This window comes from Porites lutea, chromosome 13 (assembly GCF_958299795.1).
Source record: "Porites lutea chromosome 13, jaPorLute2.1, whole genome shotgun sequence".
Classification (NCBI taxonomy): domain Eukaryota; kingdom Metazoa; phylum Cnidaria; class Anthozoa; order Scleractinia; family Poritidae; genus Porites; species Porites lutea.
The window spans coordinates 15827623-15884763 of NC_133213.1; the positions used below are offsets into that span (position 1 = coordinate 15827623).

At 39.6% G+C, this 57141-nt stretch overlaps 3 protein-coding genes and 1 pseudogene across 3 annotated transcripts; 3 read left to right on the forward strand and 1 right to left on the reverse strand.

The window, feature by feature from the left end:
* Window positions 1–3535: 3535 nt before the first annotated feature.
* LOC140922451 (uncharacterized) lies at window positions 3536–8347 on the reverse strand. The gene has a single exon (XM_073372436.1). It carries the CDS (start codon window positions 8345–8347, stop codon window positions 3536–3538), a length of 4812 nt encoding a protein of 1603 aa, XP_073228537.1.
* A 17396-nt stretch (window positions 8348–25743) lies between these two features.
* LOC140922452 (uncharacterized) lies at window positions 25744–31631 on the forward strand. Its single transcript, XM_073372437.1, has 5 exons — window positions 25744–26119; window positions 27211–27321; window positions 28384–28739; window positions 29005–29205; window positions 31295–31631. The coding sequence occupies exons 1-5, from the start codon at window positions 25744–25746 to the stop codon at window positions 31622–31624; spliced, it is 1374 nt and encodes a 457-aa protein (XP_073228538.1). The 3' UTR covers window positions 31625–31631.
* A 4401-nt stretch (window positions 31632–36032) lies between these two features.
* On the forward strand, window positions 36033–44362 carry LOC140923058 (uncharacterized). Its single transcript, XM_073373116.1, has 5 exons — window positions 36033–36134; window positions 39240–39350; window positions 40372–40727; window positions 40993–41193; window positions 44020–44362. The coding sequence occupies exons 1-5, from the start codon at window positions 36038–36040 to the stop codon at window positions 44347–44349; spliced, it is 1095 nt and encodes a 364-aa protein (XP_073229217.1). The 5' UTR covers window positions 36033–36037; the 3' UTR covers window positions 44350–44362.
* Window positions 44363–48011: 3649 nt separating this feature from the next.
* On the forward strand, window positions 48012–54519 carry LOC140922453 (neuronal pentraxin-2-like; annotated as a pseudogene).
* Window positions 54520–57141: the final 2622 nt, after the last annotated feature.

The window sequence follows — 57141 nt, forward strand, 5'->3', positions numbered from 1 at the left end:
TTATCAGATGATAATATTTCCTAGTGCAATCAACCAAGTTTTGGCCGTTATTGTGAAAAAAAAGGCATTGACGTGCAAGTTTCGGTGAATGCATAGAAAGTCGTTGTGCAAAGGCATTTTCAATTAGTTGATTTTTTTTTTTTTTAACGAAAATACTGAGAAGTTACTTTCTTTATTTCTTATCGTATTTCACATCAGCTCTTGATCTTCATCCGGCGTTGAAAAGACAGGTACAGCCTCGCAGCGCAAGCTCTCGCCACAACTGAGATGTAACGTAAAAAGACACGGGATACTCACTCACTGGGAGGCACTTCCAAGGATCTATTGGTTCAGTCCATATTTTACCCGGGGGGGGAGGCACTTGGGTATTTTTTGGGAAGGCATGTGCCGCCCGGGACTCCAAATTGGCACCCCGTTCTAAAAAAAAAATTCCCTTAAAATTGATACCCCGTTCTAGAAATGGGTCGATTTTTTATACCCCGTTCTAAAATTCGCCCTAAAACTGATACCCCGTTCTAGAAATGGGCCAATTTTTTATAATCCGTTCTAGAAAGTTTGTAAATTGAAATAGCCCTGTTTTTTTAAAAAAGATGTTTCTTTATTTGTTCGACTTATACATCAAATAAATGCTTCTTCATAATCAGCAACAATGTTAAGCAGAACATAAGGCCGTGATCGACAATTTTTTATACCCCGTTCTAGAAAACGCCTCTGAAATGGATACCCTGTTCTAAATCAGGAGCTTCAAAATCACGACCCCGTTGGGCGGCACATACCCGTATAGGTAATATATGGGAGTACCCCCCCCCGGGATATTTTACCCTATGCCCTTTGACAGGCATGTTTTTGCTGATTTATTCTTCGTAATTAAGTGTTACACGTATCTCTAAACACCCAAAGCGAGGACTCGTAAACTCTAAGGACCTCTTAGTTCAACAGGAAAGTATGAAAAGTTAACAGTAAAAATCGAAAAATATACGGAAGTGATGCTATGAGGGAAATGCCTGCGTGGGAGGCTAGCGATAACTGACGATTGTTGGCAACAAACAATCATCCCCCTCCGAGATGCCATTTTAATATCTGTCAACAACGCATATCATTTTATCATTCAAAACACCCAATGATTATCCAATGATTACCCAATCATGGCAAGCACAAATATATTCACTGATAAAATTAATATGGGGTAGGTGTTATCATCAAATGAATGGTATAAACAAAAAACTATCTTTATAAAGTGAAAACGTTAATTTAAGAATTTACAAAAATCTGTTAATAAGTTAAGGTACCTCATGACAAGAGGAATTTTAGACTTTGTATCTTGACGCACTATGGGCACCTAGGTAAGAATGAAAGATATAAGTGTGACGTATATTTTAGTTTTGGTCTTTTCAAGAGTCACTTCCGATTGGAATCTCTTGATCTGTTATTAAAGCGGGTCTATATAGCACCTGAGTAAACACTGGCCATTTTCAGATCGCCAGATGTTTTGACAGATTGCCAATGACAGTCTGTAACGTTCCGGATCGGTAATTTATTTCATATTAAGTCGATCGATCACGCCACGGATAATAAGAGGCACAAGTGGAGCAATACCATTTTTTGACTTCAAACCTCTGTGGAAACGGTCTATGGTGCACGTGTTACTGGAAATAAATTCCAATTTCTGTTCTTCGTGCTTCATGCATTAAAGGGACTGGTCGATTCTCTAACGCGAATGAAAGTTGTCACAACAGGAAACTGGGCTAAAATGGATTGCATGATTCCAAATACATTTTATAAGATGTAGCCAAGCACTGAACCCACACACTCGTACTGTTAACCACATCAATTTTCGTTTTCTGATTGTAATTAAAAAAGAAACGTTTTTTATTGCATTTTAATCTATCCGAATGAATCAAACCCGAACCACAAACAATTATATACAATCTGTTTAGAGGTCAAAAAGCAAACGCCGTAATCGATTTTCAAATAGTTTACATAACAATGATGTAATGAGTTAGCACAGTCTCACTGTCTGTTATAACTTAAATGGAAGATGTTATTCGTTTGGTTAAGTTCTCAACAGGGGATAAGTATTATCTAAATTTTCCTTACACCTACAACTTTTAATAGATATCGAAAAATTACGAATAGTACGAATTAAGATTTGGAGCGTACATTACATGGGAACGACAATAACTATCTCACGGCTTTTGAAAGCTGTTCTATATTTTTCTCAATAATTATGAAAGAAAGATAAAGATAACGAAGCTTAAGAACAATTAATAAAGCATTTTAGGTGCTTACCTGCAGTTAAACAGTAAACAGAACCAAAACCAAAAGCTACGTAGATACTCGAGAGATAGCTGTATCAACTGAAACTACTTTGGGCGAGGACCTCTCCTTAGGGGCATCCTGGGTGGACCCAGTTCTAATTACAGTACAGCTGCCTATCGGAATGAATAATGGCTTTTTATCTTGAACTAGTCGGTCACTTTTCCGGTGCCAATGAAGGTTATAAAGCGGGCCGATTTCTGGAAGTGGCACATTTAATCTCTGTCATATTTTTGTTTTTTCACATCAAAAATGAGGAATTTTCATCTGCCAGTCTAAATATTGTTGTGATTCAATACTTTCAAACTGAAACAAAGCTTTAAAGTCCTGGTGAATTGAAATGAGGTGTCAGAAATTGGGTTTTATATACGAGTTATAGACTAAGCGGGAGATCAAAATGGCTGGATATATTAGCGTCACTTGAGCTCACTTAACAGTTTTAACAGCAAGAAATACCCGCTAAAAAATCCGAAATTTCATTTAGTAGGCCATCGCTGATCATGAGTTAGTACTCTAGAGTTCCACTGATTAAGCTTTAGAGTCGGTGTCTTTGAAATACCCGCCAAAGAATCCGAAATTTCCTTTAGTAGGCCATCGCTGATCATGAGTTAGTACTCTAGAGTTTAACTGATTAAGCTTTAGAGTCGGTGTCTTTGAAATACATACACAACAGGCCTTTATAGAGGCCGCTGCTCGGTTCATTTCACTGTGTCAGTTAATTCAATAAAATAATAATAATAAAAAAAGCCGAAGAAAGATGTTTCAGTATTTCAAACAAGAAAACTGTTAAGGTTACTCGACCCAGTTATTTTGTTAGGGTACCATCCTCCTTTGAAACTCTCTGGTATCCCCACCTTTACTTTGGCGTAAGTCTAACAAATAGTTTAGTAAACACAAATGATCATGTTTAATAGTCGAAATCGAAAAAATGCTTACTGACAAAAATATTCCCGCGTCTCGGGTTGCTTGATGGTGCAATAAAGATCACGTGACTACAATATTACGCAGACATCAATAAATTAACATAAATTATATAAAAAATGTTCACAACACTCCCCAGGGTTGCATCACGACTTCGTGATAAAACGCCTTGACTCAACAGTATAAATCTTGAATGTCCACTATTCAATAAATGTCAAAAGAGCTTCGTCGTCTACAAAGTTCACTGTTTGAAAAGACATAATTTCGAATTCATCTCATGTACAGTTCAGTTCAATATTCACTCAGAAACTTCAACAGGAATTAAGTCCTGTATCACTCTACGTAACACTTGTGGCTTTCGATCCCCTTTGCCAGCAACCTTGACCTTTGCTGATCGAATCTGACCATCTCTACCCGGTAACAGTTCTTGAACCTTTGCCAGTTTCCAAAATGTTCTTTTCGTCAGATCAGACTTCACGATCACAATGTCACCTACTGAGATTGGGCTCTCCTTGTTTTGCTTCTTACATCTCTCATTAGAGCGCTCTCGTAGACTCAAAAGATACTCGTGCTGCCATCTCTTGGTGAACTGACGCAGTAATCGTTGGTGATGCTTAGCTCTCTTTGTCAAGGTCTGATTAACACTAACAACTTCGAAATGCTGGTTACTTGGTGCACTAGTAATTCGTCTACCAGTAATTAGATGAGATGGCGTAAGTGGAGTGGAAACTGACTCTTCATCATCATAGACATATGTTAACGGTCGTGCATTTACGATTGCTTCGATCTCCACCATTGTGGTTTGTAGCTCATCATAGTTTAACGTAGAGCGTCCCACTGTTTTCTTCAATGGTTGCTTCACAACTTTAACCATCCGTTCCCAAAAACCCCCCCACCAAGGAGCTCGCTCAACGATAAAGTTCCATGTGATGCGATTGTCAGTTAAGTATCGCGTAACCTCGTCTGATTGTATGATCTTCCTTATATCTTTGGATGCGGATCTGAAGGTTTTGGCATTGTCAGACAGAAGGGTGACTGGTAATCCCCGGCGACTAACGAACCTACGAAAGGCCAACAGAAATGAATCAACGCTCAGAGAAGGCGTCAGTTCCAAATGAATCGCTCTCGTGGACGCGCAAGTGAATAAACAAATGTACACCTTGTCGGAGCCCGTTTCTTTTGAAGACCTTCCATCACGTATGTACAAAGGACCTATGAAGTCTAATCCTGTGTGGGAAAACGGCGGGTCTAGAGACACTCGTTCCAGTGGTAAATCTGGAGTCGGTGGTGGTCTGTATGGAGCTCCTTCTACTCTTCTACAGATGGTACATTTTCTTACAATTTTCTTCACAACTTCTCGACCTCTTGGTACCCAGAATCGTCCTCGAATAGTGGTTAAGGTGTCCTTGATACCACTGTGTTTAATCTTGGAGTGCACATCCTGGATGATGAGACTAGTTAGTGGGTGTTTAGACGGAAGTAAGATTGGATTCTTGCTTTCTTCAGAGAGCGGTGCATTGTTTACTCTCCCCTTGCATCTGATGATTTGTTGGTTGTCAAGGAACAAGTTGAATTGCGTGACATAGACGGGTGGAAATGTTCCCCTTTTGCTTTGAAGAAATTCGAGTTCTTTGGCAAATGAGGCTTTCTGTACAGTCTTGATCCACAGCATTTCAGCTTGATTTAACTCTTGAGCATTAAGTTCCCTTTTTGACGAATGTTCTGGTAGCTTGTGAGTTTCACGGTTTGATACACTGTTCTTCGCATTACCTATGAACCGTAATAGGTAGGCTGTCACGCGGAATAATCGTGTTACACTGCAGTATCGTTCAATGTCAATGACTTGACTGAGATTGATTGAATGGTCTTCTGACTCTGTCGTGACCAGAGAGTGCGTGACACTCACAGGGCTTTTTAGAACTTCTTGAAGGGCTTCTTCGTCATCAGACAAAGCACTTGTTTGGGGCGACTCAGGCCAATGTTCTCTCACTAACTTCAGAAACTTGGGCCCATTCCACCATGTCTGGTTTTGTGCTAATTGCTCTCCTCCACATCCTCGTGATGGTAGATCAGCGGGGTTCAACTCCCCGGGACAGAAATTCCAGTTGGCTTCGTTAGTTAGTTCTCGTATCCTGCTGACCCGGTGTTGTATGTAAGGTTTCCATGCTTTGGCATTTTTTATCCAACACAGCGTGGTGAATGAATCGGTCCACAAAAATGTTCCTTCGATTGGAAGAACGGATTGTAACGTTTGCTGCGTTGAGTGAACTAGTTGGGCTAGCAATGCAGCTCCTAGCAGTTCCAACCTGGGAATTGACTGACGTTTACTCGGCGCTACTCTCGTCTTGGATGTCATGATGTTGACTTGGATTTCACCATTGCTGAATGCGGTTCTCAGGTACACAACAGCTGCATAGGCTCTTTTCGACGCATCTGAAAAGCCATGGATCTGATAGGAGCATACTGCTGACTGCGCTGGTGAGTAATTGGCATAACATCGGGGAACTCGAATGTTCTTCAGAGCATTCAGGTCATTAATGAACGTTTTCCACTTCGCTAAAGCTTCTCCTTCCAAGTTTTCATCCCAATTGACCCTCTCAACATATAAATCTTGAAAAAGGACTTTCATGCTTATTGTAAATGGAGTTAACAGTCCAATCGGATCAAAGATTTTGGCTGACAGTTTCAAAACACATCGTTTGGTAGCTGGAAGGGCTTCTGCGTACTCAATCAACTCAGAGAGGTCATAGCGAAATTCATCTCGAATGACATCCCAGTAAATCCCGAGAATCTTCACCAATTGCTCTGTTTCCAGTTTATCATCTTTGGCACTCGATGACTCTTCTTTCCTGAGATTTTGTGTACTTTCACTTTCTTTGGGAGGGGATTCCCAAACTGACGGTCCTCTTCTTTCTTCATCCTGCTTGATTTTTTCGCGGAAGGACTGACAGTTAGAATTCCACTTACGCAGTGAGAATCCTCCATCTTTCATGATTTCCTGTGCTTTGTCGTACAAGTTCACAGTTTCATTCTCGCGAAACACTCCTCCTGCCAGATCATCAACATAGAAGCTGGAACTTAACAAAGATGTTACTTCTGGTTCCTTTTCTTTGTACTTGGACAGATGGAGTTTTATGGTACTTGCCAGGATAGCTGGACTTGGAGTTAAGCCAAACACAAGCCTTCGAAACTGGTATTGCTTGATTTGCGGACGATCTTTCTCAATGTCATCGAACCATAGAAACCTCAGCATACTTCTGTCTTCTGGGTTGATCTGTATCTGATGGAAGGCCTTTTCGATGTCAGCTACTACAGCAATTGGATACCCTCGAAACTTAACCACAATATCAAATAGGTGTGGCACTAAGTTCGGTCCTTTCTCTAAACACTCGTTAATTGAAGCAGTTGACTTGTCAGATTTGGCTGAACCATCAAATACAACTCTCAATTTTGTAGTTTCCCGGTTCGACCGAATTACGCCATGATGAGGTAAGAAATGCATTGGAGCTTGGTCGTAGTTGTGTTCTGGTACGGCTTCGATTATCCCGGATTTGACTTGATCCTTGATCACATTGTCATAATCTCTCAATAGTTCCTTGTTTTTCTTCAGTCGCGAGTGAAGCTGTCTCAATCTTGTAACACACAATTCGTACTCGTTTGAAGCAGGAACAAGGCCTTCCTTCCAAGGCAGACCAACTTCGTATCTTCCTTCATTCTCATTGAAATGAATACTCTCCAGGAACTCTCCACCATCTGACTGTGACACGGGTGGCTTCTCTCGTACTCCTAATGACTCAATGTCCCAGAATTTTTGCAAGGCATTACATAACTCATCGTTCTCACTATGACTGATGTCAAATGGGCTCAAGGTCATCAATTCCGGCCTCTCTATGATGAGATTTGTAGTTGCAAACTTCTCTCTTGATTCTTCAGCACTTGTGGGACCAGACAAGACCCATCCGAACATGCTGCTAACTGCTACGGGACCACTGCAGCCACGAATGACATCCCCAGACACAATATCGAAATAATAATCAGATCCAATTAGCACATCTATGTCCTGTTGACCTGTTTCAGCAATGCTCATGTCAGCAAGCTCGAGACCTTGCAGATGTACGTGATTGTCGATGTTAACTTTAGCTGACACCGCCGAGCAAATCTTCGGGAAACATAGTGCAGATATCTTGATTTCTCCTTGAGATCCTTGCAACCGCAAGTTCACAACATCACATTGTTGCTTCGTATATCTTTCGTCTCCAAAGGTGTTAAGATGCAATGTTTCTGACTTGACAGGGGTCAGATTAAGCCTCGATTTCAATCTGGTTGTGATGTAGGTGCGTTGACTTCCGGTATCCAAAAGTATTCTAACTGGTGCGGCTTTAGAACTGACAACATTGACAGCCATGGCTTTCGCTGTTTGTAAGAGCACAGTTCCCTTTGCCTTGTTGCTCACTGTTGTTGTTGTCGTTGTCTCTTCGGCTGAAACTTCTTTCGGTTTCGGTTTCCCTTGGTCAAGCATTGAACAAATCGACTGATGATGCCGCTGCTGGCAGTGTCGGCATTTTTTTGGATTCGTGCAGTCTTTCGCACAGTGATCAAAACGCAAACAATTGAAGCATCGTTTATCCCTTTCCAAAATACTTCTTCGTTGAGCGGTATCTTTTACCACACCACATGATGCAGAGTAATGCTCGTTTTGACAATAGGCACATTTGATTTTGAAGTTCCCACTTTGCTGAGAGACGAGTGAATTCGCGGTTGGCGTTTGATTTCGAAACTTTGAATCACGGCCGGGTAGTTGAACTTTCCCGCCTTCGCTTGTTTTCGCCATGGTCATCTCGCTTGCTTCCCGCGCTTCGACTTCAACCTTTATCACGTTTAGCAACTCCTCCATTTTCCATACAGAATCCTTAGAGTTCCTGGCTATCTGCAATCGAATCTCAGATGGCAACTTTGACATAATAACAGGAATTAAAAGACTTCCGTATTGATCTGAAGTTACGCCGAGCGATGCCAAACCGCGGGAATGAACACAAATTTGATCGTAGACGTATCGAAGACTGGCTGGGCGATCATTAGAACACGGCGAAACCTTGAGGAGCTGATCCATATGTGCGCTGATAATTTGTTGGGGACGCCCGAAACGTTCTTGTAATAATTTGACTGCTGCGTTGTAGTTCGCTTCGGTTAAGGTAAGACCCTGAATAGCTCGAGCGGGGCCCCTTCAAGGACAGAATTGAGGTAGTTGAACTTATCGATGTTGGAAATCCCTTCGTTACGATGAACCGCCGATTGAAATGAATCTCAGAAGGTATTCCACTTGGTCACATCTCCTCTAAACTTCGGCAGGTACAACTTCGGTAATCTTGCACGGACTGCATTTTGATTCACTGGCTGTGATGTCGTTTGAGGAGATCCCACGTGTTGCTGGGTTGGCATGTTCACCTTGCTCGCATTCTCGATTTTGCATTTTAGACGTATAATTGAGGCAGTAAATTCTTCTGACTCTTCGATTTCTTTATCAATCGTTGTAACTTCGCATAAAGATAATATCTCTTGGTCCATTTCGCTAAGCGACTCTTGTTTTCCATCCAAGAGTTGTCTCATAACATTGAGCCGTTCGTAATCCTTGTCTTCGCTTTGCAACATTTCGGTGAATTCTTGATCCAGTTTCGATACATATCGTCGGTGTCCTTCACGTATAACTCGCAGTCGTTCCAAATTCGATGTATTCGCTTGCATACTCGATGTACTTGATATCTCGTGTGTTTTTGACTTCGGTTTACCCTTTTTGGCAGGCATTGCGATCGAAAATCTGCCCCACGTTGGGCGCCATTTAGTAAACACAACTGATCATGTTTAATAGTCGAAATCGAAAAAATGCTTACTGACAAAAATATTCCCGCGTCTCGGGTTGCTTGATGGTGCAATAAAGATCACGTGACTACAATATTACGTAGACATCAATAAATTAACATAAATTATATAAAAAATGTTCACAACAAATAGCATGGATAACATATACATCAGTCTACAATATAGCATAAAATTTTTGGCGATCGGAGTAAATGTCACGTGGTTATAGTGCTACGCAAGATCCAATGCGAGAAATTCAGCGGTTTCCAAATTTAGGTCATAATTTATGCGAAAATGATAAGCAAACTTTATACGATTATATATAATAAACTGTGAGATTTATCCCTTTGTTTTGGGGATCTTTATAACAGCTGGCCATGGGTCCTTGCAAGTCAGCAAAAAGCTTTGGGGCCTGGTAAATGCGCGCGATTTCGAGCAATTAAAACATATAGAAATTATAGTTTTAGCTATTTGTTGACGTTTGTCAGCTTTTAACAGTCCTTCTCACGAAAAAAGCATTTTTTTAAAAATCCGTATTTTTTTTTCCTTCAAATTTTTTTCAGGGCCACAAATGATTAACGAACTACCCGGATTCTGAATTTCATGATCATTGAAAAACTGTGACATTATCTTCTATAAGCCCAAACTTGAGTAAACATTGGAGATTTTTAGCGTTTTGGCTGAGTTTGTGCTTTGGGAGTTTTCTATTGTTTCTAGTCTGTCATGATACAACATTCTTGTTCAGCCCGCGTGCAATGACCGCGCTTGGCTGACTTCCGTGGTCTTGAAACAAAATGGTGCAGGCAGATACGCCCAGGTGCCGCTATCCCAATGCACAATGAACTCACTTAACTGTACCAAGCACAAACTCCATGGGACAGTTTCCCAGTCGAAGGCCTGAACTTGCACTTTTAGGCCTGCTATAAGCTACTTCTACAGGGGCACCCAACGAGAATTTAGTTCAAAACCGCTAAAACATAGCATTGTTAAACGTATTTTGGTATTTAAACGGTAGATATAGGCATATTTTTATCCCCTAAAAATTTTTCATCTGTTCGGATTTCCTAGCTGAAAGTCTACTGATCCGAAAATTATAGGGATCAAAACTTACCTTTTCGAAAATTTCAGCCAGAAAAAAGGCTCCCGAAAATTCTAGGCGACCTTTTTAGGGTAAAAATCCGTTAAAAATAGGCAATTATACCATATTTTAGATGTTCGAAAATCCTAGGAGAAGCAGGCAAACAAGAAATTTTACAACAAATGTTCCGAAAATTCTAGATCTCAAATCGTCTTCCGAACAGATATTTTTTCCGAAAATTGTCGTTGGGTGCCCCTGCTTCTATAATTTATATTTGTTTGAATGAAACGCAATTCTAAATTGATGAAGCAAATTTAACTGGCTTGAACACTGACTCACAACTAGGCTTTACATTTGAATCTGCCGAAAATATACAACATAAATTAACGTTTGCGCAACGTCCGACCTAATCAACGAGTGGCTAACAATACTGCGCGACAGATTTCAAGCAACCCCATATGGCCATCAGCTTAGGATCATTCACTCTACGCTTGTGTAGTCTGGATACATGGCCAGAGCTCAGGTTCAGTTCAAATTCAAATCTAAGTTGGCGTTCAAATAAAATTAAATAATCAACGTTGATCCTTCTTACCTCTAGCAACACCGCAGAACTAATATCCTCCGAGACAGCCGGAGCTCAGTAAAAAGATCTAGTCGCATAAACTAATGATGTTGCGAGCAACAATCGGTGTATTCGGCATTTCATACTGTCACACTGAGAACAGGATCGTCATGTTTTGTTGTGCAAATAATAATTCTGGGAACAAGGAAGCACTTAGCCGACGGAATCCATGAAAGAGTCCTAAAGCACGTGCACGTATCAAGATCGGCCGTTGTAGATTCGGGATAGACCCTCAGCTTTGTGACAACGGGATATTCATTTAACTTTCACTAGTAAAGATTCTAGACCAATCGTCGAGTAAAACAAATTCTCGATTTTTGGCACAATACATGAAGACCCACTAAGCCAGCGGCCCGAAGGACGACGTTTCATTATTCATTATTTTTTGTTTGAAAAAGTTCATTCAATTGATTTTTCTCGATATTCGTTCGTCGAAAAGGTTGCGTGCAGATCGATTCTTGATTGCGTGCCGGTCGGATTTTGTGCTTCCTCAGAGCTAATGAGTGTAGTCACGAGATAGCTACAAATGTATTTGGCAAGCATGTAATAAAGAAAAAAATCAATATTTGTTTATTTACCGACAAAGGATTTGCTAATTCAGCAATGTTGATATCAACGGGGGTGCAAAACGAACTAAACGAGAAATTCACAAACTAATTGTCCTTTGCATGAGATAATTCATATTATTAAAAACTGAATCATTGGATAATGCAATTCTAGCATTTTGATTGGCTTAGCCGTTATGGTATATGAGCTATTATACCATGCTCTCCATATATGGTCGGTGTTAAAATTGGAAGCTAGCTGAGATTTTTTTTTCGCGAAGGATACAACGGCGTCCGAAGCAAATCGTTTTAATTCATTTCTTCGAATACTAGAAATGCAATTTCATCGAAAGAAAAAAGACAAAAACAAACAAAAAAGCCACAAGAGCTTGTTTGAAAGTTTGTCGAAAAACACATGAAAACACATGGAACTAAAGTACCTTTACCAGCTACGAAAGAAGACAAGTGTTGTTTCTTCATGATCGCGAAGCCATTCGCCGATCGAGTCACTCGCCGATAGATAACTGCGGCTTGTTTATCCGACATCAAGAATATAAATCACAAGTAACCAGCTACAAATACAGGCTATACAGCCATTCCCTAGAGCAATCGAGGCGGCAGTATAGCTTCTTTTCTCGTTCAGCAAAACCAGCTAGTGGCTTCAAACAACTTCATAACAAGCGACCGAGGTAATAGTTTTTCTCCGTTGTTCTTACTTTTATAACTGCACCGAAAATCCAAATTCATAGTAATTTCGACGGCTGTCACTTAAAAATTCTTTTCCTTCACATTATCTGCCAGGTTTTTTTAGCTGTTCTGTGTAAAATCCTAGAATCCTGATGAGTTTTTAAAAAACTAATGCTCATCGCTACAGTGTTTTGATTTTTCATTCCTGCAGTCCAGGCGAATCCGTTCGCGCGTTGACAGTTTTGATAGACGTGTGACATGTGAATAGCGGAAGTCCCTTGTCTTTTCCGGTTTGTTCTAGTCGGGGAGATTCAACGAGATTTTGTGGGCGTTTTTAATGAAACAATTATTCCACTCGCGCTTGTTGGATATGAGATGATTATAGTCAACTCGGCGCTACGCGCCTCGTTTGCTATCTATCATCTCATACCCAACGCGCCCCCGTGGAATAATTGTTAAATATAATTTAAATAAATCCTTTGGGGGTGGGGGAAGGGGTGGGGGAGGGAAGGGGAAGTGATAATCTCTGAGGACGAGGACTGGCCCTAAACATTAGAGCCCATTAGTCTTGAAGAACACATAACTGTATTAACTAAGCAAAATCTGAAAATAAGTGATTTGGCAACATCAATTTGCGTACACTGCTTCTTCTATTTCCGGGGGTCCCAGGCTCTGCACTGATCGACTATTACGATTATAATCAGAACAAAACTACTACCAGTTTATTATTAGGCCAAGCAAAAATGAGCATAAAACCAACTGGAAACAAGATTTCTGACTAGACCAGGTTTGACAACTGATATACAATCTCTCACCGTGATGCGATTTTTGTTGACATATCCCATTTGAGCATTAAACAAGGGCTTATCAAATAGCTTACCTGCCAATCCCTAACTAAGAGGTGAAATAATCGATAAGATTAAGATAAATTAATGTAATGCTTCATCTTACGTGCAAACGTACGCTTAACTATAGGGTGTAGCCTTAAAAACTGTACTAGGTTAACTTTACAGGCTGACGGCACTACGATAATAATGATAGAATCACCAAAATAACTGATAAAATATTGATTAATAAACTGAAAGTCAGTCAACATAAACTTTTTTCAAAAACAAACAGCTACGGCTTGAACAATTGCCTTTAATAAGAAACTCCTTGAAAGTCAAAGGCCTCACGGAACAAAGCACTTCCCTTGATACCTTTCAAAATATTGAGACAATCTTGATTGCGATTTGTTGCATGAGAAACTCATTTGCAGAACAAAGGACTTAGTCGCTTGATCCTTTCAATATATATTGTGATATGTTTATTTCATGCACGAGAAACTTATTCTGACAACAAAGGACTTCACTTGTTGATACTTTCAATATAAATTGTGATTTGTTGATTTGAAGTATGAGAAACTTATTCTGACAAAACAAAGGACTTCGCTTGATATTTTCAATCTAGATTGTGATTTGCTGATTTGGTGCACGGCAAACTACGATTCTGACAGAACAAAAGACTAATCGCTCGATACTTTCAATAAAGATTGTGATTCGTAGATGCACGAGAAACTTATTCTGACAGAACAAAGAACTTCGCTTGATACTTTCAATATAGATTGTGATTTGTTGATTTGGTGCACGACAAACTTATTTTGACAGAACAAAGAACTTCCTTGATACTTTCAATATACATTGTGATTTGTTGATTGAAGCAGGAGAAACTTATTCTGACAGAACAAAGGAATTCGCTGGATAGTTTTAACATATATTATGATCTGTTAATGCATGAAGAACTTATTTACAGAACAAAGGGCGTCCCTTGATACCTTCCAATATATTGCGATTTGTTGCGAGAGAAACTTATGCTGACAGAACAAGGACTTCGCATGATACCTTTCAATTTGTTGTGATTTGTTGTATGAGAAACTTATGTATTTAACAAGGTGATAAGCACCCAGTTCAGTTAAACGATCACTTTAAGGGTCATTTCCGGACTTAATCTCTTGATCCAATTAATCAAGATAAAAACAAGTGAGAAACTGTTTATTCAGATGGTAACCCAGTTAATAAACTTGTTGATCACCTGTCTTGAGGTAAGCAGTTGACCCATTTTTAATTACATTTTTCCCACGCGCGTTACAATGAAAGTCCAAATAATGTCTGTGAAGTTAAAAAAAAATGACTAAGAAGCAATTTACTTCAATGACTTATAACAGTTTCCCGTCGAATTAAACGTCTGCGATCCCAGCTGGTTTCGACAATTGTGCGGACACCCCAGCCGAGTTCGACCGTTTTAACAACGGCAGGCCAGCTCATTGGAGGGATTACAAATAAATATATCATGACAATAAATACAGGCCTAAATGATAAGATTGAAAATTAGCGTAGGTTGCTCAAATATTTCTTCTTAACGGGATAATCAATGCATTTTCCTGTTTGAATTAATTGTATTATGATGAAAAGAGAAGAATGGCACAGGGGAAAAAGTTCTTGAAGTACTAGACGTCACGGATTAGTTTTTATTTCCAGTCAAATGAATCAGCTTTGGAGAAAGAAAATCTTAATATTCCTTCGGGCCGAAAGGTCTTAAACAAATTGCTTTTATAATAATTAATATTGGAGGCTAAGTGGTTGATTGTACTTGATAATCTGAATAAAAAAAGAATTCTGACTAACCTTGAAAACTCGGAGAACTGCTTCCTCGGATGCAAATGTGTCAGTAACGAAAGTCAAATGCAGAAAGATGATTTCGTCACTTATAGGACTCAGTCCCGTTTAAAAGCCTTGTTCACAGAACGTCAGCACGTCACTAGGTGTGATATAGGGTTCGCCTGATTGATAGTGGTAGAAAATTACCTAGTGAATACCAGCGTCACGGGCGTTTTGTCAATACATTCTGCAGATTCAAGTCACTTCTAGAAATACCGATAATACACATTGACTGACGTCCGGGACAGATGGATGTTCAGTGGGGGAGTCTCTTTATTAGCACCTAATAGCTCGAAAGCAGTGGAAAAAGTAACTGGAAATACCCGATCTGATATTCATTTAAACTCTGACTGAAATTAAGATTACAAATGTGTTCCACGATTATAAGAGAGCACAATCACAAACTTCATTGCGTGCTCAGTATTGCCTTATCTTAACAGAGGTCAAGAAAGGTCAGAAGAGTGTGAGAAAAATACCAGCCGGACCAAACTTGCGATGTGACTTTGCAAACTAAATTCTCATTTGGTAAAATTCAAGACCTCAATAAAAGCGCTGTTTGAAAAATGTACGGAAACTATCACAGAATACGTGTCCTTTGCAATTGATTTGTTTTAAAAGTAGAAATCAGTTCTCTTTCCTAGTCATTGTTACATTCCGTCAGTCAAATGTTCCGCAGAAAATATCGCGTGCTGTGTCATTTTTTTTTAATGGCGCGCGCACTCACGCGATATAATCAAGAAGAGTTTTTATATACACACTTAAAAAAAAAAAAAAAAATTAGGACGTGTAATCGTTGTTAAGCTGAGGCTAATGTTCGAAAAGGTCCTACCTTGGGGGCGATTTGAGCGGCTAAGTTGGCTCGAGTAGTGGATACAATCCCAAGTTTGCGCATTTATGTACTGTACTGAACAAGCATGTATTAAGGTTTCCCATGGCTCGACTGGATTTGTTAGGGAAGATACCTTCCCTGAGCATTTACTTCGTCGGTACTAACAGAAATATCGCGGAAACGGTTAACCGCAGCCTTTATATAAAGATGAAAATTGCTATGATCCGTATATTTTTTTGACATAAGAGTTGCCATAGCAACGTAATGAGGCCGTTACTTTTTTAATTGCCTTTGTAATTTACGACGGTACCAGGAGTATTTCTCAAAAATCGCTTAAGGGAGCTTGTACCTCCCTTAGTTGCCACCATTATGGCAAAGTTTGAACAAATTCCATGAGAGTGTTTTTGAAAATATTTTACAACGAAAAACAGTGAATAACCGTGCTATCGACTTAATTTGCTTATATCTAAAAAAAAAACAATGTGGTCTGGAGAAGCAGTTTCATTTCATAGTGGTTTAATTGCATTTGAAACTGTGTAAGAAAAAAGAGAGGGGATTGCTTTTGCAGATTTCGAGCAAGAAGAGAGTTCGGCTGCTTTCTTTACCATTTTTGTATCCACTTTGGTCCACGCCTACAAATTTCTCGGTAATTTAGAAAACTCTTGGTAATTTTTTTTTTTAAACTTGATAATGCCGAGATTAATCATCAATTTTTTATCGCCTCCAAGTTTCAAGGACAGACCGCGGAGACCAACAAGAAAACCAGACTTGGTCATCAAACTCAAAAATTCGTACCGATATAGTTTAGAAGTATTATTCGTCCTGGTCTTCGTATTCGTACAATTAACCTTTGTTGAAAGAAAATAAACTGTGATAAATAAAACAAAAAGAAATGACCACGTGACATTCAGTTTGACGCCACAAAACTGTTTTTCTGGTTTTTGTGCGGTCAGGATTTTCCTTTCATAATTTTTTCTTTTTAATTCTTTTAGCTTTCGACAGAAAAGGTGTGTTATTTGTAACTTAAATAGCAGTGGCGACACGCGGAATAATACGCTTAAATTTCCCCCCGACTTATTTTAGAAAGGGGGGTACTCAGATTTTGTGCTACGAATTTATCCAGATTCAGTGTCCTATCTCAGCTAATATTTGCGGTGACGGAAAAAAAGAATTTCAGCTTTCAACGTCCCTTGAAAAGTTCTCTTAAAAAAGGATAAAAAATCGGAAGATTCAAAAGTTTAACGTTTGACGTCATAATTTGACATTTGGTGTCATTCTATTGGCCACCTTGGTTTGCTTGATGTTTCATATTTTCAGGCCAAGTTTGGTAAAGAAAGCGTTAGAGCCAACAAAGTTATTGTAAATTAACCAAAATACCACGCTTCGATGATCCATTTGAAGGGTGGTTAGGCCTTACCGTGAAAAAAGAGAGGGTGGGGTGTATGTAGGCGCGTTATGAGAAGTCAAAGCTATCTTTTTTGTGCGTTTATTGCTTAAGCACTCTACAATACAATAAATTTAACACGCGTAGTTATCTCTTTTTAATTTGATTTTGCTTTTGCAAGAACAAGAAACAAAATAAATTTAAACAAAAGAAGTGGGAAGTAGATTACTGTCTATTCAGTCGAAAGGAAAAAAATGGAAACTTTATTAATTTTAATAACAACAAAATTCTTGTGCTTTCTCTACGCTTCGCGCGCGTGTCACACAGTGCTTTGTTCAGAACACTGTAGGTAGCATCTGCAGCGAGGGTAAACGGACAATGTCTTTCCATCCGTGAACCACTATTGACGTACGCCCAGATACAGCATCAGGACGGGAGAGAGCTTCAGGTGAGCACCCCACTGTTTGATGGTCCAGCTGGTACTTTCACTTGTTACTATTGCCACGGATTCTACTTCAGTATCTTTCTTCCCTTCTTCGTTATCTTCAGTTTCAGTTTCAGCTTCATCGTTAGACTTTTCTTCTACCCCTTTTTTGGATCCTCCTTAGTACCCTCCACTCATGCCTTCCTCATTCACTTGCCAACTCAGCCACTTATAACTCGAACTAGAAGTAAGCATGAGTATAAAATAAGGCCTAAAGTTGCCCGTACAAATTATTTTAAATATTCATTTTTTCATATATATATTAATGATTGGAACTCTTTGCCTTCTGAAGTAATGTCATCTCCTAGCCTTCAGTCTTTTAAAGTTTCACTGATTAAGTACCTTCGCTCATAATTTACCTTAAAATACTAGGCATAGTGTCTTTACTATAAGTTTATGCATTATTATTAGGCATCTAGGTTTATAATTTATATGGTCTAATTTATAGTCTTTTAATATATGTTTATATATTAATTAATTGTTATTTTTTTCTTTTTTTCTTTTTTGGAGGGTATGTCTTAGCATGGGAATTTGGTTTCCCCCTACTACCGTCCTGTTAACCATTTTTGTATTTCTGTTCGATTGTATATGTTTGTATTAGTTCATTTGTATCATTTATGTATGGTTACGAACTGTGATTAAAGATTAAAGATTAAAGATTGCTGATGTACTTCAGCATGTTCTTCTGACTCTTCTGTACGTACTCTTTGTGATTCAGTTTAGTAGTGCACTGCGCAGATACAGAACAACATGTCAATGTTCCATGTTGTTTAAGATGTTGCAGAAACTATATAAAACCTCTATATTTAACCTGATGACTTCCAAACTCCAATCTCCTCTTTTCAGGCTATCTTTGTTATTCAACAAAGCAAAATATCCGTCTGAATTCGTTAACACGTAGTCACTAAGTTTTCGCCTGATTCGGCTAGCATCGTAGTCTTAATCATTATTGTTCCATGTTAGAAATATCGTGACAAGTACAGTATGATTAAAATGTTTGTCATAGTTTCTTCATTATTTTTGATCCTTTTCCTTGATTTGGTAGAAGCCTTTGACGACTTTCCAATTCCATCATGCAGGCTGTAAGTAAATGATCATAGCCCGTCAAGTCTGAAAATTTGGCTCTGCTTGTGGCTGAATATTTCAAACTTTAACTGTGAAGAGCAAAGTCGGTAGCCACGCTTTTAAATTGTCACCAGATGATTAGTAGTTCCATACGGCGGGTTAAGAGCCGTCTGCAACGCAGACTAAAAAGCCCTGGAATTTTCTATACATATATAAAATAATTTTGAAATACTTTAAAAATTACTTTTCAATAGCAGTTTAAGTGTTTTAAGTCCAAAGGTACAATTAAAATACATTGGTGGCACTTTTCACCCTTTTCGATCGGATATTGATTTTACTGCAAGGTTCAACCTAGACTGAAAGGTAGCGAGTATATATGAAAGAGACCGAAATAGGTCAAGAATGCGCGCTAGGTCTGCAAGCACGGAACTCCCTCATGACTGGCGTCTCAAGACAAATTATCGATTATTCTCGAGCCAAGTATATAACGCCAAAGTTGGAAGGAGGTTTCCCGACCTCGAGACTGCTACAGCTGCACTGAGTGAAGTGTAAAAACAAGTAACCAAGCTGGGGTGGTACTTGATAGTCTGTAAACACTAGCCGCCTTAGTATATAGTTAACTCTCTTTGGGACTGGCCCTGACAGTGGGCGTCGATAAAACCCGGAACACGGAACATTCCGGAACATGCCGGAACATTCCGGAACATTCCGAAATATCCCGGAACATCGCGGAACATGAAAAAATAAAAATTATTTTCATGGAAAAAAAAAATTAAAAATAAAATAATTTTTGTAAAAATTAACAATAACGTAAAATAACAAAAATAACAACAACAAAAAAAAATTAGAAAAAGAAACTGGTATCATCTCCGAGTATGAGAAAACAATATTTTGTCGCGATTAATTTGTTGGGCGAGTAAGGATTTATGCAAATTACAGTAATGATCGAGTAAAGGCTTGCTTCTAAATTCAAATATATATTAAAATGGGTCGAGAGGGGGGTCGTTTTCCAGCTTTTCTCACACAGCTACCTCTTTTAATTGTTTGCCGTGAGTTAATCATTTGGCGGTTATCCATTTACGGCTCTTCGATTGTCTGAAATTCATGTCAACCTCAGTCGGTCCTTATGTATAACCGACATTTTCTTACCTGAGGTGCTTTGCTTTCTTGAGGTTGACATGAATTACTTACAGACTAGGCTCTAAGAACTTAAGAAGAGCTTAGGGGCTCCTGTCTTTGGATTTTAGTGGACAATACTCACATTCGTAGTAGTTTCTATACTGTTTACAGTCAACCTGATATTTCAGCCATCTCCACGAGTCGCAAACTTCACTTGCGACTCGGAAGACGGCTAAAATTCAGGCTAACTGATAACAGTTAGAAACTACCGCTGCGCTACCACTGCAACTATTCACGGCGAATGTGAGTCTTATCCAAGTCCAAAGCAACGAGCCCCTAAGCTCTTCTTACGATCGCAAAGCCGTGAATGGATAACCGTTAAACCGCATGGCAAACATTTACAAGAGGTGGCTGTGTGAGGAAAGTTTGAAAACCCCCCTACTCGCAACCTATTTTAATATATTTTGAGTTTTGAAACAAGCCTTCACTCATTACTGTCATTTGCATGAACCCTCACTCGCCCAACAAATAATTTGCGACTGTTTTCTAATGCTCGGAGGTAATACGACTTTCTTTTTCTTTATTTCTTTATTTTTCGTTTCTTTTTTTTGTTATTTTACGTTATTATTAATTTTTACAAAAATTATTATATTATCATTATATCATTATAATTTTTTCATGAAAATAATTTTTATTTTTTCATGTTCCGCGACGTTCCGGGATGTTCCGGAATGTTCCGTGTTCCGGGTTTTATCGACGCCCATCCCGAGTGGGTTATCACTTCGGTAAACCCATAGAAAGTGTGGTCTATTGCTTTTATAGAATAACTTTAAAGTATGTTTTAGTTTTCTATGAGTTTACCGTCACAAAAAACCACTGATAGGTTTTTAACCAATCAGAACGCGCGTACTATCTTAGTTATTTTATAAAGCAAAATGACTGAAGGGACCAACACCAGGTGTCCGTCTTATAAAGGTGTCCGTTAAGAGAGAGTTTGAGATCAAAATACAATTTCTTCAATAACTCAGTGATACATTTCTATTCATATCATTGATAATCAGGTTTGCTGTTGTACTACGGACTTCGCGACTTAGATGGCACCAGAAAGCACTTGAAAACGTTACGTAGCGGAAAGACCCATACTGATATTTATTTAAACTAAACTTACAACTGACTGTTCCCCACGACAAACAAAAAAAATAATAACATTAGCAAACTTGCATGCTTAATGTTATCATCATACCTAGAGGGATTAGGTCAAGAGGTGCGAAGAATGATCTCCAGTGTGCCATGGTGAGTGGGGGATAGTGGTGGCGGTTCGGACGATGGGGGAGGGGGGGGGGGGAAGCTGCTTGTCGGCATTAAAAATTCTGCGGTAATTGCTGGACTGCCTGAAGGGCACGCTGAGTTACAAAGTAGCTTCCGTAGGTCGTCTTCGTCGAAAAATGAACACTTCTGTTAATTATCAACCCAGTAACCCAGAAGGTTTTGCGTGTTTCCATAAAGCATGCATCTTTCAGTCTGTTTTAAATCTTTTTTTTTTTTTTTTCCTTTGGCGTTCTTCCTGTAAAACAAAAAACTAAAACAAAGAATGTGGAAGACTGTAGAAAGGTTCGTGGTCTGTGCACTTTGTTTTTGTTTTATCGAATCCAGAGATTTAAGGTTGTATTTGTATTTTTTAGTCTGTCGTCGTCGTCGTCGTCGTCGTCGTCGTCGTCGTAGTAGTAGTAGTAGTAGTAGTAGTAGTAGTAGTCATCTTCATGACTTACGTAGCGCCAGTTGGTTATGAAGAATTAGCCGGGGGTTTGGAGCCAATCAGAAACGGTGAAATATTTTGAATATTATAATAGTGTAAAGCCTGGCCAAAAGACTTTTTTGTGAAAAAGTGCATGGCCAATCAATTCCCGTGCTACTTTTTCTTTTGTTCAAGTTTAAGTAGATTAAAGTTCAAAGTTTGTGACAAAATTTGCACTAAAAAAATTGATTTTTATCATTTGATTTATTTTGATCAAAAACGATTTCTTAAAACATAAGCAAGCGAATATTAACGTTAAAAGCCGACGTTTAAAACTTCTCGAAATTTAAGGTCTTCGTTGAGAAGTCAAGCCAGCCAACAATGTTTAGTTTATCAATTTCAATGTAACCTGTGCGATGCAGGATATGTTGGTTATACTCGCGGCCACCTTTTGGTCCACGAACGCGTTGATGGACACTGAAACAGAAATCGTCGTCAATTTGTAAACATTATTTTTGCGAACATAACTCGGACGTACCACCTTTTCTTTCAGAACAATTTCACGTGCTCACTAAAGGTTCTAACAAATTTGATTGCCTAATTAAGGTCGTCTTTATAAGAAAACTCAAACCATCCCTAAACGTGCAGGCAGACTCGATTCGCGCAAAGGTATTCACTTGAAGAATTTGTGATCCTTTTTTATTATGTTAATTTGTAGACTATAGAAATCAAATCTTCGCATTATTTATTCATTTTGCCTTGAGGATGGTGTCATGATGATACCGAAACGTTGGCTTTTAACGTTAATATTCGCTTGCTTTGATTTATTTTATTATTTTTTTCAGTGGCTGAAGATATAGCGGCCAGTGTCAAATTGTGTCATACTGTCAGTCCCTATTACTATCGTGTAATATCATTAATAACAAAAAAAAATGTATCTACGCATAATAAGTTGTTTTACACACCGGACCTGCTACCTCTTCGCGATATTTTAACTTAAAGAGTGAGGCAGGTTATGTTTAAGAAAATAAATTCATTAGAATACATAATAAATTACTGAACCGGCTGACACTGCCGTTGAGGAAAATCGTGTCTTAACCCATATGGGAAAACGATAATTTTTTTGTGTTTATATCAGCCTGCCGCGCGGTGACCGATGGCCACTTGTGTCACTATGACAACACCCTTCTTTGCGGCCGGCAGTCCTCGCTTAATAACTCCGCGCTTCTCCCATCGAGCCTAGGGCTTATAAAACTTTGTGGTATTTTTTATCTGAGTTGTAATATTGTCTAACATAAATGAATTATATTAGTTTATTTATATCAGATTCACGGACGCTTGCCGACAAGAAACAGTTCGGCACAGCCTCTCGTGTTCAAATGGATATCTCAATCGGCAATTAGCTGCGCTCATCGGCGTGAGTTATAATCGATCTGAGATCAGATTCGAAGATAAATTCCATACCCGCTCACAGTTTACCCACACGAGTCTGGTTAAGACTGTATATTTAACTCCCGTAAATGCTTATGAGCACACGATATCTATCCATTTTCCAGTATATGGAGACCTTCCTTATCCATTAAGGTGATCTTTTATTGTTCACGAGTGGACGGTAAATGCCGCCATAACCTAGCTCAAGTTATTTTGCATTAACACACGTTAGAGGACTTTGTCTCTTGTCTATATTGTGAATCGGATCCCCAAATATAAATTGAAGCATGATATTCGGCAGAGAAACCACATCTAGACTTTTGTGTTCTCTTAATTGCCATATAAATATATAGCCCGCCATAGCAGAGTAACATTTGATTAGATATAAATTGTGTTTTGTTTTTAATTGCCTTGTTTTTTCTTTTTTCTTTTTTCTTTTCTTTATTTCAGTAATGCTGTTAGTTGCTTATTTCTGGATAATAAAAGCGTCACAGAAAACATTTGAAACTCAAATAAAATGTTAAGAGTTAAACTATGATTCTGTGTAAAATTAATGAATTGCTTATGTGTTGGCTAACTGCAAGAGTTGTGTGGTGTCACCTGTTTGCTGAACACTTAGCGTTTCTATGGAGAGATAGCTAGAGAGACCCTTCAACCTTGTTGAGAGACTTTCTTGTTATCATTTGATTGTCTTGCTTACGCACAAGAACGAGAGTCCATCTAAGGTAGGTTTTCTTAATGTATGAGGTACATAGGCAGTATTAAGGGATATATCTTTACATCATGCAATAACAACAGCAGCAAAGTTTTATTACATATATATGCTTGGCATGGTAGTATATATAAAACATAGAACAAGTGGTGATAGTACGACCGACATGAATTGATCGCACTTGGGTCAATTGAGTTACAACGTTGAGTTGTTGTGCTCGGCATCCCTTTCCCTCCTCTTTCAATGTTGGCCTCGACATTGCACAAATCCACCGAAAAGCCATCTCCAAACAACATAGGCACTCAACTAGACATAGCGCTGTTAAACGAATTTTAGTATTTAAACGGTAGATATAGGCATATTTTCATTCCCTGAAAATTTTTCATCTGTTCGGATTTCCTAGCTGAAAGTCTAGTGATCCGAAAATTTTAGGGATCAAAACTTACCTTTTCGAAAATTTCAGCCAGAAAAACGGCTCCCGAAAATTCTAGGTGGCCTTTTTGGGCAAAGATCAGTTTTAAATGGGCAATTATACCATTTTTTCGATGTTCGAAAATCTTAGGAGAAGCATGTAGGCAAGCAAGAAATTTTACAACAAATGTTTCGAGAATTCTAGATCTCAGAGTTCCAACATGAATCAAGGACATGATCAAACAAGTTGAATTTGCAACAAGTTGAAGTTTGATATTAAGGTTTACGAGGGTCAGTGAATTTAATGGTCAGACCACCCAATTTTTTCTTTTAAAGTTGCTCCGGTCATTTAGGACTTCGGAGATGACGCTAATTTCCAAAGTCTCAGAATACACCACTAACAAAATTAAGGAAAGCATAACGAACATCACGTTTATACTGTGTACAAGTAACAAGGCTAGTTGTAACAAACGTTACAGTGGTGTTGTCTAAGTTATGAATTTACTGCCATCGTTTGTTTGTAATCGTACCAGGCCCTGATTTTAAGTTACATTGGTTAAATAAGCATTTGTTTTCTTGTTTACAGAATCCACCATGTTGCCAAGGACACCTGTCAAGTTTCAAAGCATTTTCGTTGGTGTAATGATTGGCTTCAGTATCGCGTCTGTTGGCTTTGTCATGTGGATAAATCAGCAAGCTCGTTATGTGACGGGAATGGCCATCGTAAGCCAACCAGCTGGTGAGTAATTAAAAAGGACTCATCGCCACTATCAAAACAAAACATCTGCCGCCGCAGTTTTAATTTTTTATCCCAGCTTTAATACGTTTTAAAAGCTTGGAAACCGGAATCGACGGCATGGAATCCCCAGAACTCCAACAGCGTCTTGGATTACAGTTACATGGGGGGAGCCTGATTTACAGGCAAATAAACGTGCGTGTTTGCTTTTATTAATTTAAATGACTGAACAATTGCACTGCACAACGGCCTAGGCAAAACGTCGAACTTTTCATGGGACGAAGCAAACTCTAATTTGGGTCCACTTAAATTAAGTTAAGATCGTCTGTTGGGTCTGACGTCGAGCTTAAGGACGCGTCGGACCAATCAACTGAATCAGACCAAAAAACAATTTCAGCCGACAAGCGGGAGTTCAGTAATAAATATTCTCCCAAGCGAGGCTAAATCCACATTATCATACAAATTTTCATCTATTAGTTTTAGTTCGTCCCAAATGAAGATCGACGTTTGTCCCGGAGACGATCTTCAATCGTTGAATATCCGTCTGAAGCAGACGGATGGAAAAAAAGCAACAACTGCCCAAAAAAATTGAATGTAAATTTTAAGATTAAATTTCTCTCTAAATGTTTTTTTAATCCAAACATTTTGTGTATAACAATTGACTTATTATATGGCTAAGTCTGTTCTCACCATGCGATTGGTCAATTTGCGGTCCATAACTTACTGTACGGACCAAAGTGAAACGCAGTTGCTCAATTTGCTCTCTATAGATCGTTCTCTGAGAAAAAAGATCAAGAGAAAACTGTGACAGAATGTCTGTTAACCATACTGAACCTAATGAACTTGAAGTAGACATCGTCCTGCCATATTTTGACCTAAATGTATTTGAGAAAGAAGCGGACGAAGACGTTAATCATAGCGGAGAAGAAGATTCTAGCCAAGAAATTGACACCTTCATCCAAGGCCAAAAATCGAAAAACACACTCAAGAAAACCAAACTAGACTGGCAGAGATTTGACGCCATTGCCAAGGAAAAATGAGTGTTTTTTTTTTTTTTTTTTTTTGACATAACAAACATACCTGCACCTGATCTTGACAAGCTCCTGAGAAAAAAAGATGGCAGCGACTACGAACCTGACACGATGTCCAGTATTCAAAAGAGCATCCACCGTAACATTACCAAGCAAAAACTTCCCTTTAACATCGATCCTCAAAGATGATGCTTTCTCCTGTTCAAAGAGCGTCTTGGCTACCAAGCGAAAGAGCCTAGTTAAAGAAGGACGTGGAAACAAACCGAACGCTAGCCGTGAGTTGACGGATGAAGAAGAAGCGAAGCTCTTTGAAACAGGTGAATTCGGAAATCATAATCCACTGGCATTGCAGCGCACCCTGTGGTGGTTTTTATCAATACAGTTTGGCTTCAGAGCCTGGGATGAAAGTAGAAAGTTGTGTTGGGGAGATACAGCGCTGGACGTTGACGCTGAGACCGGCCGTGAGGTACTGGTGTGGACAGCCGAAATTCTGTCCTAAAGCGTTTGCCACCGGCACAAACAGATGCCCTGTTCTTTATTACAAGTTGTTTAAGGCCCGCCGTCCTATCAGGCAGTTAATCACCAAACCTGGCGCCAAAGCCAAGTTTGGTACAAGAGCTCACCACTCGGTAAGAACGAAATCGGACAGTTTATGTCCACGGCGGAAAAAAATACCGGTTTAGCAGCTCAAAAAAGGAAGATATCCAATCATTCCGTCCGTAAAACGTCAACTTCCCGTCTGCTTTATGATGGTGTGCCAGAAAATTTTGTCATGCAACTAAGTGGCCACAAAAATCTTCAAAGTCTGAGTTCATACAAATCAGCTTCCATCACACACCAGCGGTATACCGTCATGTATCTCCGATACGTTGAGCAGAGGATCGATGAGTAAAAATGGCACCACGTCAATTCGCGAACAAATCTTTCACACATCGTTGTTTTCAGCTGAGAGCTAGACGAGATCAACTCCAAACCCCCTTCCGAATTCTGTCAAGGCCAAAGCTTTTTCGCAGGAGCAACAATCAGCACAATGAACAACTGTGTGTTTAATATCATTCCATCAAGCTCGGCAAAGCGCCCACTCATTGATGATGAGGAGTAGAGGCTGATTTACTTTCAGTTGCGGACTGCAGGATGGTTGATCTTTTCCTTTTTTGTACACTTACAGAACTCTTAGTTTTGACGAAATTTTGAACTTTTCTTAACATGGCACGTTTGCATTTTGTGTTCACTTTCTCGGAAAGCCTTTGTTATGTGCTACTGTTTTCGTGAGTCAATAAAAACTTGTTACAGCTGTCAAATGACTGTCAAATCGCGCGTCTTGTTTACGGTCCCCCAAACAGGAAGAAGCCATATAATAAAACATCTTATTAGCCTCGTTTTTTCGGTCCGTACTGTAAATTACGGATCCTCGTTTTTTTCCATCGATTTATGGCCCGCGCGCGAATAAATGGAAAAAACTCGGTCCGTATTTTACAGTACGGACCGAAAATTCGGCTGATAAGAGGTATGTAATCCGCTTTTAATAACTTTGTTAACTTTTTTTTAATAGGAGACATCCCTATTGTGGATTCCTTCTTAACAGAAAATTCGGCACGAAAAAAACACGAGGCCGATTCTCCAAACAAAGATCTGGACAAAAAGGGAGAGAGGGCATCAAACGGTATGATACCTAGCTAAGTAAACTACTTTTTTGGATAAGGTCGTTGATCCGGGATAAAATCCAGTGGCTACCAAAGAACACATGAACTAAGCTGGAAAGTTACAATTCGTTAAGAGTATTAGAACAACCGAACATTTTTAGACTAAACTGCCCCACCATGTCGATGGGATATCAGAGCCCAGGTTAGGGCGGCGAGGGGTTTACTTGGGTTAATTTTTGCTGGGTATTTGCTGCTGGCCTCTCATAACCCATACCCCATTATAGTCTATTCTGTGGCTAATTATAGGCCCCATCTAAGTCACTGTTTGGAAATGTAATATTCGCGATCCCATATTAGACATTCTGTTATGCATCTACCTTAGAAAGCCTTTTAACTTAGTCATTCTAAAAAAATGTCATATTTGTCAACCTTAATGTGGTAATTTTTAAATCCCAACCTACCTGGATTTTCTGTGCCCCAAAACCCCGAAAAGGTGCTACCCGGTTCTAGTAACTCTCTTGAAAATACAGCCCTATTATAGTCAATCCAGTCATGAAAATGTGACCCCATCCAGCAGCACATGCCCATTAGCTTACCCCACATCCCCCTTCTGGGAATATCACTAAAGTCTGAAAATTTTGTTCGCCCTCTTTGGCTAGTAATTTATATATTAAGTAACTTGTATGTTAAATGACGGTTCAACACACACACCGTTTATATTAGTGTTTGTAAAACAATTCTTTCTGAGTTTCCCTTCAAAAGTTGGAAAATAACGTTCTTGCAAATTGATACTTAGTTTTAAGTCCTTTATTGCTGGTTTGCAGGTGACGACACGGCGGCCATGTCGATGGTCGAGAATAAAAAGCATTTCTCACCTCTAGTAATTGAACTAAAACCCATTTTCATTTAAATTCTTTGAAAGTAATTTTATTGCATTGACCACCAACATGGCCGCCTTGTCACGTGGTTGCAAACCGAGATTAAGTGTTTGACTGAAGACGGCATGCTAACTTCCGATATTCCTAAAGTGAGAAATTTATCAATTTGTGAGTTATGACTCATCCATTTGATACTTGTTTCAGATGAACGAGAGCCACAATTTAACTTACACGATGCCTATAAACACGTGAGGACTATCTTGTTTTTCATTGGCTACCCTCGCAGTCGCCACAGTCTCCTCGGGTCTTTGTTGGACGCCCATCCACACATAGTCGTTTCAGACGAGACGATGGCTTTTCCAAGATGGCGGCGAAATCCAAAACAGTGGATGAATGGTTCGATATACTCCTTTTATGATACGCTGTTTAGGGCGTCGAAGCAGTCTACGATGACGGAAAGACGATCTCGTGTGTTCGAAGGAAGCGTTGTTAACAAGGATTCTAATTATGGTTATTCTGTACCTAATCAATGGCAGGGGAATTACGATCGATACATTCAGGTAGGAACGTTTCCAGCCCCTTAAGGATATATACGTGCAGATCATGCAATGGCGGATCAATAGGAGGCGCATTGCAGCCCCCCTTCCCCCGCAGCTTTTAAGGTCAAACTGAGGCCCGCAAGTAGAGCTCCACTCAAAGAGCAAAAATCTTTTAGTGTCCTTTCACTTTATGAACTCTCAATGAATATCAGTCATTCAGTACTTAAACAGTCCACATACTGAGCCCAGGCGCTTATATGAAACTTAATCATTCTCCAATCGACAGGTGATCGGTGACAAGTCGGGCGCATTTACTGCTGGGGCAATGCTTCAGGATTACGCAATTGAGGCTTTGCATCTCTTGGAAAAAGCCTCCAACGCCAAAGTAAAGTTTGTTCATGTGGTGAGAAATCCATTCGATAATCTCGCAACCATGACTTTGGAACACAGTACCGTCAGAATGCGAAACGGTAAACACGATTCAAAGGTATGATCGACCGGGGGTGGTGGCAATAAGTTGATACAGTGATATATACCTTCCCAAGTGTCCGCTTAATAGAGGCTTGTAAAAACTGCGCAATGTTTGTTAATGATTAACGTTCAACGGTTATTCTGTACTGTGATAAAGTTCCATGTTGTTAACCCATTCGCCCCTGAGCCGCCCATAACCGCCCGTGAGGATCCACGTCCCTTCTACCGCTTATGACGTCAATAGTTTTAATGCTCAAGGACAACTTTGTCCGCTAACTTGTGCAGAGTGAACGGATCTTTCAGACCATACCAGAATGAGCATAATTCAGCCAAGGACACCGGTCCGGGAGAAAAAAGCAAAAAGCCATGTGACGTTTACCGGAAAATTGCCAAAAAATCTTGTTCAACTACTTACCTACCTTTCATTTCATTTAATCCTAAGATCCTAAAACCTTTCCTAAAAACTTTTCCTACCAAAATGAAGCCTACTAATACAAATGCCAGCAAAAGGAGATTAAAAAAAAAAAAAAAAAAAAGAGGCAAGAAAAGCGAAAAAAGAAGGGGGAGAGAAAGGCAAAAGTAAACGTCATGACTGCTGTGTCACTTTTAAACCCAAAAACTCGAAATTTTGCTTTCTGTGCATTCGTGGATCAGAAGGCCGCGAAGTGTACGACCTGTAAACGACTTTTTTAGCTCTTGATAGAACGACAGTGACCAGAAAACCGCTCCACTAGCTTCAAAACGCGATTTTCGGCAAAATCTCCAGGGCTAACGAGTTAAGGAAGCTAAGGAAGCTGTGCTATACTTTGTGCAAAATTTTTAGGTGAACTTCTGACTTTTGACAGCTAAATGAATTGATTTATTTTTATTAATCGACTATAGTACCGTATTTCAAGGACGTTATCCAATACTTCTATTGTCAATTCGCTGAATTCGGTCCGGTGTCCGCTTAATAGAGGTTTTTAACAATAGAAATTAGCCAAATGTAATTTATTTTAGTGTCTGCGTCCGCTTGATAGAGGTGTCCGCTGAATAGGGGTTCGATATAAAGGAAAATATAAGACGTTAATTTCGGGACCCGGCTTAGTGTCCGCTTAATAGAGGGTGCCCGGTTAACTGGGGGTCCGCTAAGAGCCGTTTAACTGCATACTGAAGCCTTGAACTTCTAGACAAGATTATCGATCGATCATCATCGCTTTGTTGGGGTACTGTGGATGTTAAGGAAACGAAAATGATTTAGTTTGATCAACTGTGTGATACAAGCACAACCACGGTAAAACGGTTGAAAAACCGAAGTTTCGAGCGCAAGCCTCCAACAGAGTAAATCCTGACTAAAAAGTAACTCTCTAAACAGCAGCTTTTCAATCGTCCTAGGCTAGCAAATAGACTTTATGAAATCAGTTGATAATATCAAATTTTTCTGTTTCATGCCCGACCAGTGCCGAGTGCAGACCCAGTTCCGACCACATTCGTCTTTTTATTTATTTATTTAATTATTTTTTGGAATTATCCTTTCACTCTCGAGCCCCGACTACCTTTAATTTCCATCTGTTTGCATTCAAGTGGCCTGCTATGTACAGCCGCCAACTGGGGAGGGGGGGGGGGGGGGGGGGGGGCGGCCCGGATGATAACCACAGGCTATATTCAATTCCCATACCCGGCATTTTTTTAGCAGCTAATGTGATAAGTGATTATGAACACAGGGCCAATTAAGCTATTATTGTCATTATTGAGCAGCTTGGTGGTTTGATTGGATGACTCTTATCGACCTCATTCTCTCTTGCTCTTATCATAGTTATTAGAAGAGTTATTAGGCAACAAACATCAAATAAAAAACCACAGTGCTGCAGTTTATGTTGAAGCTCCCTGAAGGTGCACCATCCTTTGTTTTCTGTTGGCAAATTGCGACGGAATAAATTAATGGGACGTTTTTATTGGTCAGTAAGATCAAAATGCCGGGAATGCTATTGAACGTTGTGCACCGTCAGGTCCACAAAAACAAGTCATATAACAAAAAGTCTGAAAGGGTTTCATAACCATTCCAATCTATTAACTATGCTCTTATAGATTCAAACACCGTTTTTCCTAATAATGTTTCTCCACAGGTAAATGCCCCTCAAACTTTAGACCACCAAATAACTCGGTATTTTCACTGGGCGGCGGGATGTAAAAAGACTCGAGAGGCTTTCCCTGAAAAGGTGATTGACATCCCAAGCATGATCTTAGTAAAGAAACCATCGGATGTCTTGAGAAAGATATGCACTTTTTTGGAAATCACGTGTTCACAGGATTATATCCAAGACTGCGCCAGCACTGTAGACCCAATTCCATCGATAACTAGAGATTACGTAGAATGGACAGAGCGGCAGAAAAAGAGAGTGTATGATCAAATGAAACAGTTTCCATTTTTTGATGGCTATTCTTACGAGCAATGACTAGAGGACTAGATTGTGATGAGTTAGATCTAAGCTTGTTCGTTTGGCGACGTATAATAAAAATTAATCTAAAGCTCGTTTATATGAAGAAAGGTTTTCCCACGTGGTAGAAAAGTCACTCTCCTACCCGGGCAGACTGTTCTCTATATAAACACTTTGACTCGCTCAGCCGGAGTCAACTCGGTCAACGCCAGGCAGTTGGATACTGTGCGAGCGCTAGTTTAGATATTCAGAGCGTGTGGATTCGACTTTTTCCCCTTATAAACGCTCGCTTATAAAGTTGACTTGGCTGGTAGGGTGAACTAAATGACAGCATTACAGGTATGAACGGGGCCTTTGGAGCTAGTAGCAAGGTCAAAGTCTTGTTAAGGAACGGACCATTAGAAAACTTGTGGGAGGGGGGATGAGGGGCGGGCGAAGTACAAAGAAAATATTCGCGCAAGGGAAAATTAAATGAAAAAAAATTCATGCACGCCAATTAATCCTGAAAAATATTCATGCTATGGCCTAAATTTCATACAAGGAATTTTATAACGAAAAAAAATTCCTGCGGCTCGAAAATTCCCCTCCCCCCCCCCCCACCCATAACTTTCCTAAAGGTCCGTCCCTACCGTACCTAAAGGGGCAAGGTGAAATGATGTTAATAAAAAAACACCCCTCGCTGGCTGGGAAGCAGTGGATATTGTTTTCTTGATAATAGTCTTGGAAAGCAGCTTTTAAGTAATCTTTTTGGAGGCTAACAGGTGATTGTTGTGAAACAAAAGCATTTCACGAACTTCATTTTCAAAAAATTTTTTTCTATTTTTTTAGCTTTGTCTCCAAAGAAACATTTGATTAGCACATATCACCGTAACATTCCGAAAATGAGCCCCTCCATGTATAAGCCAAATATAAGCCCCACAAACTCGTAACGCAAAATCCCTGCGTTAAATTCCTCCGCCGAATATAAGCCCCCGAGGGCGTGTACTTGGGAATTATCCTCGAACACAAGCAAAAAAATTAAAATTAAGATACAGTAACCCGCATTTTTTTGTTTGCCTAAGAACTACGGGGGCTTGGATTTCTTCGGTCCAATTTGACAAAGTACTTGCAAGGAAGTTCGATTCCTCTAAACTATGAGCTAGCTAATAGATTTTAAGCCGCAAATTTCCCTCCAAGTAATGGCCTAGCCGATTTTGTATACGTAACACAAATTTCCCAATGCCAGTTTCGTGTCCTTATTCGTTAAAAAGCTTTTAGAATTCGAAATTACTCGTGAATGACAAAATCAGAGCTTTATGTCAAACAAATATGTCTTCCAAGTAATACATCAAACGTTACAAACAACAAAATAAACTTTGAAAAACTGTTAGTCCAGCAAGTTCTCCAAATCCACAACTGCAATGAACCGTTTCAACCTTCTTCGAGTCAGTTTCCAACCGTGCTAACTTAGTCAGAACATTCCTAAAGAGTCATAGAATGCACAAAGAATAACCTGAAAATACATGATGGTACAGATCGGGGTTGTCCTTGGCCAATAACTTTCGCCTGGAGCGAGTTCACTCCGGTTCCCTCTCATGGCTCTATATTTGTTTACATGATACCACCACAAAATGTCATGCCAGCCCAAGTCACCCCGGCGTGAGTTCACCCCGGTTCATGTACAGGGGCGAGAATTTCACTCCGGTACGAAATCTCGCAATGGTATCATGTAAACGCGAAACGACCACCCGTTTCGGTGTGAAATCGGTCTGCCGGTACACTGGAACGGGTAGCGCATGCGTAATGTTTGCGATTTTGAATCACACGTGTATTTTATCAACATGAAGTGTACCTTCAAATAACGGGATACGAAATGGCCCAGTCATCATGTAAACGCGATACGAAATCAAAAAGTCATCTTGGTATGAAAGTCGCGCCGGTGCGAGTTTTCTCATGTAAACACCCCCCTAAGAAATTATGCATATGATCTGATTTCGTACATGGTGCAAGAATGCACACTTTTAATCTTTAATCTTTTAGATAAGAAGTTCATTAGCAAATGTTATTTATCTTCTTTGATACTTATTAATAAACAGTCAAAATGTTCCAGAACCTAGAAAGCTTCCTACAACGATATATATCAGTATTTATGTCAAATTAATCAGATACAATTGTCAGAAATCAATCAGATTCCATGCACCGTAATTTTTAGGGAGTTATTATAACTCCAAAAATGGAGTAAAAATTTTAGGTACAGGATAACCCCTTTTTTGGGGTTATTTTAACTCCTAATTTAACTCTGAATTTGGGGTCATTTTTACTCCTGAAAAAGAGTTCTTTTTACTCCCAGTCTGGAGTTAAAATTACTCCGAAATGGGGTTACTTGTACTCCTTACATGGGTTGTTTTTACTCCTTTTGGAGTTAATTTAACTCTGAAAGTGGAGTAAAAATTTTAGGTACAGGATAACTCCTTTTTTGGGGTTATTTTAACTCCTCAATATCTGGGGTCACTTTTACTCCTGAAAAAGAGTTCTTTAAACTCCTTTTTGGAGTTAAAATAACTCCACGAAAAATAACTCCACTGTAAGGAGTTAAATTAGCCCCACTAGAGGAGTTATTATAACTCCCTGAAAATTACAGTGTGCTTCATGCTTTATCTTTTCATCTTTTAGACATTGTTTATTGGCGTTATATTTTACTTATTCCGCAAAGGACTCATTTAGCTCAATCAAGTCAAATATCGGTTTCATTTTAAAGATCATTGGAAAAATATATAGAACTTCCATCAAGTTATAATATTTTTCATAAATCGGGGAGATACATCCCGTGACAGCATTATTCTCTCGCAAAAAGCTTTTTGGCAAATATTTAGTCTTAATGCGTCGAAACCAAAGAAACCCTTCATATGGTGATTAATCGGTGAAAATGCTATTTTAAATTAACGTACAGAAAAATGTTTAAGATTCGCAGACGCACAGGTATAATTGTTTGGCATCGGTACCTTCTATGTTTTGAAATAAACGTTCTTCAAGCTAAAGGCGTTGTCTTGCCTCATTTTGGACAATGACTTTGGTAGGAAAGGTCATGTGCGAAGTTTCGAGAGAAAGCAGCCCATGACTGAAATACTGAAACACCAATAAGTAGGAGGTCCCAATGTTAATTAGGATTATGTCTTCGTAAAATTCTTTCATGCACAATGCGCCGAAACCAAAGAAACTTTCTTTGAGTTTTCTTAAGACAAATGGTTTTTCTTATCTGAGATAAACCTTCCTCATGTCTGGCCTCATTTTAGACTACGCCTCTGACAGCTTAGGTCATGCGAGACGTTTCGAGAAAATCAGCCTATAACTGAAATATTGGAAAACCAATGAGTACGTGAGCTGAGTATGCAGGCTGAATAGTATGGAACAGTATTCCCGACAGTGATCGTGCTCTCCCTAAATATAATTTAAGAATACCCTACAGAGTCGGCTACTGGACATTTTGATACAGGAGGATACTTATGTTGGCGTGCGTACTTTATTTGACATATTTAGTAAATATTAAATTTTTATTTTAATTTCATTCATACCTTGTTTCATTTACCTGTTTTGAAATATATCCAGTATTTTCTGTCTTTTTAATTGCCTACGAGGCAACCGAGCTAAGAAGCGGGCCCGGTTACCTCGGCGGCAGAATTATAACGCCGCGCATGTAGGCCAATACTCTCAAATTCTGCGTAACCCACTAAAATTTGCATTTTTGACCACATTTGGGTGTAAGTAAGACCGCATATTTGGGTGGATATTTGACCTCCGAAATTGGGTGATTCAGTGTGCAGCTGTTTGTTGTCTGTTCAAGAGGACCTAACAGGTGAGCAAGCTTTAATACGATTTCTAGTTTGAAAGGGCAATTAGTGCTCTGGTTTGCTTTATAAATTGCCCTTAAAGCAGCAGCTGATCAAGGAATAGGGTTTTACGCTCAAATTTTTGTCAGAATCAGCTTGTTTCTTGCAGCTCGATTTACATTGAGGTAGCGTGTTCGCTTCTCGACTCAGAACCAGGGTTTTCAGCGTTCTCTTTTCCTTTGTGAATTGAATTTTAAGCGGTAGATGATCAAGGCATAGGGTTATATTCTCAAAACTTTTATCATAACCAGCGTGTTCTTCCCAGGCCAATTTACATTGAGCCAGTCCTCACCTCCCGTGAGGAATTCAAAGTATTTGCGGACCTTTATTTTAGAATTTATTTATGTAATCGAGAGATTTTGTCAACCAACATGTTTTTTTTGCTTCTCGATTTACATTGAGACACTCAAAACTCCCGTGGGGAATGCAACATCATCCTTTGTTTGTAATCGTACCAGACCCTGATTTTATTACATTGGTTAAATAAGCATTGGTTTTCTCGGTTACAGAATCCACCATGTTGCCAAGGGTACTTGTCAAGTTTCAAAACATTTTCGTTGGTGTAATGATTGGCTTGAGTATCGCGTCTGTTGGCTTTGTCATGTGGATAAATCAGCAACCTCGTTATGTGACGGGAATGGCCATCGTAAGGCAACACGCTGGTGAGTAATTAAAAATGGCTCATTACAATAAGCCTGATAAATCGCCACTATCAGAACAAAACATCTGCCGCCGCAGTTTTAATTTTTTATCCCAGCCGTACTCGTTTTAAAAGCCTAGAATCCGGAGTCCACGGCATGGAATCCAGAATCCAACAGTGTCTTGGATTACAGTTACATGGGGGGAGCCTGATTTACTGATTTCTCTCTTGTAACAAGGCTACTTGTCACAAAATAAGGGACGGACCATTAAAAAACTTATGGAGGGGGGGGGGGGGGGGGGGCGGCCGAAGGAAAAATAAATAAATATATATATATTCGCGCAAGGGACAACTAAATGAAAAAAAAAATCATTCACGCCAATAAATCCTGAAAAATATTCATGCTATGGCCTAAAAAAAGAAATTCATACAGGGGATTTGATAACGAAAGAAAATTCCTGCGGCTCCCCTCCTTTCCCCCATAACTTTTCTAATGGTCCGTCCTAAACGTACGCATTTGATTTAATTTAAATGAACAAAAAATCTTCAAACTGCGCTGCACTACGGCCTAGGCAAAACGTCGAACTTTTCATGAGACGAACAAAATTCTAATTTGGGTCGACCTAAATTAAGATCGTCTGTCGGGTCTGACGTCGAACTAGGGACGCGTCCAACCAATCAACTGAAACAGACCAAAAAGCAATTTCAGCCGACAAGCTAGCCTGCGTGGCAGGTGTTTGAAAGGGAAGGGAAAGGGAGTTTTAGGCGCGAGAGAAACGCGAGGGGCGCGCGAGGAGAGAGGGAAGGAAACGCCTGCCAGGAGACCTTGTTTTTCTCGTTTTTAACATCCACCAGGCTTCACCAGGCGAAAGTTAAAATCTTTATTGGTTAGTCTTCAAAACAAGTCAATCATAGCCTTTCTTTATCTGACTGGTTGAAATCAACATCACGCTACTGAGTAATCGATCTTTCAGTAATCATTATATGTTGTCAACCAGTGTCCAAGATTTTGCCATATTACTCCAGTCCTGAGGGAACTTCACTGGCTCCCTGTCTCCTTTCGGATTGAATTTAAAATTATGTTAATTACTTACAAAGTATATACATGATCGAGCTCCAATCTATATAAAGGAGCTCCTTCAATTGTATACACCCAGCCGCAATCTTAGATCCTCTAATAGAAATTTATTAGTTAAACCCTATTATAATCTCAATTCGTATGGTAAAGGAGCTTTTTCTGTTGCTGCTCCGAAACTTTGGAATAACTTACCTGAGGATATTAAATCTGCAAACTCAATTGATGATTTTATACGCAAACTTAAAACATTTCTTTTTATGCGAGCTTATGAATCGTGATGTTTTTATTTGTTATCTGATTTTTTATCTATTGAGTACATTTATCTATTTTGCAGTTAGCGTCTAGTTTTAATGTCAATTTCTTGTGATTATTTTTACTTTTAGTTTTATCTAATTTTTGTAAACAACGCCTTTGAATCTTGTAGAAAAGGCGCTATATAAATGGATTATTATTATTATTATTATTAAGTGTAATGGGATTTCTGTACGGAATTCATCGTTAGAATTAGAAACTGGAGGCATCAATTTCAGCTTCAAAGGAGAAGAGAAGAAAGCAGTTAAAAGCACCGTTTAAAGGAAAAGAGCTGTCAGCTAGATGAGTTTTACCGACAGCTGGTTTCAAGAAGTCTCATCCCGCAACGGCTTGTTTTATTCACTAGAAGAAAGAGAGGAAAAATCATGCGGTCTTTGTGCTTGTTATCTGCTGTTTGACCTCAAACGCCTACCGCTCAGGCTATGCTTTATCAACGACCAGATTATTGAAGACGAAGCGAACTATAATCCTTCACGGTTTTTGATTTGAGGACTTCTTCTTGCGGGTTATAGACGTTATAAAGCCGCCAGGAACCTAGTAGTACTTAAATAATTTATTGCAGCTTTCTTGTAGATCTTCGAAGTTCAGCAATTCTTTCCCCGCTACCATCATTCTTTTGTATGCTCTGCTGGATCCAATTCGAGAGTCAGCAAATTAAAGTGTTTTTAATTTTTCTCGGACAAACATTGCATGCAAGCTGCGAAGTCCAGCGAGATTCCTTCAGCAAACGACGTCATAGATTTTTGCTGCCGGGGGGATTTTATATAACAAGCCACGCATCGTTGCAACTTTCTTCTTTCAACCGAGGACCGCATTTGAACTTTTTTATATTATAATATTATTACTTTTTTATTTTATATTACCTTTTCTTCAGATTTCTTGTTTTAGGAAAACAAAAGCGAGAAAAACAGCACGACTGAAAATAAGTGTATCACGGCCACTTATGTCCAGGTTTGCACGCAGCAGCAAAAATTGCGATTTCTCCAATTTTTCGAAATTTTTGGAGAAATCGCAGAAATTGCAGAAATCGCAGTTTTTGTTGGACACCCTTCTACCTCCTGTACCACTTGACTTAATTAATTTTCCTTAATTAATTTTAACAAATACTGCGATTTCTGCAATTTTTCGCATTTTTTTGGAGAAATTGCAGAATCGCAGTTTTTGCTGGGCACCCTTGTACCCGGCTCTAACACTTGACTTAATTAATTTTAGCAAAAACTGCAATTTTTTCTACTGCGTGCAAACTTGGACATATCTCATAGCGGCCAGACTTATTTGACAGCTAGTCGTCATTCACAGTTTGCGTTATTTTTGCATACATAATTAGTAGGCGGGATGTCGAAAACAATGGTTTCCCGGCAGGCGTTTCCCTCACTCCCTCCCTCCTTGCACGCCCCTTGTGTTTCCCTCGTGCCCAAAACCCCTCTTTCCTTTCCTTTTCAAACGCCTGTCACGCAGGATACCGACAAGCGGGTGTTCATTGATAAATATTATCCCGAACGAGGCTAAATATACATTATCATACAAATTTTCATTTATTAGTTTTAGTTCGTCCCATGTGAAGGCCGACGTTTATCCCGGAGACGATCGTTCTATCCTTTTGAAGCAGACGGATAGAAAAAAACAACAACAAAAGAATTGAATATAAAGATTAAATTCCCCTGTAAACGGTTTTTTAATCCAAACATGCTGTGTATAACATGACGTAATCTGCTTTAACTTTGTTTTTGTTAATAGGAGACACCCCTATTGCGGATTCCTTGTTGATAGAAAATTCGGCACGAAAAAAACACGAGGCCGATTCTCCAAACAAAGATCGAGACAAAAAAGAAGAGAGGGCATCAAACGGTATGATAACAAGCTAAGAAAACTACCTTAAAAAAAGTCTTTGATCAGGGATGAAATCCAGTGGCAACCAAAGAACACATGAACTAAGCTGGAAAGTTACAATTCGTTAAGAGTCATAGAACAACCGAACATTTTTAGACTAAACTGCGCTACCATGCGGATAAGATATCAGAGCCAGGGCGAGGGGTTTACTTGGGTTAATTTTTGCTGGGTATTTGCCGCTGGCCTCTCATAACCCTTACCCCATTATAGCCTATTCTGTGGCTAATTATAGGCCCAATCTAAGTCACTGTTTGGAAAATGTAATATTCGCGATCCCATATAAGACATTTTCTAACTTAGTCATTTAAAAAAATGTCATATTTGTCAACCTTAATGTCGTAATGTTTAAATCCTTACCTACCTGGATTTTCTGTGCCCCAAAATCCCGAAACGATACGACCCGGTTCTAGTAACTCTCTTGAGAATACAGCCCTATTAGAGTCAATCCCGTCATGAAAATTTGACCCCATCCAACAGCACATGCCCATTAGCTTACCCCATCCCCCTTCTGGGGATATCAGTAAAGTCTGAAAATTTTGTTCGCCCTCTTTGGCTAGTAATTTATATATTAAGTAACTTGTATGTTAAATGACGGTTCAACACACACCCCGTTTATTTTAGTGTTTGTAAAACAGTTCTTTCTGAGTTTCCCTTCAAAAGTTGGAAAATAACGTTCTTGCAACTGTATACTTAGTTTTAAGTCCTTTATTGCTGGTTTGCAGGTGACGACATGGCGGCCATGTCGATGGTCGAGAACAAAAACATTTCTCACCTCTAGGAATTGAACTAAAACCCATTTTCATTTAAATTCTTCGAAAGTAATTTTATTGCATTGATCACCACCATGGCCGCCTTGTCACGTGGTTGCAAACCAAGATTAAGTGTTTGACTGAAGACGGCATGCTAACTTCCGATATTCCTGAAGTGAGAAATTTATCAATTTGTGAGTTATGACTCATTCATTTGATACTTGTTTCAGATGAACGAGAGCCACAAATTAACCTACACGAAGCCTATAAACACGTGAGCACTATCTTGTTTTTCATTGGCTACCCTCGCAGTCGCCACAGTCTCCTCGGGTCTTTGTTGGACGCCCATCCACACATAGTCGTTTCAGACGAGACGATGGCTTTTCCAAGATGGCGGCGAAATCCAAAACAGTGGATGAATGGTTCGATATACTCCTTTTATGATACGCTGTTTAGGGCGTCGAAGCAGTCTACGATGACGGAAAGACGATCTCGTGTGTTCGAAGGAAGCGTTGTTAACAAGGATTCTAATTATGGTTATTCTGTACCTAATCAATGGCAGGGGAATTACGATCGATACATTCAGGTAGGAACTTTTCCAGCCCCCCACGGATATATACGTGCAGATCATGCAATGGCGGATCAATGGGAGGCGCCTTGCAGGCCCCCTTCCCCCGCAGCTTTTAAGGTCAAACTAAGGCCCACGAGTGGAGCTCCGCTCAAAGAGCAAAAATCTTTTAGTGTCCTTTCGCTTTATGAACTCTCAATGAATATCAGCCATTCAGTACTAAAACAGTCCACATACTGAGCCCAGGCGCTTATATGAAACTTAATCATTCTCCAATCGACAGGTGATCGGTGACAAGTCGGGCGCATTTACTGCTGGGGCAATGCTTCAGGATGACGCAATTGATGCTTTGCATCTCTTGGAAAAAGCCTCCAACGCCAAAGTAAAGTTTGTTCATGTGGTGAGAAATCCATTCGATAATCTCGCAACCATGACTTTGGAACACAGTACCGTCAGAATGCGAAACGGTAAACACGATTCAAAGGTATGATCGATCGGGGATGGGAAGAGAGGGGGCTGGCAATAAGTTTATACAGTGAAACTTCTATCCGGCGGACACCTTCGGAAACTTCCTAAGTGTCCGCTTAATAGAGGTTTGTAAACATTACGCAATGTTTGTTAATGATTAACGTTCAACGGTTATTTTGTACTGTAATAAAGTTCCATATTGTTAACCCATTCGCCCCTGAGCCGCAGGTAACCGCCCGTGAGGATCGACGTGCCTTCTACCGCTTATGACGTCATCAGTTTTAATACTCAAGGACAAGTTTGTCCGATAACTTGTGCAGAGTGAAGCGATCTTTCAGACCATACCAAAATGAGCACAATTCAGTCAAGGACACCGGTCCGGGAGAGAAAGGCAAAAAAAACATGTAACGTTTACCCGAAAAGTGTCAAAAAAATCTTGTTCCACTACTCATCTACATTCCCTTTCATTCCTAAGATCCTAAAACCTTTTCCCACCAAAATGAAGCCTTTTAATATAAATGCCCAGCAAAAGGAGAAAAAAAACGAGAAAAGAAAAGCGAAAAAAGAGGGGAGAGAGAAAGCCAAAAGTAAAACTCAAGACTGCTGTGTCACTTTTAAACCCAAAAACTCGAAATTTTTGCTTTCTGCGCATTCGTGGAACAGAGGACCGCGAAGTGTACGACCTGTAAACGACTTCTTTTAGCTCTTGATAGAACGACAGTGACCAAAAAACCGCTCGACTAGCTTCAAAACGCCCGGCTGACACCCACGGGCTATATTCAATTCCCATACCCGGCATTTTTTTAGCAGCGAATGTGATAAGTGAACACAGGGCCAATAGAGTACTAAAGTGTGACGTCATAAAAATGAAATTTCTGAAATTATGGGATTTGTCAGGATATTCTGAAAGAAAAATGTCCAAGAGGCCTACTTGCCAAAAATGGGCATTTCGGGGCAAATTGGGTCGACCCCCCCAAAAAAATTAGAAGGGTTTGTATGGAGTTTTCTGAGTATAACTGGGCTACGATCTCAGAGACAATTTGCCCCGAAATGCTCATTTTTGGCAAGTAGGCCTCTTGGACATTAGGGACTTTAAGATCCGAGACGCGACGGCTGTAAGACGCGACAGGAAGTAAATTTTCAAAGAGGAGACATGTTGCGCATGCTCAAGCCGTTGTCCTGGTGTCACCAGTTCGCGTCGAGAACGTGGGTTTTGCGAGTTTGACGTTCTGTACAAAACGTGAGTATATTTGTTCCTGTGCTTAAATAAAATGATGAAATGTTCCTCGAAACATGTAAAATCGCCTTCTAGGATCATTGGACGTAATTTCTGGCGACATTTTAAATCGCAGAGATGGAAGGATTTTGATTATTTTTAAATTTCTTTCAGGTGTACGAAGGTTATAAAATGGCAGTGCCTTCGTTTTTCGACTTCGAGCAAGGCTTGCAAGTAAGTCACGAGCTAAAACTGCAAATAGTGAATGTAGGAGTCTTCTGCATACTCTTCTCGTCTCTTGTACCGTTTCAATTCTCGATTTATTGCGTTCATCTGCCGCTAAAAGCCAATTTTAAGCCTGTATTATTTAATTTAATTTTATTAAACTGCGTGTGTTTTTATGCTTCCCATTAGTTCAGTAATGTTTTGGACACATGATCATGAAGCCATTCTATGCAGAGAAGTCGTCCCTACACAACTAAGAAAGGGTCAACACAAAGAAGCAGTATGTGGGAAAAAATAGCAGACACCTTGAACAAATGCACTGTGCCGAAATTCAGGGTTGATAAGCGAACAGTCCGAGATCACGTGGGAATCCTTGTTTACAAGCATAAGAAGAAACTTCTAGCGGAGGAAAAAGCAACTGGGATAACTCCCGATGAGCCAACGGAACTAGAAAACCTATTGGATATGATAATCGCGTTGGAGGAAAGTGGCGAAGCGGAATTACAGGAAACACAGGGAAAAGCTAGCAAAAAACATCAATACGATCGGGCTAAAGCGGAAGATGTTAGACTAAAAGCGATGGAGAAGCTGTCAGAGACGAAGAAAAGAGGTTCATCAGCGGATGAAAGCGATGACAAACCGAAGCGTCAACGAAGAAGTGGAGGTGATGCTATCGAACAAAGCACAAACAAAGCATTTCTTGGACTTTCTTAAATGATGCCATGGCTATTTCTGCGAAAGAATTGCCGAAGAATCACACTGATAAAGAGCGGTTTGCAGCCGCGTCGTCCTGCATCGCGACGGAGATCTTAACTTTGCTTTTCGCGCGCAAACGACGGCGTTCTAGTTCCAGTCCTTTTATCAGCCACCGCGTTCTAGAAGTCGTCGCGTCCCAGATCTTAAAGTCCCTATTGTTCTTTCAGAATATCCTGACAAATCCCATAATTTCAGAAATTTAATTTTTATGACGTCATCACTTTAGTACTCTATTAACTATTAAGCTATTATTGTCATTATTGAGCAGCTTGGTGGTTTGATTGGATGACTCTTATCAACCTCATTCTCTCTTGCTCTTATCATAGTTATTAGAGGAGACTGGTTTTGAAAGGTAACAAACATCAAATATAAAACCACAGTGCTGCGGTTTATGTTGGAAACTCCCTGAAGGTGCACAATCCTTTGTATTCTGTTGGCAAATTGCAACGGAATAAATTAATGGGACGTTTTTATTGGTCAGTAAGATCAAAATGCCGGGAATGCTATTGAACGTTGTGCACCGTCAGGTCCACAAAAACAAGTCATATAACAAAGGAGTCTGAAGGGGTTTCATAATCATTTCAGTCTATTAACTATGCTCTTATAGATTCAAACACCGTTTTTTCTAATAATTTTTCTCCACAGGTAAATGCCCCTCAAACTTTAGACCACCAAATAACTCGGTATTTTCACTGGGCGGCGGGATGTAAAAAGACTCGAGAGGCTTTCCCTGAAAAGGTGATTGACATCCCAAGCATGAAACTAGTAAAGCAACCATCGGATGTCTTGAGAAAGATATGCACTTTTTTGGAAATCACGTGTTCACAGGATTATATCCAAGACTGCGCCAGCACTGTAGACCCAATTCCATCGATAACTAGAGATTACGTAGAATGGACAGAGCGGCAGAAAAAGAGAGTGTATGATCAAATGAAACAGTTTCCATTTTTTGATGGCTATTCTTATGAGCAATAACTAGAGGACTAGATTGTGATGAGTTAGATCTAAGCTTGTGCGTTTGGCGACGTGTAATAAAAATTAATCTAAAGCTCGTTTATATGAAGAAAGGTTTTCCCACGTGGTAGAAGAGTCACTCTCCTACTTGGACAGACTGTTCTCCATATAAACACTTTGACTTGCTCAGCCGAGTCAACTCAGTCAAGGCGAGGCTACTAGATAAAGTGCGAGCGCTATTTTAGACATTCAGAGCGTGTGGATTAGACTTTTTTCCTGTATAAAAGCTCGCTTATAAAGTTGCCTTGGCTGGTAGGGTGACCTAAATGACAGCATGACAGGTATGAACGGGGCCTTAGGAGCTGGTAGTAAGGTCAAAGTCTTGTTCAAAGGGCAAGGTGAGATGATGTTAATTAAAAACACTCCCCGCTCGCTGGGAAGCAGTGGATATTGTTTTCCTGATAATAGTCTCGAAAAGCAGCTTTTAAAGAATCTTTTTGGAGGCTAACCAGTGATTGTTGGGAAACAAAAGCATTTCACGCACTTCATTTTCAAACATTTTTTTTTTCTATTTTTTCAGCCGTGTCTTTAAAGAAAAATTTGATTAGCACATATCACCGTAGCCTGTACACAGACGTTGTTTTATTTTCCTTTTCGAAAACATCGGCAAGCTCGCGAGCGAAGCGGTCAATAAATCCCCTGCGGTTTATATTTTATCACTGCCGTTCGACGGACTTTGAAGAGAAAACAGTGGGTTTGTGAACAGGCTAATATCACCGTAAAATTCCGAAAATGAGCCCCTCCATGTATAAGCCAAAAATAAGCCCCACAAACTCGTAACACAAACAACCCTGCGTTAAATTGCTCCGCCGAATATAAGCTCCCGAGGGCATGTACTTGGAAATTATCCTCAAATACAAGCAAAAAAATTAAAATTAAGATACAGTAGCCCGTATTTTTTTGTTTGCCTAAGAACTACGGGGGCTTGGATTTCTTCGGTCCAATTTGACAAAGTACTTGCAAGGAAGTTCTATTCCGCCACCCCGAGCTCCTTCTTCCACCTGTTATCTTTGCGACGATAAACTCAATGAAATGACGAAAACTTCCTCTAAACTATGAGCTATTGTAGCTAATAGCTTTTAAGCCGCAAATTTCCCTCCAAGTACTGGCCTAGCCGATTTCGTATACGTAACACAAATTTCCCAATAACAGTTTTGTGTCCTTATTCGCTAAAAAGCTTTATCATATAGATACTGATGAAATACCAAGATCTTTCCTTTTACTAAAAAATCATATCTTCATCGCGCGCAGTGAAGATATTATTTTTATCTTCCACGTGTGAGGATATTGGTGTCGCCATGGTTACTAACATGATTAGCCAATTACAAGAGAGCTTCCCGCTCAGGCGCGCGGCCGGTTCTCTTGAAATTTCATGTACAAAAATGGTTTCGAGGTGCGAAGACGGTACAGTTACCGGTGACTTTCTCGATGAACTGCCAAATTTCCACATCGGTACCAATTGCACTATTTTGCTGTTTCGAAAATGAATGAAAAAAAGTTGTGTTTTAAGTAGGAATTTCGTACTGAAATTATCTCTCACGAGTGAGCGAAGCTCACTCGTGAGAAATACTATAAGCACTTGAAGATAAAATTCGTATCCCCGCGCGGCCATGTAATATCCTCTACTTAGAATTCGAAATTACTTGTGAATGACAAAATCAGAGCTTTGTGTCAAACAAATATGTCTCCCAAGTAATGCATCAAACGTTACAAACAACAAAATAAACTTTGAAAAACTGTTAGTCTAGCAAGTTCTGGGCAATTGCAGACTAGCCTAATAAAAACGATGAAAAGCACTATGGGTTTACAGTAAACTCAAACAACTTGAGGAGCTGTGTTAGAAAATTTATCAAAATTCAAAAAGTGAGAACTGACTGCCACAAAATTGGATGAAAGAAGGTATAAATAACACAGCAAATATTAATGCAAAAGGACTCTGCACGGATGGACAAACTCGAAGAAGGTGGCAGTTTTGCCTAATTTACGAGGGTACAGTCGTACAGTTGCACAGTTGTATGCACTTATTTTCTGCTGGTTTCACAAGGGTTTTTAGATTATTTCAAACCGTGTACAATTTTGTTTGATTATGGTCAGAGAACAGCATCATTAAAACAAAGGTGTATGTAAGGCCAAACGATAATTATAAAACGGATAAAGTTCATAAGCTTCATGGCTTAAGTAAAAGCAAATAGATTTGTTAACGAGCGTCAATTAAGAAATTTAGCACCTGCAATTTTACTACTAACTGATTAAACTTTAATTCTTTCTTTCTGCCCTTGAATGTGTTAGGAGCTGTGAGTGCCTTTTTTTTACCGTCACCTCCATGTCACCCCTACAGCCTGCAAATCTTGATACAGAGATGCAGGTCTCGTATCATGTGTTGTAGACCAATCTGGCGAGTTTTAAAGCCAGTCTCTTGCATTTTACGGTCTCGCTTGAGTGTTACGTTTAAAATTGACGACTTGTTGAAGTCTCGCACGTCGGTAGAGCTAAAACAGGTTTCATGTAAGTCAAGGTCAGGGGTAACGGTAAAACGTAATTTTGAAGTCTTGTTACTGGAGTTTCTGTAACAGGCATACATTGAGCATAACAGTGAGAAACACAGACTGGAGTTTCTTTCGTTTAACTCTAAGAACGATTCTGCCGAATATCTCGCAACCAAGTGTTCGTCAAATTTCACGAAAATCCCTCTTAAAAATAAATCATACAGGAGGACGATAAATTATTTACACATCAGTCGTACTATCTGTTTAATTTGAAATGGAAACTTTTAACAGTATTATGAGCGAGGATTTAAACAAAAGACGTTCTTCTTTTGAGTTGATGAGCCCCATCTGGTGGATTAGATATTTCCTTGATATAATATAAATGAGTAAATTGAGAACCATGCAGTTTGTCACATCAGAAGAGCGAAGTGGGACTGAAACCCGGCATTTGGCAGGTAAATGTCAGTAATCACAAAATTAAATTGTCAAGAGTTTTTGAAAGCCGATTGCTTAACTGTCATGTCAACGCTAACCAGAATGTTATAAATCAAGAAAAAATGGTAAATGAAGAAACTTGGATCTTGGCAATTTAAAATTAAGCTACAGCTAGGATTAAGAACTAACGGTTCGGTGATGTTTTGACTTGACAACGCTTCCAAATTAAAAAAATTAGTTGACGGAAATTTTTTTCTGAAAACAATCCGTCATTCTAATACGAAAGGACGTTTTTGTGAATAAGAAAAAAATCGCAGTTCCATCTTTTCTATAATGTAAATTTTATGCAATTTGATCACATCGTAAACTGACTGCTGGTCCATTTAAATTGGTATGCATCGCGCTCAGATTGTTAGGGTTAGGCGCGTTAGACGATGTCTTATACCACAGATCATCAGCTTCCTCTCAACCCGAAGACAACGCGTTAAAATTGAAGAGGCGTTTTCAGACTGGCTGCCAATCAATGCCGGTGTACCCCATGGAACTAAATTGGGTCCTATCTTATTCCTCATCATGATTTAAATGACTTATCCATACCCACTCCTGAGACAAATATGTGGAAGTATATATGTAGACGATGTTTCTATCTCGGAATGTGCTCTAAGATCTTTTCATTGTTGTCAATATTTTTTAGTTTAGAGCATGGAACTGTTTGTTGCAGCAGGAATTATGATGAGAGCAGCTCAAGTGATTTTTCTGTTAGTATTCACGCGACTGACTGTAGAATCCTGTTCCAAACCAAGGGCATTTATCGCTACTGAAGGTATCAACTCTGTCGCCAACGTTATCCATTTTCTTCACAATTCATTTCCATTTTGCAAAGAACATAATAAAAGTTCTTTCTCTCCAAAAGGAGGCCAGGTTGTCAGTAGCTACACGTGTTAAATGGATATTAAGCTGCCGCGCACATAACTTACTGCAGAGCACCGTAAAGAACCAAGTTTAAACATCGTCGTGATTTTAGTTTACCTCTTCTAATGGCTCCCTCCAACTAGCGTATATAAACAAAATGTGAAAAAAATCCTATGGTCTCTGGTGTGACCATTCAAAAGGAACCTTTTTACCAGTATTTACACATTGTTGCCCCCGCAGGGATTTCGCCCAGAGGCGAAATCCCGAGGAGGCACCCTAGTAACTTGCGCGTATATTAAGGACAGTACTTACAGTTCAAATTTACAGTCAGTATACTAGAAAAAATCTCGATTTGCTCGAACTGGGGCCGCGAGGAATCGGTAGCTAATGATGACGTTTCTATTGTTTGCGCCCGCAAGTACAAAATGGTTAGGATGACGTAAATACAGAAAATCCCGAAGGGTCCGCTCAGGTAGATTTTGTGACATTTATTGTGCAGTCATACTTCGTATACTTGAAAATCTTCATTATGAATCGGTATATTTCAAAGAGCTACACAACCAGCAAGAATACTATTGACCGACAATATAAAGAACGGGGGCAGCTATAGTGTCAACTATTACTAGTAAATAGTTGACACTATAGCTGCCCGCGTTCTTTATATTGTCGGTCAATAGTATTCTTGCTCGTTGTGTAGCTCTTTGAAATATACCGATTCATAATGAAGATTTTCACACATATTCCATACAATACTTACAGGTGAGATAAATACAGGAAACGCAAGGTTCCATGCACAGTTTCAGGTAGATTTACACAGCTTTGATCAAAACATTCTCAGTTTCGAGAAGTTTATTCTAAACCATAAGAAAAGATTTTATTGGAAGTTGAATTTTTCGCTATTTCTCTTTCACTTTTTACATTCAGTTCATTTTATTTGCCGGAAAGGAAGCCTTAGAAATTAAAAGGACGTTTGATCAATTCACACTCGCGCATTCTAGTCTTATTTTAAACTTTATAGCGGAAGGCAGAGCGGAAGGACATCTGTGAGCAAGGAATAAGTCAGCACAGAATTTGATTGTCGGCGAATTTCTGTAATCGTCCATCGTTCTGCTCGTGAGAAGCTAGCCGTTGTTCACTCGTCTTGCTTTTTTGGGGCTGAGTCTTACTCCGGTCAAAGAGAGAGAAAGAGTGTTTGGCAAGGTTTCCAATGAAAGATTTGTGAACTCGTGTCTGGCAAACTCTCCAAGTGTTTATATATACACAGTTATACGCACCTTATAACTTCTTCTGCGCTTAACGAATGTCGTTAAAATTTTGGTCCATAACTTTCACTGAAACAACTGCTCCACAGAATGTCACTGATAACACCGTAAACGTAAAAGAGTGTCGAAGTATGACTGCACAATAAATGTCACAAAATCTACCTAAGCGTTCCCTTGGGGATGTCCGGCTTCTAACTCATTCGCATTGAATACACGTCTGTTTAACTTATGCAAAACAGCTAAAACTGGAGCCTAGTAACAGAAAGGAGGAATAATTTTCCTATCAGGCAATCAATCGTTCATTATAGGCAAACTTCCAAGGCTTCATGGTCTAAAAGCGTAACAGCATACACTTTGCGAACTGGAGAAAGACTACAAAATATTAACAATTTTGCAATTTACTTTCAAAAGTGTCCGTTGTCCGTCTTAGAGAGGTTTACGTAAACTGACTGACCAACACCAGGTGTCCATCTTAGAGAGCGCCCGTCTTATTGCGAGTTTACTGTAAATCACAGGCAGTACGGTTAAAGGTCCCGGCTTAAAGGTCCTTATCAAAATCTTATCCTTATCAGTATTTTAAAGACGCCGACCATTATTTCCCGATCTATAATCTGTAATTGTTTGCTTCTTCCTCTCTTCTTCTTCTTATTTTTTTGCTGTTAACTTATTCTTACAAATTTATCCCCCAGGACACGTCCTTCTTGGTCACGCAATTTCAACTAACCATGTCACGTCACTCCCACACTGTCACTTGTTTTGTGTGGAACACCCAAAATGTTTGTCATACAACTTTCAATATGTGTCAGGCTCACCGAGTCACGAGTGCGAAATCAACTATGCAACAGGAAAAATGTGTCCTCACAATATCACCAGAAAAGAAGGTTTTAAATACTATGAAGACACGGTAAGTGAATCCATCTGACTAGCAAAAGAATATGAAGTGATATTTTCTTGTTACGCAGTGTTAAGGGAAAGTTCATTTAATATGACAAGGGGGGGGGATGAAGATATTGAGGGGGGGGCTCCGAAAATTTTTAGACACCCGAAGGGGGGCTCTGAAAAAATTGTTGCGCTAGGAGGGGGGGGTCCGAAAATTTGTATACTTCAAAAGCAACACATGACATCATCATACAGATCGGATGGTTTTCAACTCAACAATTTAATGACCTGTGCAACTCAGCTATATCACGTGGTTTACAGATATAAGAAATCTAGTCTCAGTAATTATTACACTCTTGTTCATCCCAAAAATGCTTTAGAAAATTGTATCACAACTGTATCTCAAGTTTGTCATAGTATAAACCATAGAAGACAATAACGGTAAATATATTTAATACAGTCTAGCGATCTTTTTTCAGGGGAGCAAAGGAATTGAAGGAGGAGGGGGGGGGGGGGGGGGGGGGGCTCTGAAATTTTTTCGACTACCAAGGAGGGGGCTCCTAAAAAATTGAACCGCTAGCGACGGGGGCTGCTAAAATTTCAAGCTTCGAGTTTCAATATCTTCATCCCCCCCTTGTCATATTAAATGAACTTTCCCTAAGGACGATCTTTATCATTCTTTGGTGACTCTCAGTCGATTGTCAGTCTGAATTAGACGTAAATTGAGACGAAAACGTTAATTTTGGGAAACTATGTTATTGTTCACCACAACTGTTAAAAACTGAGGGGCATTAATGATAGGAGACCATCTGTGCCCAAATGAAGGATCCTGTACTGTGCCTCTAAAGGCGGGGGTTCAGTTTCCCCAGTCATTTTCTGTGCTGGTGCACTACCTCGTTTGTGTGTGTTTATTGGTACTGGACCTTAAGTCTGGCGGCATTACACTCACCTTACGGGGGCCCGGCCATTCACCTCAGGCACACAAAAACAACTTGGGGACCATGAATCTGCGCCCATGAGAAAAGACCCTCGGTGTCCGTACCTTTATGGCAGACTTTTTGAGTTTATGTTTTCCCTTATGGGGGTTTCGGTCACACGATTGTTTTGGTGGGGGTTTAGATAAGAGGCTAAATGTGCACAAGCGAACACTTTGTCCTTACCTAACATAAATTTTGTTTTTTATATTCTTAGGAAATTCGAACGTGCGGTACTCATTGCCCCGGTTCCCTTGAAGGTATATCCCTTTATCTGCAGTCTTAAAGTTTTTAACTGCTATTCTCCGTATTAAACTATTTCTTACATGGAAATTTAGTTTTCAATTGATTAATTAAAGAATGATGTAATATATGGATTTTCCCAAGGCTAAAAGCGAAGCTCTGCGGACGGAGAGGTAGACAGATGGACGATCGGACGGACGTACTGTCACGTGACTACCAAAATTTCTTGGATGGTTAGATAACCAAATTTTCTTAGCTATGGGGCTCCGCACACGCGGAGCGTAGCTAGGACGTATTACTTACCAAAGCCACAAATGCTGAGGTGGCGCCCGCGTAATGCCCGCGGGTATCTCATACTTGAACAGATACAAAAACATATCCTAATTAGTTCATCAAGAAATGTTTAAAGCAAAAATTAACTTGAGGATAGAAAATCTTCACGCTTACCAGTAACATCCGGAGTCCATTATAAGAAAGTTAACGTATCCGTATTACAAATTTCATGTTCATACTGACCTTTGACTCCGTCCCATTTTAAAGGTGATTTGAACCTCAGCATTAGCTCTCTGGACCCCTTTAGTGGGTGGTAAATTTCATATGTCGCAGTTTTTACCTCTACTAGCCGCGTTTCTGTCCGATTGTTTAATTTTACCGAGTTCTCACCAATGACCCACAAACTCAGCAAGTTGGAAACGATGAACAGCGTCCATTTTGGCGGTCCAAATACGAGACGGCAAAATGACCGAAGACTGCTTTGAATTAAAAATTGCAATACCTACATGATAATTTGTTCAATTTAATTGAAATTTGGTCTCTATTTTCAGCTCTTTTCCTCCCTTTAGGTTTTGATTTAAAAAATACTTTTAATCAGCGGCTTTGATTTATGGGTAATTATATTGAGTTTTACTCCTCCATTTGTCCTCCTGATCACCACAGCAAAAGCAAATCGACGTAAGCCATAGGAATGTTTAGAGGTGGAAAATAATCACATTTTCAAGGCCAGCATTCTATAACAAATTGCTAATGCATATGGTGAAAAATAAATTGAAAAATATGATGTTAGCTTTTATTTAAGTACACGTATTGAAATAGATATTTTGAGTCGGCTATAAACTCTTGACCATTCACTATCGGCTTATTTGATATCTTATCTTGCAGAAACAAATGAAGCCGATTTCCAGTTTTCGTTTCCTAATAAAACCGTCCACGACTACGTTCATTTAAACCTGCAGGATTACAATCCAAGTCTGCCGGCTTTGACTGAGTTTACCATCTGCCTTTGGATAAGAGTGAGCGACCAATCAGATGACGGGGCTTTGTTCAGTTATTCACTTCCGGATGAACACAATGAGATATTGATCACCGACTACACCAGTTTGAGGTTTATGATAAATGGTTATCTAAGGTAAATGGCGATACTGTGAACTTCAACCCTTTCTTGATTAGCCCTTGGAACAGGTGTTATTTTTCGCTTTTTCGGGTGAGCGTATGCAGGCGCGAATCGAACGGGGAGCGCCAAACACCCTCGACGCGGAGAAGGCACAGATACAAGCGATGAGGAGGAGGTAGCTTGCCACAAGTCGACCTCACGAGTTTCACAGCAGGTCAAAGGTCTAAGGAGAAGGACGACGGGATAAACAATTTTTCCGGCTCCTTCCCCGGTTCCGTCTCTCTTCGTCTGGGGCTCCTCACTCGCTTCGTGCTTGCCTTCGCTGAGGCTACCTCTTCATGAAAAAATAATAAACTCTGGACAATCTGCTTCATTAATGTCGCCATAAATCTTAACCAGTCCATATATATTTGACATTATTCTTTATTTTTTATATCGATTCTAGCTCTTATAATCAAGTAGCCAGTGAGTTGATGCCTTTAATAACTGTCTTGGCTGACACAAAAGTACACACCTAATTAATCTGTTTTTAGAAAATGTTTATAAAATGCTGGAAACGCCGTTCCCAGATTTTCAAAAGCTGTACTGACAGTGACTGAGAAATGGGGAGGGGAGGGGGCGGTTTGCTTTCACACTCTGGGGGATTACTCCCTGGAAAGGGGGCTTATTTTCGCCGCTTTGGCTCCTTGCCCTTTTACTTACGAAGCACGACCTTCCCCATAGCCCATCCGAACGAACAAAAGACAACGATCTAGAAAGTGTTACAAGACAAAGGTTATTGTTTTAACCACGATTTTTTTCTAACCTGGACAATGATTGGTTGTCGAAATACCAACGATTTTTCTCCGGCTTGCATTCCATCATGGAATCGGGTGCCATGTTTAAACTTACTTCACAAAGGGCAAATTTTACCTTAAAGTTGGCCAGAAAGCTAAAAAGTAACAACTCTACGGTCAATCATAAAAACAAGGTTATCAACATAAAATTTTCACGTGATTTTTGAAATGTTTCAGAACATCTGAAAGAGCTGTCAACGATGACCGGTGGCATCACATTTGTACAACATGGGAGAACACCGCTGGTACATGGAGCGTTTACATTGATGGCGCAAGTGTTGCTCAGGGAGATGAGTTTGAGACAGGTCACGTGATTAGCAGTGATGGTACTATCATTCTCGGCCAAGATCAAGACAGCCACGGTGGTGAATTTGAGCAGGTTCAAAGCTTTTCCGGCGAGATGTATGGAGTGAACATGTGAAATGCAGTCCTCTCGGAAGAGGAAATTCTGTGCATGTTCAGAAGTTGTTCCTCTGGAATAGGCAATTATCTAAAATTTACTGATTTCGTGGGAGGCTCACATGGAAATGTCACCAGGAAGTCTTCGAACACTTGCTTTCCCTAAACATTTATCCCTCATAATAATCCGAAGGGTGTCAAAATCGAAATTGAAAACTGCACAAAAAGAAAGGAACAGGCAAAGTAGAATTCAAAAACAAATTTGGGTAGAAATGCGGAAACGAATCATTAGAATTTCTTTAGAACTATTTTAAAGCTCACGCTTGCAGTCTAGGTTTCTTTGAAATAATTTATTTGAAAAGCAATCTTGTTGATATACAGGGCTCAAATCAACAAATCTATTTGTCAATTAATCGAGAGGGTAGGCTCGACCAAACGTTTATTCCATCTTCAGCTTTAAAAAATTTTCCCTGACTGTTTCTTAATCAAACAGCAATAAAAAGAGTGCGCACAGAAAGATTAGTGAGGGCCCTTTTTAATTTATCTTCTCTCTCCTGACATCACTCTCGCTCGCTCTGGGGGTGCAATCCTCTGTCAGGGGTGAAGAGTTCGTCATTATTCCAGGTAGGTCAGCTACCAGGCCTTTTGAAAAATGCACTATTCTCTTGCCTCGTCCAGCGGGATCGCACAACGGTGTTTGACGTTTGTATATAGCCCCAAGCAAAACATGGCTCAAGAAGACTCGGAGTCTTCCTATAGAATCGGTTCTTCGGGTCATTCTCTTAATTCTTCTCGTCCCCTTCTTAAGAGTCACACCCGGAAATAAAACAAAGTGTTAATGTTTCCAAACGCTCATATCCTATGATTTACCAACTGAAAAAAAAAAAAAACTGGCAAAAACAATAATGAAATATCCCATGCACCTTTAAATTCTAATTAGAAGCCTGACGAGCTCTGGTGAGGATGATGTGCTAGCTTGGTTGGGGTTACTTAACAATACAATAAGTAGCTAGTCACATTCGTGATTGGAATTCTCAAATCTTTCCACTCAAATCTTGACAATTTTCGTAGCTAGAACTGACCATAAAGAAGGACAAAGCGGCCATATTATTTACTTTGCGAGTTAACTGCTTTTCTATACTTATACTACTACACGAAAAATTACTGCAATTTGATTGGTTTAGAGCAGTGGTATTTCAGCTTAATTTGAAATACCTACATATGAAAATTACATACCTTTTGCGGGTAGTAGTATAAACAAATAATAGCATGATTTGTACGTGATATTTGGCATAAATACCACTCGTGATATTTCAAAATTGTCTCAAATTTCACTCGCCTAACGGCTCGTGAAATTACGTATGACAATTTCGAAATATCACTCGTGGTATTTATGCCAAATATCACTACAAATCATGCCATTACCTATACTAATTACATGTAGTATTGAAATACCACGAGTCCATAACCTGGAGCAAACAATTCTATTACTAAGCATATGTATTTTAAGCATCAGTCGCAATTTACAGTTGATTTTCCACTACGAAAATGGACAATGACAATTGAATGGGTGCCCATTCGAAGTATGATAAACTTTCTTTTCTCAATACCTTATTTTTGTTGACTAATTTGTGAAGAAGCTATTTGAGGTTGAGGGATAAATGAACAAAAAAAAAGGGTCAGCGAAAAAGACAGGTACAGAAGGAAAAAGGGTTTGCTGCCCAGGTTTACGGTAGTTAAGACTCCCCAATATATCATCTGATAAACCCTCACCCTATCATGACTTGTTTCAAGTGACCATGGTGGCCACCCAAGGGCTGGTGAATGGTCAACTAGCAGTTCGCGAGGCAGTTATCAACTGCGCAACGAAACTGCATCCCTTTTCAAGTTAGAAAGTAGTATCATCGCGTAACTGACAAGTCATCTCGCTGTTCCACATGGTACGGCATGCAATCACTACCAGCACAAATGAGATAGCAAAGTGTCACTGAGTGACAGTGACGACAATAATCCACATCCACACGGAAAAGTGCGCGGGTTACTTGAGAAAAGGTCAACTGAAATTTTGAAAATTTTGGTTCTCAAACCTCCATTTCAAATTCAGTTTCAAATTCATTCAAGACCTTGGGAACAGGTTTGACGGGTTTAACTGATAACTGGAGAGACTCGCCGGCCACTCACCACCCCTGATTTTGAATCCTTTCAATTAAAACTACTCCTGCTAAATCCCGTATTATTCTCTTGCATGCACTAGACTTATTCAAAGATTATGTTCAGGCTTGATTTTGTTCGCAGTAATAGCCATCCAAAGCTGAATAGGATCCCGACGGGCAAGGTGTACAGGCCCCCTTGTTTAATGACCAGTACTGGCCATCTTGGCAGTGGATTGTGTTTGCGTTATTTCTCTGTTGTTGCTTTTTATTTCGCTTTCTTCCTTTACCTCTTCGTTTTGGATCCAGTAAGTTGATGCCTTTGTCTTTAACTTTACGTTGCAAGATGCAGAGCTTCACTCCAAATTTGATGGCGAAGTCCTGGTTCGCAGGATTTGGAATCCGGGCAGATTCGTAGCCAGATATAGATATTTTCCATTTCGAGTAGACCGATGGAAACAATGGTGTTTTTTGCAAGAGCTCATCACAGCTGTTGTCATCGACATTCAAGGGGCAGATCTTTGGCAGGTTAGGTCCGTAAGGATTGTTCAGCAACGAACTTTCTTTCATGCAGTGCTCGGGTGCACCCCGTCCTTCGTTGTACTCAAAAACAGACTTCTTTCGTGGGACAATAGCATACCTCTTACTGGTCGGATTTGAGGGGGTAAAGTAATTCATCCCAACAGCTTTCCATTCGACCCTAACATTACGCTCATGCGCGCTAGATGTCGGCAAAAATACCTCTAGGTTCTTAACAAAAATAGCAGAGTCGCGGTCACGGCTGTTT

Bases quoted from the DNA above. Each gene is read 5' to 3' on its own strand.
- LOC140922451 (XM_073372436.1), bottom strand. From the start codon at position 8,347: ATGGATCAGCTCCTCAAGGTTTCGCCGTGTTCTAATGATCGCCCAGCC.
- LOC140922452 (XM_073372437.1), top strand. From the start codon at position 25,744: ATGGCAGCGACTACGAACCTGACACGATGTCCAGTATTCAAAAGAGCA. The intron at 26,120-27,210 runs GTGAGGTACTGG...TTTTTTTAATAG, and splicing joins CGTTGACGCTGAGACCGGCC to GAGACATCCCTATTGTGGAT. The intron at 29,206-31,294 runs GTATGATCGACC...GTTTCTCCACAG, and splicing joins ACGGTAAACACGATTCAAAG to GTAAATGCCCCTCAAACTTT.
- LOC140923058 (XM_073373116.1), top strand. From the start codon at position 36,038: ATGATTGGCTTGAGTATCGCGTCTGTTGGCTTTGTCATGTGGATAAAT. The intron at 39,351-40,371 runs GTATGATAACAA...TACTTGTTTCAG, and splicing joins AGAAGAGAGGGCATCAAACG to ATGAACGAGAGCCACAAATT. The intron at 41,194-44,019 runs GTATGATCGATC...TTTTCTCCACAG, and splicing joins ACGGTAAACACGATTCAAAG to GTAAATGCCCCTCAAACTTT.